The sequence below is a fragment of the Myxocyprinus asiaticus genome, chromosome 8 (genome assembly GCF_019703515.2).
Source record: "Myxocyprinus asiaticus isolate MX2 ecotype Aquarium Trade chromosome 8, UBuf_Myxa_2, whole genome shotgun sequence".
In the NCBI taxonomy this organism is placed as follows: Eukaryota; Metazoa; Chordata; class Actinopteri; order Cypriniformes; family Catostomidae; genus Myxocyprinus; species Myxocyprinus asiaticus.
In genome coordinates this window covers 20,106,286-20,175,000 of record NC_059351.1, presented here as the reverse complement: position 1 = coordinate 20,175,000, position 68,715 = coordinate 20,106,286, and the positions used below count along the sequence as shown (strand labels likewise).

Genomic DNA, 68,715 nt, shown 5'->3' with positions numbered 1-68,715 from the left:
TGGGCACTTATTGGCTGATTTTCTTTATTATTTGGTCCAAGTCATCATTTAAATTGTAGTTTTGTAATGAAATAAATTAATATGGTGGCACAATTATATTTTTGTCTACAAAATTAATTTCAAACATTTAAGCATACGCCTTCAGATCAAAAGATTTTTAAGATCATGTGAAATATTTCAGTCAAGTGTTTCAAAACTTTTGACCGGTAGTTTGTATATATATATATATATATATATATATATATATATATATATATATATATATATATATATATAGTCTCACTTTTGCCCAGATTTACCTATAAGCAAACACACACAGACCCGCAGGGGACAGACAGCACAGGCCGCTATATAAAGTCAGATCTGTCCCAGCACTATAAACGTGGTCTAGGAGTCCGGCCAAGACCTATAAAATCAAATAGCCTTAGGGTGTGAGAGCAGCATGATACAGCCTTCCACAAACACATACCACCGTCTATCTCCATGCACGACCGTGTGCTTACAGACAAACAGCTCTGAGAAATATCTGCAGGAATGTGCTGTAAAACAGGTGCTATGTGTGATGCTTCATGTACCGAGAGATAGAGAGAAAGAGGAAACATTTATTGTACATTTTGGGAGATAGTGGAATGGGAATGGACAGTGAGGTTTTAATTTGAAGAAGAAGAAGAAAAAAAAACTACTTCCCTAAAACTGCCCAAATCTTCCTCGGGGTCATTGCTCAACCTCAGGCTATTCATCATGTCTTCACTCCTGACCAGCAGCAGGATCGATATGTAGAGCTGAAACCCCTGACATCTCATCCACACAGACAATATTCACCTCCTGACACTTCACATCATGATTAATCACAAATGTAAATAAGTAGCAGGCAATTAATCATGACATGAACCAAAGTCCTGTCATTAATCTATGCTGACATGTTGAAAAACAGCAGTGACTGAGGAAGTTGTGCATATAATGAATAAATATGAATATGAGTAAAAAAAAAAAAAAAAATATATATAAAGGAAATACTGTGAAAAAAAAAAAAAAAAAATCTATTTTGACCTGTTTTAGATTTTTATAATAAAAGTTCCGTTCTGGGAACTTTTGTGTTTGAACAGCAGATGGCAATGTACTTCTTAATTTAACTCATTCATAAAGGTCATATTTTGCTGGCCCATATACAGTAAAGCCACAGCTGGAAAATTCAACTCTATATTGCAGCACATCAAGTATACTTTATTAATTTACTCTTCATGTTACTCAGATAGTGGTGTAGCAGATTTTAATATTTTATAATAAATATAACTTCACTGTTTAACAGTGCAGATTCCAGGCTATATTTATTTCAATCTAAACATAACATATGTATGTTCTACAATGTATTTTGACAGTCACGTTGTATCCAAAATGTTGTTCAACTATTACATTTTTTTATTGCCTTAGAAACAAACATGAAACATGAATTGATATTGTCAAAATTTTAACGCAACTACCAGACAGCACACATGTTTCCGTCAGACTTCCACAATATTTTGTATCAACTGTTTATAATAGACTATTTTATAATATAATTATTTTATCTATTCACCTTATTCAGCCCCGCCCCCTTTTCAGCACTCCTCTCTTCCGAATTTTGTCATCTAACTTCCTGTTTGTATTGAAGCTTCTGAGAAGAGTCGAGCAAAACTGATTAAGTGTGGGAGCACAGAAAGTATTTTTCACCATGAGTTGATAGTGTGAATCTACAGCACCCCTCTACAACGTGAATATACACGTGAGGTGTTTGTTCTGTCACTGTAAATGTTTTTCTGACACCAGCAAGGTAAATTGGACCTGGCAGATCACATTCGGACAGCTATGACACACCCTTCTTCATGATACAAGCGTTTCATTGTTATATGTGTAATTCTGCTTAATTTGTAGGTTTCAACTCATAATAATTTGGTTTAAAATGTGTAGTTGACATGAAATTTCAAACAGGACAGCTCGTCTTATTTTACATGAAAGTTCATTACATAAACAAAATTATATTTACTTTTTAAAATTAAGAGGCATATCAGTACGTCCACAGCGTGAAGGTAGGATCTTTATTTTTGAATGAAGTATTCTTGTTTTAAAATTTCTCCGCTCTGCTTCCAGTTGTTATGACATCCCCTGAACACTTTAAAATACTCATTATATCTTTTGACAACTCTATAACCTGTAAATCCACTTTGATAGGTAATTACACATTGACATCAATGCCATAGAAATCTATATGGAATAGGCTAGACTGAAAGATCAAAGACAATTCTTAAGATGACTGCGCGCTAGATTCTCCTGAGCATAAGGTGAAAAGACCATTTCAAGGACTGTTCGTTGGTGACGTCACTGTTCCGTGAACATTTCCTGCTTGTCAAAACATTTAGCAGAGATGGGCTACTTCTATTAAAATGAATGGAAGAAATTGGAATGTCCAATGGCAGCCAGCGGTCAACGGAAAAAATACAGCCTGATCACCGCTGCCTTTAAACACCGATCGTGCCTTTCCTCAGGAGACCAGTCTCTAACTGTTGGCGTCTTCATGGGTCCAGGAACGGAGCGGTGAGGGTCCGGTGTGAGTAAGATGCATCGCCAGGGATTGGAGCATGTGTCGCAGCCGGGCTGCTCGAGTGAAGCCGGCACCACACGTGCCTCGGACCAATACAATGTTACTGCTTATTTTAAGTATGTTCTTTTATTGTAATCTTGACCAACCGTTTTGGAGATATTGGTCTTTCCCCACTCAAGTAGATAGGAGCTGCACTGTCATGATGCTTGTTTACATAGAAAAATAGCTGCCCAAACTGCCCAAAAGCGTTCCAAAAATGGCCGCCGAGTGGACTGACTTACCTTAAAAAAAGAGACTTTGTTGAAAGGTGGGTGCCAGCAAGATGGCGGATTGGGTGCACCTCATGTTCTGAGCTCTGTTGGCTTGTCCCAGTTTTTATTTGTGTTTTGCTGTCCATTCGCCATTATTTGGCCCATTTGATGTGACTATATGCCCTCTAGTATTTAAACATTAAATAACTGGAAAACAAGTGCACCATGACGTTGAAAATGAGTTCTGCTCTAACCCGCTGTAACAAGGTTATTGATTGCCATGACTATGCTGTAAGGATGGAAGATTCCACCAAAAAGGCTAAAAGAAAAGATCCCTTCTCACAAAGTGGATTCATTTGGCACCTAGATACAGCAAAACACCGTCATGCTAGCTAGCATAGCGAAGACTATCGAGTTCAACACGGCAGAAATTAAAGACTGCAAATCCCAGTTACAAACTACTGATCGAGAAGTGTTGGCTTTAAAGAAAGACAATACAGAGCTAATGGAATGTGTCTTATAACTCTAATGGTACAAGCGCCGCTGGAATCTTAGGATTCGTGGATTCAAAGAAAAGGAAGGTGAAGATATACGTGAGGTGGTAGCTGATTTGCTGATGAAAATCTTCCCATCATGGTCCTCAAACATCAACCACATCGTGGATTCAGCTCACCGCGTGGGCAGACGCGAAGAAAACAAAACAAGGCACGTCATCATTCAATTCACTCAGAGAATACACCGAGATGCATTGTGGCGGATGACCAAGGATCTCACCATCTGCAAAGAACTTGGAATCGGCTTCCTCGAAGATCTCTATAAGGCTGGTAGGGAGATGCGGGCAGTGTTATGGCCAAAGATACAACAAGCGAGAGCAGCCGGGAAACATGCGTACTACAGAGGCAGTGCTGGGTACATCAATGGACAGAAAATCACTTAGGAGTAAGATATACTGACGAGGGCCTGTTTGGTTAAGTATTGAAAAGGTCTTTGGTTTGTTTTGTTTGTTAGAAATCAGAATGGATGGCATATATGCAATTATTGCCTTTTTTCAGGCTTCCTTTCTATATTTGTTGCCTTTTCAGGCTTCTTTCTTAATTTGATATAGTCCGTTGGACTCATTAGCATTCTCTTGTGGTTACTAGTTTGTTTTTTGTTATGAATATATTTTTTTCTTGTATTTCACTTAACGCTAGGGGCTTAAGAGACAACATTAAGAGAAAGTCAATATTTTTGTTTTGTAAGGGCGAAAAAGCCAATTTTATTTTGTTACAAGAAATGCACTCAAAACCTGAGGATGAAAAATTTTGGGTAAACCAATGGGGAGACAAAATTCTTTTTAATCACTTCTTAATCTAAATCTGCAGGGTTGCCCTTTCTGTTCTGCAATTCACCTGGTAAATTAGTGACATCTAGGGGTAGCAATAACGGTTACTGGTTCATTTGTGTTTTGAACTTTGATGAACAATATATTTTTCTGATAAATGTTTATGGATTTAATAATCTAGTTCAAAACAGACAATTGATTTCAAATGTTTCTGATGTTATTGATGACCTTATGTTCTTCTATCCTACTGCTAACGTAATTATGGGTGGTGACTTTAACATGGTAAATGATAAATGGCTTGATAGATACCCTCCCAAATGTCATCATAGTTCTTATAACCCTACTGTAATGAACACATTGCGGGAGGCAGATTAGAATCCATGTTGCAGAGGTTCTTTATTGTCAAAGACAATCAACAGACAAACAATCCAAGGCGACAGGCAAAAGACGTAACCAAAGTCCAGGCAAGGTTCTAAACACAACAAGGCAGGCAAACAGCAAACAAAATCCAAACGAATAGACAAAGGGGTAAATCCAACAAACAGGCTAAAGGGTCAATATATCAGTAACAGGCTTAGGCAAAAGAGAACGCTTGGTAAGGCAGGTGAACTGGCAATACTTCGCAATGTGTTCAGTGAAGCACATGGCTTATAAATCTACAAACAGGAAGTTAGAATACAAACAGGAAGTGCCACTAAAACTCAGGTGACGCTCCCTCTGGTGGAGGGATGAAATGTTCATGGGCTGAGGTATTACAGATTCCACCCCTCTAGGAACACCCCCAGGTGTTCTCCTCCTGGGCCGTCCCCTTGGTCTGGGTGCCGGTCGGTCTGGATGATCACGGTGGAAGTCCCTGATGAGTGAGGGATCCAAAATGTCTGAGGCTGCTACCCAGGGTCTCTCTTCAGGACCATATCCCTCCCAGTCCACAAGGTAATGTAGTCGATTAGCCCACCTTTGGGAATCTAGGATCTCCCGGACGAGATAGGCAGGGGATCCATCGATCTCCAGTGGTGGAGGTGGCATTGATTCAGTGGTTACAGGTTACAGTGCAGGGTGTGCAGGTTTCAGGAGGGATACATGGAAGGAAGGAGAGATACAATAATCAGCAGGAAGCTCTAGTCTATAGGTCACCAGGTTGATTAGCCTTAATATCTTAAAGGGACCTACGTACCTTGGACTGAGCTTCCTGCTAGGTAGCCTCAGACATAGATCCCTTGTAGAAAGCCATACCATCTGGCCAGGCTGGTATTTAGGGTGGGGACGCCTCCAGCAGTCGGCCTGAATCTTCTGTCTCCTGATGGCTCGCTGAAGCTGGACATGGGCACTGTCCCACACATTCTCACTCCTCCTAATCCAGTCATCCACCGCCGGCACCTCTGATGGTTCTCCAGACCAACGGAACAGTGGTGGTTGATAACCCAGAACACACTGGAAAGGGGTTAATCCTGTGGATAAATGTGTGAGGGAGTTCTGAGCGTACTCAGCCCATGGCAGGAAAGTGCTCCAATGGTGCTGTTCATGACTACAATAGGAGCATAAGTAGCGTCCAATTTCTTGGTTTACTCTCTCCACTTGACCGTTAGCCTGAGGGTGATAGCCAGAGGTTAAACTGACATTGATATTTAAATGACAAAAGGCCTTCCATACCCCTGATGTGAAATGTGGTCCCCGGTCTGTGACAATGTCGTCTGGGAGTCCATACACCCTGAAAACCTGGTTGAACAGGGCCTCTGCAGTCTCCATAGCTGTGGGTAGACCTTTCATGGGGATCAGACGACATGATTTAGAAAAATGATCATCAATGACACAGATGGCAGTGAAACCATTGGAATTAGGGAGATCGGTGATAAAGTCTACTGCTAGGTTTGACCATGGTCAGGGATGGGCAGAGGTTCCAGCAGCCCTGCAGGGAGTTGACGGGGGGTTCTAACTTGTGCACAGACATGGCAGGCATTAACATAAGTAGTCACATCATGGAGAAGAGTGGGCCACCAGAAAGAGTTACATACCAATGTTGCCGTTCTTTGAATTCCTGGGTGACCAGAGCCTAGGGAAGTGTGCACCCACTGTAAGACCCTCTGTCTGAGATTTTGGGGTACATACTGCCTACTGGAAGGACATTCCGATGGTGGTGGTTCATCTTGTTGTCCACGATGGATCTCCTCCATAACATCCCAACGGATGGGTGTGATGACAACAGACTGTAGCAGAATGGGTTCTGGAAGAGGTGATGAATGAACTGGATCATGTCTTCATTACAGTGCATCAGCTTTGCCATTCTTGCTGCCTGGACGATAAGTAACAGTGAAATTAAATCGGGTCAAGAAGAGCGCCCACCTGGCCTGTCGTGGATTCATTCTCTTGGCGTTCTTAATATATTCCAAGTTCTAGTGGTCAGTGATGACTTGAAATGGGTGCCTGGATCCCTCCAACCAGTGCCTCCACTCCTCTATGGCAGATCTGATGGACAGCAGTTCCTTGTTGCCTACATCATAATTAGTCTCTGCAGAGGTGAGTTTTTTGTAGAAAAAGGCACATGGGTGGAGTTTACCTGGATAACCATGATGCTGGGAGAGTACAGCTCCAATGCCACAGTCTGAAGCATCCACTTCCACTATGAAGGGGAGGTCTGGATCTGGGTGTTTCAAGATGGGAGCAGTGGTGAAACTAGACTTGAGTCTTTTAAAAGCATCTTGTGCAATCCCGTGCCAAGTCAACCTCCTAGGTTTTCCTCTGAGTAATGCAGTGAGAGGGGCTGCAACGATGCTGTAGTTCCTTATGAGTCGCCTGTAAAAGTTTGCAAGCCCAAGAAATTGTTGTAGTTCCTTGATGGTTGTGGGGGCTGGCCACTCAGTGACTGCCTTGATTTTGGACTCATCCATCTCTACTCCTTTGGGGCTGATGTTATATCCTAATAAGGTTGTGGTGGTGGTGTGAAACTCACATTTTTCTGCTTTCACATATAGCTGATGGTGAAGTAGACGGTTGAGCACTGTCTTGACTTGTTGAATATGTTCATCCCTGGTCTTCAAATAAACAAGGATATCATCAATGTAAACTATTACACAGCTGTTGAGAAGGTCTCTGAAAATTTCATTGACAAATGACTGGAAAACTGTAGGTGCATTGGCAAGGCCATAGAGCATGACCAAGAACTCATAATGCCCCCTAGTGGTAATAAATGCAGTCTTCCACTCATCCCCTTCTTTGATATGGACCAAGTTGTAGGCACTTCTGAGATCCAGCTTAGTAAAAATCTTGGCTTCTCTTAGTTGTTCTAAGGCAGATGGGACTAATGGCAGGGGATAGCGGTATTTAACTGTGATGACATTCAGACCCCTGAAGTCTATACATGGCCAGAGTCCACCATCCTTCTTTTCCACAAAGAAAAATCCAGCTGCGGCTGATGACGTAGAGGGACAGATGAAGCCCAATGCGAGTGCCTCCTCGATGTAATCCTCCATAGCCTGCGTTTCAGGGAGGGATAGAGGGTAAGCCTTGCTTCTAGGGGGAGATGAATTGGGTAGCAAGTCTATGGCACAGTCCCAAGGTTTGTGGGGTGGTAATTGGAAGGCTTTTTCTTTGCTAAATACCTCTATGAGTTCAGAATATTCCTTGGGAATGTGAGCGTGGATGTTAGTCTAGGGGCTCTCCACACTCGTGGTCAGGCATGGTACTATTAACTCTGTGGTTAGACAATGCTCTTGACAGAATGGAGACCAACTCAGCAATTCCCCTTTCTCCAGGAGATCAATGGGTCATGGAGTGATAGCCATGGGTATCCTATTATAATGGGGTGGTGAGGAGATGTGATGACATAGAGTGTTAAGGTTTCGACATGGAAAATTCCTAACTGAATCTGGATAGGGATGGTTTTATGGGTTATCTGCCCCGTGCCTATGGGTGCATTATCTACTGCAGTGATTCGGATGGGAGGATTACATGGTATTGTAGGGATATTGAATTTGGTAACTATCTTATGATGAATGAGGTTCAATGCAGCTCCTGAATCCACTTGCGCTGTAACACATGATTGGTTATCTTCAATAAAAATGGTCACAGGAAGAGTAAAATTCTGAATGGAAACTGAATCAAATGTGATGCTCACCCTTAGAGAAGATCCAGCTGAGGCTCTGGCTTTATGTGGGCATGTGTTACAACGATGTCCTGGTTGGCCACAGTAGAAAAATAACCCCTCATCTTGTCTGCGCTGGCATTCCTCCTCGGGCACCCTCGCACGCCCGATTTGCATGGGTTCATTCGATTCGGCTGACGAAGTAACAGAAGATGAGGCAGTGGCAGAGAAATGCTTGAGTGCACTGGATCGTGGCTGACTGCGCATGAGATTGTCGATTTTAACGGTTAAGGTAATGTACTCAGACAAAGTTAATGATTCATCCTTGCATGCCAGCTCAGCTTGCAGTGTGGGATTTAAACCTTCTCTGAATACTGATTAGAGAGCAATATCGTTCCAACCGCTCTGCGCTGCTAAAGTACGAAATTGTACTGCATAATCGGCTGCACATAATTTCCCCTGGCGTAGATGCAATAACTGCACAGAAATGTCTCTTCTCCCTGCAGGGTATTCAAAAACTTCCTTAATCTGTTGTGAGAAATACGTGAAGGACTTGCGAATTTGTTCATCATTATCCCAAACTGCCGAAGCCCACTCTAATGTTTTCCGGTAAGCAAACTTATCATTAAAGCACATTTAGCTGTCTCTTGATTAAAGGAGTTGGGTTGGTGAGTGTAATATATTGAACATCCCTTGCATTTGTCAGCAGATCCATCAAACTTTTCACGCAGTGCCAGTCTTACCATGTCGGGGCGTGAGGAAGGCATCGACTGGATATAGCATGTAAAATGTTCATTAGCAGCTCGAAGATTCACAAGTTGCTCTTGAAATCCCTGCAGTACATCATTTTGATAAGCGATCGTGGCTCTGAGCTGTGTAACCTCCGCTGGATTCTGGTCTGGCGAAGTATTCTGTAATGAACCCATAGCGGGAGGCAGATTAGAATCCATGTTGCAGAGGTTCTTTATTGTCAAAGACAATCAACAGACAAACAATCCAAAGCGACAGGCAAAACTTTTTGGATCCCTGGCGCTCCAAATAGCCAGACTCCAAGCAATATTCTTGGTTTAAACCAAATAATGCAGCAAAGTCAAGAATAGATTTCTGGTTAATCTCTTTCTCTGTGATGAAATTTGTTTCTGACTGTTGTATGTCAGCAGCTCCTCTCACAGATCACTCTGTTATTAAGTTGGTTCTTAAACTTTCTGGTGTTAGCTTCAATAATAAAGGGTATTGGAAATGTAATTCTAATTTATTAAAATACCAATCATTCCATGATGGTATTAAAAATATAATCTCTAATGTTATGAATGATGATTCTCTAACATCCTATATTGCTAAATGGGAATTCCTTAAATTTATAATGAGAGAATTCTCTATTCATTTTGGAAAATCACTCAATAGAAACAACAAATTAACAGAAATTAACATCATTAAAGAAATAAACAACTATTATAACAGGACATCACTCACTGATAATGATAAACAGAAGCTACAAACGCTGCTATCTAAACTGGATGATATCTATCTTCGAAAAGCTGAAGGAGTCTTCATAAAATCCAGGGCAAAGTGCATTGAGGAAGGGAAAAGACGCACCTCATATTTATGTTGTCTAGAAAAAAGAAGGCAGGAGAGACTTTCAATTAAAGCATTATTGATTAATGGCAATGTAGTTACAGATCGAACTTTGATTGCTAAGGAAGCTGTCTCTTTCTATAAAAAATTAGATTCCTCAGCCTTTTCCTCGGATGATGCTGAATCTTTATTCAGCCAAATTAAAGATCTAATTCCATGTATAGATGATGAGTATGTGTTGTTATGTGATGCTGATATTACCTCTGATGAGCTGGATAAAGCTGTAGACAGCTTATCTTTAAACAAATCTCCAGGTAGTGACAGCCTTACAGCCAATTTCTATAAGCACTTCTGGGGCTTATTAAAAGATCCTTTCTCTCTTATGTTAAAAGAAGCAACAGATAATATGACATTCCCCCCTACTATGAAACAAGTTGTAATAACTTTAATCCCTAAACCGGATAAGGACCCCAACATTTTTTATAACATTAGACCCATTACTTTATTAAACACCGATTACAAAATTGTAACTATTATCTACGTATGCTCGCAGATTGAAAAAATTCCTACATCAAATTATAAGCGACTCTCAATCTGGTTTTATGAAAGGAAGATCTATCCACAATAATGTTCGTTTAGTGCTTGATATTTTAGATTATAGACATGTTATAGACGATGATGGTTTTATTTTATTTCTCAATTTCTTTAAGGCATTTGTTTCAATTGAACACCCATTTATTTTCCATTGTTTAAGTTTATTTGGTTTTGGATAGAAATTTAGAAGCATTATAGAATCTCTTTATGAAAATTCAAATAGTTCAATTTCCTTACCAGGAGGTACATCATCCTGATTCTCTATCAAATGTGGAGTTAAACAGGGTTGCCCCATTTCTCTTTATAATGACTACAGAGCTGCTTTCTGTCTTTGTTAAAAATTCAAGCATAGCTCCATTAGAGGCTTTTGGGCAACCAGTAATCATCAGCCAGTTAGCTGACGATACTACCATTTTTATGAAACAGCTGTCAGAAGTTCCCAAAATTCTACAAATGTTTCACACCTTTTCTAAAGCCTCTGGCTTAAAATTAATTCTGAACAAGTGTGAGTTAATGCCAATTCATCAATGTCAGTAAATCGAGGCCTATAACATCCCTATAAAATCCACAGTGAAATATTTAGGAATACATACTTCCAAAGACTCAATTGAATGTGAAAATATCAACCTGTGGAAAGTAGCTGATAAATGCCGAACTAAACTTAACTCATGGTTATTGAGAGATATTAGTTTATTGGGAAGAATATTTTTAACTAAAATGGATAGTTTATCAAGGTGCATCTATCCTGCATACTCATTGGCAATTTCAAATAAAGTGATAAAAAAATGAATCAAGTTAGATTATATCTGGAGAAAGAAAGTTCATTACAGTAAAAGGTCTACAAACCATTGACTTTGATTTCATAAATGGTACTTTCCAGCATTTCCAGCATGACAACGACCCTAAGCACAAGGTCAAGTTGACCCTCCAGTGGTTACAGCAGAAAAAGGTGAAGGTTCTGGAGTGGCCATCACAGTCTCCTGACCTTAATATCATCGAGCCACTCTGGGGAGATCTCAAACATGCAGTTCATGCAAGACGACCAAAGACTTTGCATGACCGGAGGCATTCTGCCAAGACGAATGGGCAGCTATACCACCTGCAAGAATTTGGGGCCTCATACACAACTATTACAAAAGACTGCATGCTGTCATTGATGCTAAAAGGAGCAATACACAGTATCAAGGACTAAGGGTATGAAGACTTTTGACATTTTTTTCTTTGTTGCCATGTTTTGTTTGTTTTGTATGTATGTTGATGCTTTATGGCTTGATATTCATGAGTGGCTTTACACAACATTTCCTCTTCTTGGAGTCTTCTCTCATGAGGACATTGTCTATGGACTTGCTATGATCAGCAATAAAGACGATTTTCTGGTTAATAACATCCTTATTCTTGGGAAATGTTATATACACAAATCTACTTTTATATACACTAAATATCTGAAAGTGAAACCCAGGTTTTCTGTATTTCACAATGTGTTTCTTTCTTATACAAATGCCCTTAAAATGATGAAAAAAAAAAAAAAAACGTTTTGATATAATAGAATAATATGATTTGAAAAACAAACCCTAGCTTTTTGGTTTAATTTATTTATTTATTTATTTTATTTTTTTTTTCATGTATTGCACTTTTGCACCTGATCTCATTGTTATTGCAATGATGTACGATTGTTGTCATGTTTGTACATGATATTTTTCAATAAAAAAATAAATAAAATAAAATAAAAAGACTTTGTCGAAAGGATCCGGAAATACGCTTGGAACATCCCAAATCATCTGTTTTGTTTACATTCTAGAAATGGTCTATACTATTCATAACTAGTTTTATTCTTTATCTCAACAAATACGAAACAGTAGAGATTTTACATTCATAGTGTGTTTGCTACTCGTTGACCTAGATCAGAGTTCCCCAATTAGTTTTCACCTAGGGCCAAATTCTGTCAACAATACAAAGTCAAGGGCCACAGCCCTCCATGTAATGACAAAGTGTTTGTGCTGCTGCTATTATTATTATTGTTATTATTATTATTGTTGTTGTTGTTTTTATTATTAAACTTTTTTATTATTATTTTATTCGTTATTTTTCTCAGTAGCCTGTTTTATTTATTCAAACAATTATGAACATTTTGTTTGTATACAGATACACAAAACTACACAACTTTGCCTGCTGGAAAAAAACAAAAACAAACAAACAAACAAAACTTTAATGAACAATCTTGATCTCCATGTCCTCCATGCCAGTCAACTGTTCATGCTCATCTCCAAATGGGATCTACTCCCTGCGCTTTCTCTAATTACAGATTCAATTATTAGACCAATTAGCATTAATATTGTTATTGTTCTTAAGGATAATATAACAAAGTATTGCAATACACAGAAAAAAACACAGATAATATACTCCTCAGAATGCATCAACACCATGGAAAGAACATAATGAAACCGTTACGCCAAATTAGGTAAATAAATGTTTTAACAGCGTTCAATATATTAATCTCTAGCACTGACAGCTGAGCAGGACAGGAGACTGGTCTAAATGTTTGTAGAACAGCAACAGCGCCGCCTACTGTACAGGGGGTGACATTTTTTTCGTTTTTATTTTTTACGGACTCTGTGTATAGACCAGTGGTACTCAATTAAAATTCCAAGGAGTCCGGTCTCTACATTTCCTTCCCAGCAAAGGTCCGGATAATAATACATAGCTTACACGTTTTATAACTTGCCACGTTGGCAGCTATAGTACAAAAAAAGAAAAAGAAAAGCAATTCCTAAACAATCAAAATAGTCTCTTCAAAACTGGGCAGGGATGAGGACATTGAGGGCCCAGAGATAGCCAGAGTTGTGGGGTCTGAGGGATCTTCTACCAAAAGATTCAAATATTTCATCAAGTCTTCATCAGTCGAGAGCACTTGGATATTAATATTAAAAGATAAGAATGTTCATTTTGAAGCTGAATGACAGCAGTCCAGTTTTTGTGTTTAAATATTTTTACATTCAGAATTTATATATGTATGGGACATAGGAGGCTTTTTGACGGATAAAAACTCTCTATTGGGGTTCAGGGGTGTCCCCTGAGAAAAAAATTATAAAAATGTAGAAGTCTGATTGGACCATTTTTATATTTTCCTTAAAGTGAGAATATACTTACAAACAAACAAACACATGCTGAGATTCGCCACGGTGTCATGCACAACAAGCCACGTGATAAAATGCACGGATTGACTGTCTCAGAAGCAGAGGCAACTGAGACTTGTCCGCGGCCACCCATATTGAGGTGAGTAACCACACCACCACAAGGACCTACTAAGTAGCAGGAATTGGGCATTCTAAATTGGGGAGAAAAGGGGCAAAAAAAATAAAAAAAATAAAATAAAAATATTTACATAACAACAGTGAAGCATTAAAATACTGTTTGCTTAATTTAAGTATAAATAGGCTTTCCTTGCCACCCATGCCATGATGTCATCTCTGATTAATTTTCACAAAATTAGAACAACAATCTGTTTGTTTATTATAAAAGGCTTGTAACATGCTGATTAAACTCTAATAGCAAGACGTTAACTTGTCCTGACACAAACCTGGCTTTGCTGAACCGTCTGAATCACAACATAGTTTCACTTTGCTTCATTTTTGTTTTCTACAGTGTGTTTAAGCGAAAGATGCCAATATCTGTTGCGTTTTCTCCGCTACTGTTGTTAAAATAACAGTGCCTGCATCTACAGTAAATTAGGCTTTGTGGCGCCTCTATATCGGGGAGAGAGGCAACACGAGGAATAAAAGCGCGTTTAGCGCTAGGGAATAATCGCGTAGCACTGGACGCACTTTATTCCCGCTCTAGAGACAAATATTTCTTTCTAGCGCTGAGCTCACTTTATTCCCGCTCCATGCACGTATACTCGCATGCTTACACAATCACTTAGCCAGGTGTCAGATAACTAGCATTTAGATCTCGGTCCAGATTGAATTGTCCTTCAATCCAGAACCGGACCGGAGTCCGCCTACTGAGTACCCCTGGTATAGACCTTCCATCGGAAGTTTGTCTCGGAAAAATCGTCACGGATTTGGTGTGAAAATGCCTTTAGCGCAGGCCATTCATTTGTCTCTCATGGGCCAGATGTGGCCCACGGGCGGCCTTTTGAGGAACCCTGACCTAGATGTTTTAAGTCTTTCTTTTTCTTTCTTTCTTTCTTTCTTTCTTTCTTATTAAATAAAGTATCTATATTTTTATTTTTTATTATTGTTAGTAACATATATAAACTGTAGAGACTTTACATTTGTAGTGTCTTTCTTCTTCTTCTTTTTTATTTCTTTTTTATTATTATAATTAAATAAATAGACCTTTTTCACACTCTGGGTTTTGGAACGCGGAAGTAAACGTTTGCAGGGTAAACTTCGACAGCGGTGAATAGGAGTGAATTGGAGATCACAGCGAATATTATTTTCACTTACCCATTTGCTCCAAGACCAAAAGAAAAAATCAATTATTACGTTTGAATGACTTTCCAGAAGAGGAAAAAAATAGAGAGCGGTGGATGGAGAAGATACCAAATTTACTGTCACTGTCTCAGCAGCTGTAACCGAAACCCTGTGGTCATTCGTTTTTTTTTTTTTTTTTAAATAATTCCAGGGTAATATAACAATAAGCATAATGTTGTAAATTTACACTCAATATTTATTAAATGTATAATATAAAAAAAAATGCGAGATTTACGTTGATAAATAAGGCGGAAACGGGTCATCATTCCGTGAAAAAGGTCTATAATCCATTTTATCTTATTTTTAACTATAATTAATTTTCTTTATTTTTATTATTTTTAATAAATATGGAACTGTAGAGACTTTACATTTGAAGTTTGCGTCAGCACGCCACCCTCTGACGTCATCCAGCTACGCGCGAAATTTTGATCTTTTTGTTCCAAAAACAAAACAAGTGTCCAGAGAAGAAGAGCCGCCGTCCCGTTCCCGCCTCATAACACACATAGCAGCGTTCAGAGATGTCAGAGTTGGGCTGCTACTCTCCCAGCTTTAAAAAACCGTCCGATGTTTTGCGGATGAGACGGAAGCGGGCGCGGAGTGAAGGACCCGGTAGAAACCCGTCGAGTCCGGCGGTGTCGTTGGAGGGAGTCCGGCCGTTCTCTCCAGGGCCTCTGTTGAACGCTCCGGGCCCGACGAGCGGCGGGGTGAAACGCAGGAATCCGTTCGCGAACATCGAGAACACTTACAACAGTCCTAAAAAGAGAACTTTATCACACACCGACTGCGATAATGGCGCTCTGGACGGGAAATCAACAGAAGATCGTTCAAAATCTTCATTGAGAGAAGAACTGTTCAATACTGATTTACAAAAACAACACGGCAAACAGGTGACTGAAGTTTACACTTAAGCATTTATATGGTACTATGTTACAGTGATGTTTTCAGATAGTAAAACCATGGTGTTTTGATTAAATAGTTTGGTGCTAAATTTAATCATATGCTTCCTATTATGTGGCTATTATATTCATTTACCATAGGAAATACATGGTACTTTAAATATGCAACTTAAAAGAATACTATGGTATTATATGCTATGGTACTTTATTGTCAGTGTATGTTCACGATCTGATCTTTTGTTGTGATGTTACAGCTTGCTGAAGTCTCTGTCTGCTTTTCATTAACAAAAAATTCCATAGTGTTACTATGTATTGTTGGAAAGGTTACCATGGGAATACAATGAATTTAAACACAAATTAGACTTTTGATACCATAATATTCTTTGAAAGCCCTGGTGTGTAATGTAAATGACATGGTAAATTGGTAATCCTTAATGCTTAACATATACTTAATATACAAAATTAGCCTGCTTTATATAATTACACTTGAAGTCAGAAGTTTACATACACTTTGGTTGAAGTCATTAAAACTCATTTTTTAACCACTCCACAGATTTCATATTAGCAAACTATAGTTTTGACAAGTTGTTTAGGACATCTACTTTGTGCATGACACAAGTAATTTGTCCAACAATTGTTTACAGATTGTTTCACTTTTAAGTGACTGTATCACAATTCCAGTGGGTCAGAAGTGTGCATACACTAAGTTAACCGTGCCTTTAAGCAGATTGGAAAATTAAAGAAAATTATGTCTTATTATAATTTGCCAATTAGCTTCTGATAGGTGTACTAAATTGGAGGTGTACCTGTGCCTCTTTGCTTGACATCATGGGAAAATCAAAAGAAATCAGCCAAGACCTCAGAAAAAACATTTGTGGATCTCCACGTAGGGCTGCCCCCGACCAAAGATTTTCATAGTCGACAAGGAGGCATTAGTTTAAGCCATTAGTCGACTAGTTGTCGCTCGTTTATGATATTAATTTAATTACATACATATATATATATATATATATATATATATATATATATATATATATATATTGGGGGGCATCAGAAAATGGTTTGAGTTCCTGGGCTGAGAAAGAATGTTATAAGTAACATTGCTAACACTGTTCTACATTACAGAGAAATACTAAACTGTAATAATGAGCCTTTTAAATATAAATTTTACAAGCACACGCACTAAGCGAGCCGCAGCGACACCGGCAAAAGCGGTAATGATTCTGAATGTGTCGGAAAAACCAGCAAGGAGACTGTCTGAACATTTTGTTAATTTATAGAGAGAGATGCACATTAGGGTTGTGCCAACAGACGATGATCTCGGGATCGACGATGGTCAGAGTGATCGCCAATAGCTGATGCCTTTGTTTTTTATGTTTTTTTGCAGTAACAGTATTGTCTATGAGTGCTGCAAATGACCTCAGACATCTCAGCTCAGGAGGTGCTTTGAGTTCAGTTTGCTTTATTTCCACAGAGCAGTTCATTGTGACTACAACACTGCAGCCTATACATCTGTGATTAAAACATAAAATAATACAAAAATACATTCACCTTGAACCATTATTTATATTTCAGTGAATATTATCATCATTATAATTATTTGTTTTACAGTTATAATTGTTTTTATGTCTTCATTTGTGTCATAATGACACAGTCCGCCGACTGACGGTAAATGGAAAGGTGGTTACTTATATATATTTTTTCGATCGCTTCATGATTTTCATTGCTGTTTCGTTTGGAGTGCAATTTGAATTTAGAAATGTATTTGATTTAAGTTTTTCGTCTTTTAAATAAATTCATTTTCAATGCAAAATCACAAAATCAAGAATATTCACTGGTCCCTCAGCCTGGGTATTGCCGATGTAATTGGATACTGCGTGGAGGAGGGAACAAAACAAATGTATTCACACACATGATGTATTTTCCCTGACAACAAAATACCCAGTAGGTAGAGAATGCACAGATGAAGTGGGTTAGTTTCCAAAGAGATGTTGCCCTTCACAACTGCTGTAAAGCCGTCTTTCAAAAAGTTGAACAACACATTTTAATTGCACTTAATTTTTTTCCAGTTTCATTTGAATGTTAAAATAAATAAAAATTGCTTTGTGTAGGCTTAACCCTAACCCTGCTTAACACAATTTACCCCGTAGTATCACCTAGCGTCCAACCAGCGGTAATACCGTCAGTTTCCTGTGGAGTATTTTTTTTTTCTTTCTGTCAACCAAGACTCTTCTCATTGACTAAAGTTTGGTCGACTATTAGGGGGCAGCCCTACCTCCACAAGTCTGGATCATCCTTGGGAGCAATTTCCAAATGCTTGAAGGTACCATGTTCATCTGTACAAACAATAGTACGCAAGTATAAACACCATGGGACCACACAGCCATTAGCTCAGGAAGGAGACGCATTCTGTCTCCTGCAGATGAATGTAGTTTGGTGTGAAAAGTGCAAATCAATCCCAGAACAACAGCAAAGGACCTTGTGAAGATGCTGGAGGAAATAGGGAGACAAGTATCTATATTCACAGTAAAACGAGTCCTATATTGACATAACCTGAAAGGCTGCTCAGCAAGGAAGAAGCCACTGCTCCAAAACTACCATAAAAAAGCCAGACTACAGTTTGCAAGTGCACATGGGGACAAAGATCTTACTTTTTGGAGAAATGTCCACTGGTCTGATGAAACAAAAATTTAACTGTTTGGCCATAATGACCATTATGTTTGGAGGAAAAAGGGTAAGGCTTGCAAGCCGAAGAACACCATCCCAACCGTGAAGAATGGGGGTGGCAGCATTATATTGTGGGGGTGCTTTGCTGCAGGAGGGACTGGTGCACTTCACAGAATAGATGGCATCATGAAGAAGGACAGTTATGTGGATATATTGAAGCAACATCTCAAGACATCAGCCAGGAAGTTAAAGCTCAGTCGCAAATGGGTCTTCCAAATGGACAGTGACCCCAAGCATACCTCCTAAGCTGTGGCAAAATGGCTTAAGGACAACAAAGTAGAGCCCGACTGATATGGGATTTTTGAGTCCGATACCAATTTTAGAGGGGAAAAATTACAGATTACCGTTATAGTTAATTTTTGAGCTGGAATGAAAACAGAACTTTTCTATGTGGATTGTGCACTGATTGTGCACCAATAGGACTATGCAAAGGTACTCAAAAGGCTGCTTTCTTAAGCAAATATTTTTATCAAAGAATATTTGACATTATTATACATTGTCAACTAATTCTAGAAGTGAACACTGAGAAAATAAAGAATAAATAAAAATACAATAAATAGCTAAATAAACATCTGTACTGTATGTTTAGTATCAGTCAATTGCTGACCACTTAATTAAAGAAATAAAAATGAAATGAATAGCTAAATAAACATCAGTAGTACTGTTTAGTATCAGTCAAATGCTAACTATTTTAATACTGCCAGTTAATTAGGTACAGGTTGTAAAACAAGAAGCATTTACACCTGCTGAGTCAAGAGATAAACAGCGGCAGTGGTGTTACACTGTATTCTACTATACAAGTTTAGGGGAAACTTTCAACGGTGGAAAACCAGACTTTTAAATATTACACTTTGTAAATGCAATGACTGGAATTGTTCGGTTGAAGGGGGTACTAAACTGCGAATCCTGAAGAAAACAGTTTGGTGAATACATGTTTACACATTAGCTTCCACTCAGCTGACAAGCAATGAAAGTAGCTACGTGGTTAGCTATAAGCTCATTGTCATGGAGAGTAAAAGATGGACTTTATTTACTTTCCAGCATTGCGTCTCACCAACTAGGTAACAACGTAGCGTGAAATCAACACTCAACAGACACAATCCACCAACGCACCGTTGTCTGCTGAGCTGCAAAAAGATGCTCTGATGTTTACCTTTCAGTCTGCAACATTACTGACTGCAATGACAAACTAGCTGGCTAACAGCAAACAGATGTGATAAACTTGAATGACATGGTTGTCAGGGACAGGGTTAACGTTATATTAGTTATATTGAAAAGGGAAAATGATGAGGACATTGTTTAATAACTTTCCAGTATGTATTTCACAAACTAGTTAACAACTTACCGTGAAGACACCGCTTAACTCCGCACTGTCTGCAGAACCACCGTCAGCTCAGCTCAGCTCTGTAAACAATGGAGTCGGAGCGCGCTCTGCTGTACAAACTACGTTATGACACCAACTCTAAATCACCCCAAGCATTGTTTTCTGCATTATATGTTCTGAAAAAAAAAAAGTTTTTACCAGTTACACCAGTTCTGTCTGGAGGAATGGGCCAAAATATCAGCAACTTATTGTGAGAAGCTTGTGGAAGGCTACCCAAAACGTTTGACCCAAGTTAAACAATTTAAAGGAACTGCTACCAAATACTGACAAAGTGTATGTAAACGTCTGACCCACTGGGAATGTGATGAAAGAAATAAAAGCTGAAATAAATCATTCTCTCTACTATTATTCTGACATTTCACACTCTTAAAATAAAGTAGTGATTCTAACTAACCTAAAACAAGGAATGCTTTCTATGACTAAATGTCATGAATTGTGAAAAACTGAGTTTAAATGTATTTGGCTAAGGTGTATGTAAACTTCTGATGTCAACTGTACATTTGGAGTGGCAATATGCATGTACGCAATGCACATAATACAGAATATTATTTTGTATTCTCTGTGTTGTTGCCATGCTATTTACAGAATAAATTTTTATTCACCGCTTTTTATTCTTCTATGTCTTACAGCTGCAGAAGCCCTTGTCCATTTCTGAAGATGAGTCTTTGTTTGAAGAGGATCTGTTTGAACCAGAGAAATCCACTCCCATATTAAAGGTATCTGACTTGCGTCAGCTCATAGTATCTCATCATTTCACTGTTTTGTGTTTAGCGTGTTTATGCGTTTGTGTCTAGAGTCCAGAAGCACATGTGGTTTGTGACGTGGCTCCTTCTGAAGTGTGTCTGGAGTTCCCGGCAGATTGGTCTCTGAAGACCCGTCTGCTGTTCACGTCACCACAGTCTTTCTCTTGGGCCGAACATCTGAAAGCACAGGAGGAGGCGCAGGGCCTCAGCTCGCACTGTAGGGCCGAGTATGCCAACTTACCAGCTAATATACAGGTAACAACACATTAAGAATGTTAGATGAGTTTAAAGTCTCATCATAGCTTGTAAAACACGAGGATGATATAAAAATGAAAAATCTATTTATTTTTGTACATCTTTGCTTATGTTAAATTGTAATATATATTTTTATTAGGGTTGTCAATTTAACACGTTAATTTGGTACAATTATTATTTTAAAAAATTATGCGTTAAATTAATGCAGTTAATCATTCATGTCCCCGAACTGTAATAAGGAATATTCTTGCCATCGGAGCAATTCAAGATTGAAGTACCACCTGTTTTCAGCAGGGGACAGTAAGTGGAACTCCAGCTGTATAGGCAATGTGCAGCTGTAAAGAGAACAAACCACATTCAGACTTGCTTGACACCAGCAACAGCACAAGATGAGGATGCATTCTTGTGTTCAAACACAGCTGAATGGAGCGCAGTTCCGAATTTAGTGATCTCGAGACGTGTTTTTCTAAGTTTCAAACTGTTTAACTTGACATAGCAATCTAAGAACGCTGTGTTTATGTCGTGACGCAACCAAAGTGAGATCCTCAAAAAGCATCTGTCTGAAGCAGGTGTACAATGACGTATCCTTTAAAAAGCCCTTTATAATAAATCTATCTCTGACAGACTGATGAATTCAGTTGCAAAATGGATTGCTGTGAACAGTAGGCCAATGATAGTAGGGCTGCAACTAACGATTATTTTGATAATCGATTAATCTTCGATTATTTCTTCGGTTAATCGGATAAAAAATAACATTTTATTTCCTGTATTTTATTAAAATATGTTTTTTCAAAAAACTGATTAAAGAGTAAAATTATGGAGTGGGACAAAAAAAATCAGCCCAGGAGAGAGCAATTGTGACACGAGAATAGAAATATTAATAATTCTGCCCAACTGAAAAAGACATAATTATGTTAGATACATATGCTTGTACACTGTCACTGATTACATACATTTAAGCATTTTAATATAATGGTTTTTACAATAGTATTTTCACCGAATGCATGTTTCTAAACTATTCTTTTAAAAAAATTGTGTATGTTTATCCAGTAAAATAATGTTTGCCATAGTATAAATTTACTAGTGAAATCAGACATTACATTTGGCATTATAAGAAGGACCCTTAGCATTATTATACATTATATTCAGCATTACATAGTTTAATATAATACATTCATCTGTAAACCCTGTGCAAATTCACTTTTAACGCTGAAAAGACTCATCCCGTTGCTCACTATATTACATGCGCATAACATGTTTATATTATAAAACAGAAAATATCTGCAAAATGTAAGTGATGCTCTGGAGAGAAACAACTCTCGCACATCAAACAGCGCAAGCACTCTGTCAATGCACCTGACGCAATAATCGGTCCTCATTAAACCGTTTGCTTATGATCTTTGAAGTGTTCATAAAGTGTTTTCGTGTACTGGACAATCTTGAGTCATGTTTTTTCCGCTTCAGCTTGTCTCCGCTGTTTTTCAAGAGTTTCATAATGCAACACGTTTTTTACTTGGCTGTGAAGTGACATCACCGATGAGGCTTCTCCGTATTTACTGCAAATATCCAACTAATCGATAATGAAAATCGATTTATCGATTAGTTGTTGCAGCCCTAAATGATAGGCTTATGTTCAGCAATATGGAAATAAATGTATTGCCTTCGAAAGCTACTTTTTGTCTTATCAATACTTTACTTGTTTGCCACAATCATGTAATGCATTTTAATTATCTGAATTATAATTTCTATAATATATATTGTATTTATAATTATTTAAATAAAATTATTTGATAATTGTTTATTGAATTGTTGTAATTTGAGGGGCTTTCTCAGCAAATATTTATATATGTGATTAATTGTGATTATGATTAATTGCCATAATTAATTTGATTAAAAGTTTTAATCGATTGACAGCCCTAATTTTTATATATAATAGTCATCAGCCACCATTTGAAAAAATTAAATGAAAATCAGTTCACCACTAACTAAAGGGTCGACTGATATTGGCTTTCTCAGATACCTGATAACCAAGCAGGCGGAAAAGGCAGATAGCTAATTAATCGGCCAATAGTTTTTAAAACTCATTAATTGAATGTTACATTTGTTTAAGGCTTTCCTTACTGTGACAGGCACAGACATAGAGGCAAAAATTCATAAAATCCCAGATGCTGTTTATTGTGCAACCATAATCCCTTAAAATAAACTGCCATTTTGCCGCAAGACAAAAATGACTCTTATTTTGAAATGTCTCTGCTCACACAAATGCATAAGAGACACAAAACATGCACACTGTCAGTCAAAATCAACAAGAACATTAACATGAAATTATGGCTAAATTATAACTTCTTGTAAATACTAATTTTTAAAACATTACTTTAACAAATTGGACCCCCATCAACCCCCGAATATATAATCCCTCCAGCGTCGGTCATGGAGAAACACAGTGAAATACAAAAAATATTTTTTTTAACTATCGGCAACAATCGCCTTTGTTTTTGGCCAATAAGGATAGTTCAAAAAAGCTACTATCGGCACCTATTAATCTGTAAAACCGATATATCGGTTAACCTCTAAACCGAAATATAAACGATACAATGTAATGATGGTGAAAGAACCGCACACAGAATTGCTGTTATTAAATGAACTCTTATTTTGACCAATATTTACAGCAAAATTCACTTTAAAATATTTGAAAGCAGAATATGTTATCCATTGACAAGTCTAATAGTTTGTTTTGTAACTCACACAATAGCAAGTTCTGTTTATCAGCCACGTTGGCATAAATTGTAACCAATGTTGATAGTCTGAAAAAAGCCAAATGTCAGCTGATATATTGTTCTGTTATTTACAGTGAATAATTTAAATATTAGTTGTTCAGGAGTCCAAACTTAAAACATCACAAAGGTTTAATGATGCAGACAATTTATCTAAAATTCTCATTATTATATTGTGTTCTATATACAGTATCTGTTGCAGTTCTCTTTAAGTATTTCTGGTATAATGTGTGTGTTGCAGGAGCCACGGGGCTGTGCGGAGCTGCGGTGTGGTTTTCAGCAGTGTTTACAGTACTGGCAGCACCCGTCTCTGCCCTGGCTCTCTCTCTTCCCACGGATCGGCGCAGAGCGCAAATTCTCTGGCAAAAGCACGCCGTGGGCACAAGATGCTGCACTGCAGCAGAGCCTGATGAGTGATTGGTGAGAATCGAATCAGCTAATTGTTAAAAATCAGCCATTTCAGAGCCAAGTAGATTCAAAATGTATAAAATCAAGTAAAATACAGCAAAAATCTAGTGATACGAATAGTTCACCCAAAAAAATGAAATTCTCTCATTTACTCACCCTCATGCCATCCCAGATGTGTATGACTTTCTTCTGCAGAACACAAATTAAGATTTTTAAAAGAATATTTCAGCTCTTCAGGTCCTCACAATGCAAGTGAATGGGTGCCATAATTTTGAAGCTCCAAAATTCACATAAAGGGAGCATAAAGTAATCTATAAGACTTCAGTGGTTAAATCCATGTGTTCAGACACGATATGATAAGTGTGGTGTGGGTGAGAAACAGATCAATATTTAAGTCCTTATTTACTATAAACGATCCTCCCTGCTCAGTAGGTGGCGATATGCATGAAGAACGCAAAGCGCCAAAAACTAAAGAATGTGAAAGAATGAGTTTAGATTTAAGGTAAAAAATAAAAAAGGACTTAAATATTGATCTGTTTCTCACCCATACCACACATCATATCGCTTCTGAAGTCATGGATTAAACCACTGGAGTATTAAGGATTATTTTTGTGCTGCCTTTATTTGCTTTTTGGAGTTTCAAAGATTTGGCCACTATTCACTTTCATTTTATGGAAAATGACAGAGCTGAAATATTCTTCTAAATATCTTTGTCTGTGTTCTGCAGAATAAAGAAAGTCATTCACATTTGGGATGGCATCAGGGTGAATAAATGATGAGAAGTTTCTGTTTTGGGTGAACTTTCCCTTTAAAAATCGTCAAGGCATGTTTTTTCACACTGTTTTCAGAAGTAAGAATATTTAATCCTTTTCATTTTATATTCCCCTGTATATAAAATACATATATATTTTGTCATAAACAGGAATGTTTATCTACATATATTTTTACGACAATATTTAAATATTCGTAAAATGCCACTCAGTGACTTTTTTTGAGTGATCATGCAAGTAAATCTATAAATCAGAGTTTTGAAGCGATTCACTGAAATGGGCAGTTCAAAAAAACTAGAAACTAGTCTACTAAACTGTAATAAAAAAAAAAATCACGATATTCACGTTGTTGCTTAATGTTATATTGCTATCAAAATCATTGTGAATATTTAATATATAAGCCAGCAGTAGTCTATAAGAGGTTGGATGGTGGAGGAGTTGGAAAAGAGGGCATTGTGACGTGAGCCAAAAAGAAAAGTTGTTTGTTTCAGAGGCAAAGAAAGTTATTACATTTTTAAAAGATTACTAACACAGAGGAGTTTTTATTTTTTAATAGGGTCAATTTTGATTTCATGTTTACTTTAAATTTGCCTCCAAATGTAAGTATATGACATGCAAACCATTCAAAAATCAAAATGTTAACGTGTAGATACTAAAAGTGATGATCAAGATCAAGTTTGGCCTCTGAGATTTTGCAACTGGCTAATAACCATGCCCACTTTAATTGAATTCTAAATAAGTGTAGTGTAAAATTAAATTAAGGTAAATGTATACATTAGCATTATTTCAGCCAACACACACCCTGCTCTGCCATTGTTGGTTAACCTCTAGATCAGGGATGGGCAACTGGCGGCCCGCGGGCCATATACGGCCCTCTGTATTGTTGAATACGGCCCGTCGGACAAGACTGAGGATTGATTTTATTTCTTTGAAAAAGGGATTATGTAAAGATTGCCTTCAATTTATGATGTTATTACAACTTTTGACCAGAAGAGGTCGCTTGTTCTTAGCAGATCTGCTGATCACGCTAGGATTCTAGCATGCAACATCTAACACTTGCTCATCATTTATAAGGTAAATTGAGCTAAATTTGACCTCAGCTTATCAGCGACATAGTGCGCGCTATTGTTAATGTACGCAGGAGGAACCCATGTCTTTTGTTTGCCTTGATACGAAATCTGTCATTAAAGATTTCAATTTGATTCGCAAATACACCATTGATCAAGTGATCAAAGAGGCATACAGTATGAGAGATACATACACAAGAGCTGCTGTCCTCACAGATGTAAAGGGTAAAAGGCATCAAAAGTTTTACAAAATCCGTGAATCACCAAAGACTTCTAATGCTGTTTTGCTCATGCTTGTGAAAAACGAAAAAGTTGTTATAAGAGGGAGAACTTTGAAGAAATGCATGATTGAGATGCCTGACTGATTGTTGAAAATTCTTGCGACTAGTGAGAGTGTTCTCTGACGCACAAGACTGTTCGGTCCGTGCATGTGTGTTGTGAAATTAATGCACTGAAATGTTATGTTCTTGTATCCAGTATTGTTATTGATGATAATATTTAGATTTGAACTACTACCTATAAGCTGTATTAAGCTGGGGTTGAAAATGTTGTCTGTTAATTTGTGTTTGTCTGTTGCAAATGTAGACAATGCAAATGAGATGCATTTTCTTGAAAACATAAGTCTGAAGTATATTGCTTGTCAGTTGAACATGAATTTGTACATGTGAAATGGCATGTTTTAGTAAAAATGCAAGTTACAAAAAAATTATATTCATTTTTATAAATATAGTTAAATAAAAATGTTAATATAGGTAACAAAATCTTTAAAAGAACATTGCATTAGTTGTGCATAGATTACCCACACTAATGAGGAAATTGAGTAAAGGGGTGAACATTGTTAGAGTGCGGATTTATAATCTGGCCCCTTGGTAGAATGAAGAAAAAATGTTGGCCCTCGCCCCCTTCTAAGTTGCCCATCCCTGCTCTAGATGCAAACCATCCTCTTTGTAATTTTGTTGTGTTGTTTGTGTGTTGTAGGTCTGTGAGTCTGACTTCTCTGTACAGTCTTCTGAAGGCTCGACTGTGTCCGTATTTCTACCTGTGCTCGTATCAGTTCACCGTGCTGTTCAGAGCAGCTGGTCTGAGTGGAGCTAAAGGCATCACTGCACTGCTGTCTCCCACAACCAGAGGGCTGCGAGAGGCCATGAAGGCCGAGGGTAAGAGAGAGTTTCAGCACAATTAAGATTTTAAAGGTCACCCCGCGTCCTAACAAGGCAAGACGTGATTCTTTCATATGTCAAGAAATGTGTTTGTCTTCATTAAAAGCAAAACTGCTATGTGAATTGATAAAATCACAGCCAGTCAGAATACATTTTGAGGTTTAATCATGTACAGCTGTGTAGAGTGGGATTTTGGACCAGCAAGACCTCGCAATGGACCCGTCATGAAATGTTCATAAACCGTTTTACTTCAGTAATGTCATATTTTTGAGTGAAATGGGATATTCAATTAGAAAGAATGTAGGGTGGAAATTGATTTTATTTGGTGTTAAAAATGGGTTAAAAAATATGAGCACTTGATGACATAGGCCGAAAAGAAAAGTCATTTCAGAAGCGGAGCATGTTGTTACTTTTTAGGTTGTTTCTTTATCTTTGGTTTTTCACTTTTGTATCCCAGGGGTTGATTTTTATTTATTTATTTATTTATTTATTTATTCTCCAGATTTTACTGTTCTGGCCTTGTCCCAGACCCAGACTTTTAATATTAAACTGTTAAAATCCATTATAAAAATGCTAATTATTACACGTTTAAAACAATGATTATCTAAACTAAGAATTATTTTAATATTTAATGTGTGAAAATAAGTTTTTACAAAAATCCCTCAGTCCCACAGTTGTGCCGTCTTTTCCACCACACAAATAAATGAACTAATAAAGTTCTTTCAAAAGTTGGTGTACATGTTAACCAAGTAGACAAAAGTTTCAGTGAAGAGCATGTTTGAGATGAAATATGAGACAAGTGATGTTTGAAGAAAACAAAAGAAAAATGTAAATATTACTTGTGAGCAGAATATTTGTTTCAGTCAAACTTTAATTTTACCAAATTATGCAAAAAAAAGTGTAAAATACAATACATAAGGTATGCAAGTATATGAAATTAAGGTATGAAATTAGCATTATTAAGAAAGAGTCAGCTGTTTGTTTTATTTGAAAAACGTTGAAAATGTCATTTCCAGCACAGAATTCTATTAAACACAATACAGAATTTAAGATGAGCTGGAAATGACACAAAAAGACAAATCTCCTGTGATCCATGTACATACACTGTTGGACATTGTTAGTGGACAAATTAAATAAACTAGACTTTACTTTCTTGAGGTTCACTTATGCCATCCCAGATGTGTATGACTTTTTCTTCTGCAGTACTCAAAGATTTGTAGAAGAATATCTCAGCTCTGTAGGTCCATACAATGCAAGTCAATAGGATCAAAAAAATGTTAAGCTCCAAAAAGTGATATGATAGGTGTGGGTGAGAAACGGAACAATAAAAAGTCCTTTTTATTTTTTTCTTCTAGAAATTCTCCCTGTCCCGTAGGTGGCGATAAGCACGAAGAATGTGAATCGCCAAAAACACAAGAAGAAAGTGAAAGTGGAGATTTATAGTTTAAAAAATAAAAAAGACTTAAATATTGATCTTTTTCTCACCTACACCTATCATACCGCTTCTGAAGACATTGATTTAACCACTGGAGTTGTATGGATTACTTTGTGCTTTTTGTGCTTTTTGGAGCTTCAAAGTTTTGGTCACCATTCGCTTGCATTGTATGGACATACAGAGCTGAAATATTCTAAAAATCTTTGTGTTCTGCAGAATAAAGAAAGTCAAACACATCTGGGATGGCATGAGTGTGAGTAAATGAGGAGGGAATTTTCATTTTGGGGTGAACTATGCCTTTAATAAAAGATAAGGAAAATGTGCACTGACGAATCATTCACAATAAGACCAGGAATGTGAATTAAGAAAGTAAATATGGTCACTTTTGTTGACTTTAGGTCAATCTTGTACATTTTGCTGTGTTTTAAAGCTGTTAAGATGACATTGTGTATGTACATGTTTTGTGTTTCATGTGTTCAGGAATAGAGTTCTCGCTCCCTCTACTGGAGGAGAGGCGAAAGAATAAAGAGCACAGCAGCTCATCTCAGATCAGTGATGGCACTCAACAAACTGATGCAGACGAACACACCAGCACTGAGTGAGTACATCAGCAGCACACAAATAAACATGATCATTATTGCAGCTCGTGGGACTTCTGTGCACACATTAACAGTAGCCTTGAATGTTCAGTCTGCATTTCTCACCTCCCTTATTTTTCTTCCACATTTTTACAGATGTAATGTGCACAGTGAAAATGATAACGAGGAGGATGATGATGATGATGATGATGATGGTGGATTTTCATGGCTGAAGGAGATGGGTGTCCAAGACAAGATCAAGAAACCTGATGCCATTTCTATCAAACTGTATCCTTTAGAATCAGCGATGGGCTGCATTTATCATTGTTTGTAATGTATTGTGAAATACCTTGATACCTTATTACCCATGATTATTTACCAGCCCAGGGTCAAATGGAAACATTAGAACATTAAAATGGACTAATTTTACATGAAATTCTTCCTTTACTGGTGCACCAGTCGTAAGGAGCACAGAGAGGTGCGGTTAGATCACAGACCGGAGTCGGTGGTTTTGGTCGAGGGTTCTAACACCTTCACTCTTCTAAACTTCCTGATTAACTGTAAGAGCCTTGTGGCTGCGGCCGGATCTCAGGCTGGACTTCCTCCAACACTTCTGGCTCCTACAGCCTTCAGAGGGGCCACACTGCACACGCTCAAGGTATGACATCTTGTTCTTTTGTGCTCATTCATCCTTGATTTCAATTTAACCATAAATTGGACCTGTATGTGTTTGGGTCACTGACAAACAAGGATTTCCAAGATGATAATGAGAAATTTTTTTCAAATCTAGTTTAAAACACGTGTCAAGTTCGTAGAAATGTAACCTTTGTGTCCAAGTTGGTTTCATACATTTTTTATTTTTTTTTTAAAACCTTTTTCTGTAGCATTTTCTGCTAGAAATAAAAAAAAAAGTGACTTAATCGCTTTAAAAATGTCAAGTGGTGTAACCATCATGTAAATGTATTAAAGTTTCTTGCACCTTGAATACACGTGAGTGTACACAACTTAATTATTATTTACAAAAAGTTTTCAAATATATTTTTCAAGATAAAAATATTTTTTACAAATATCATACATTTTGGAGTCACAAATATCAAGATGTTATTCACATGACCTGAACAAATTGTGTCTTTTCATAAAAATGTAAAAGTACCTCTTTAATTTTTTTTGTCACATGACTTTGATTTGGTGGACAAAAGTTTTTCATATATTGGTCATTTTTTATTTACGAAATAACAGTTAAAGGTTATTCTTAACTGCTTATTCCAATTGTTTTTATATAATTTCTGCTTTTAATGAGATTTATTTATTTTACTGTCTCCGAATGGCATTTTTTAAAAAAAAAAGTATTTTTTGTAAGATCTTTTTTGTTAGATGAAAAATTTAATTAATGAGCAAGTACTCCAGCAATCCGTCTTCCAAACCATGTTTTTGCCTTAGCCCGATTCGCTACGGTAAGCATATAATAATTATTTATATGCTAGAGCTATTGGGATGGATTTGGCAGGAAATTGCATACTTCCGTCAGTCATCCATGCGTGTTTACGTCATGTCCGTAAATAAAGAAGGTCCTATACAGCGTGTGTATATGTGCGGTAAAAGGTGTGGAAGTAGTTTGAAGCTGAAAGCTTGTAACCGCAACACATGAGCAACATTGACCATAGATCATTTAAAGGTAACCCTCTGGGGAATCACCCGTTTTTAAAAAAATAAACCTCGAAACAGTCTGCAAGCAAAGAGGGAAAGCGACTGAGCCCGTAATAATAAAACACACAACATCATCTTAGTTTTTCAGAGGTGGCAACAACTCTGAGATCTTAAAGGATTTAAAACCGACCCAGAGATGGAGTTTTTCTCGCTCGACAGGTAAGATATTTTATTGGACCGATAGTTGGCCAGGTAGCTCTCTTAGCACGGTAGTTCGTTAAATAGTGTTAGCCACTCTAATAGGACATTTTATTATGGATTGTAGTACTGCAGTGCTTGATTTCATTTGAGGAAGGACTATGAGGATAAAGTTTACTTTATGCTGGTAACAATGCCAATCTCTAAACCAATTACTTCCTTAGACTATTTGCCTGCTAGCTAAGTTATAATAGTTTCCACCATTTGACTTTATCTGATATGACTAGCAATTGCTGTCTAATGTCAGCGTTGCCTAACTTTAGTAACATGATTTATTTTGAAACAATTTTTTCAATAAGTCAAAACAACAGTGGAAGATATGCAACTTACCTGCTAATAAAACATATTTTTTGTTCCTCCAAGTAATTTGCAGTTCTATGCTTCAACTGCTAGAGGGCCAAAAGTTACATAGTGTAGCTTTAAGCCCCCGGAAGAAAAAAATAAACTCAAAATGATTTTAATCTAAAAATTTGAAAAGTAAAAAAAAAAAAAAATAATTGTTTTTTGTGCATTTTATTTTTCATGTATTTTTGAACAACTTAATAGATCCATACAAAAAATAACGTCACATCATTCAGTTGTTTGCATAATTTACAGTATTTTCAAAAGATACACAGCATATCAGTGACAATATCAGTATCAACCTATATTAACATTTTATAATTATTATTATTATATGTATCAGGCTGTTAAGACTGAAAACAAATATTAGGATATTGTAAGCAGAAAACATTGGTACTTGTTTTTTCCAATTTGTACTGTGCAGTAATTTTTAGATTTTTCTTGAAGCATTAACTGTAAAACTACACTCACCGAGCACTTTTAAGAACACTATGGTCCTAATAAATTGCCCGACGTGGTCTTCTGCTGTTGTAGCCCATCGCCTCAAGGTTTGACATGTTGTGCATTCTGAGATGCTATTCTGCTCACTACAATTGTACAGAGGGGTTATCTGAGTTACCTTAGCCTTTCTGTCAGCTTGAACCAGTCTGGCCATTCTCCGGTGACCTCTCTCATCAACAAGGCGTTTCTGTCTGCAGAACTGCCGCTCACTGGATGCTTTTTGTTTTTCGCACCATTCTTTATACACTCTAGAGACTGTTGTGTGTGAAAATCCCAGGAGATCAGCAGTTACAGAACTACTCAAATCAGCTCGTCTGGCATCAAAAATCATGCCAAGGTCAAAATTACTGAGATATGGATCGATGCATCAATCAATTAACCAACGATGCAATGTCATCGATAAAATGTGTAAAGATCGATGTATTTAAGATTCACCTTTATTTGTAACACACTAATGCCAGCCACGTTCGTACTCATTGCATGCGATGCAGCAACCTTATGATATCCATCTCGCTTTATAAGCACTAAATATGCTTCTCATGTGGGACACGGATGTGTGCAGAGTGATTGAAGTTGCGCTCTGCTCTGTGTGCACGCACGTCATCAGGGCTGTAAGCTCTGATGCATAAAGAAAGGGCTGCGGAGCTGCTCACATGAGCGATTAAATCGGGCTTCCCTCAATATCATGGCACATGCGACACATTTGAATTCTGCATGAGAATTTTTGCTTTTAAAATACTTTGGAGCAATTCAACCATGTCAAACGGCTAAAGAGCCCCGATATTCTAAACGGAGCCGATGAGGTAAACACCTGCTCTGCACCCACATCAATTACAAGACTTTTCACATCAACACCCTTACTAACATTTATCACAGTAAACTGTAACAGGATTTTTCAATACAACCGTGGAAGTTGTAGCTAAGAAAAAACAGGGATCAGAATGAACTTTATTGCCAAGTATGCTTACACATACAAGGAAATTGTCTTGGTGACAGAAGCTTCCACTGCACAAACAATACAGCAACAAGACTGTAGAGAGGATAATACAAATATAGAAATAAAATAAAATAAAATATATGGAAATACACAATAGGACTAGTTGTGCTCAAAAGTTTGCATACCCTTGGAGAATTGGTAATGTACCATTTTTAAAGAAAACATGAGTGAGCAGGCAAAACACATTTCTATTATTTCTTATGGGATTCATATTCAACTGTAGGTTATAACAGAATGGTACAATCATAAAACAAAACATGGCAACAATGAAAAAAATGAAATGACCCCTGTTCAAAAGTCTGCATACCCTTAGTTCTTAATACTGTGTATTGCCCCCTTTAGCATCAGTGACAGCGTGCAGTCTTTTGTTATAGTTGTCTATGAGGCCCCAAATTCTTGCAGGTGGTATAGCTGCCCATTCGTCTTGGCAAAATGCCTCCAGGTCATGCAAAGTCTTTGGTCATCTTGGATGAACCGCACATTTCAGATCTCCCCAGAGTGGCTCGATGATATTAAGGTCAGGAGACTGTGATGGCCACTCCAGAACCTTCACCTTTTTCTGCTGTAACCACTGGAGGGTCAACTTGGCCTTGTGCTTAGGGTCATTGTTGTGCTGGAAAGTCCAAGAGGGTCCCATGTGCAGCTTTTTTTTGTGGCATTGGCGCAGTAAAGGCTTCTTTCTGGCAACTCGACCATGCAGCTCATTTTTGTTCAAATATTGTCATATTATGCTCCTTGAAACAACCACACCGTCTTTTTCCAGAGCAGCCTGTATTTCTCCTGAGGTTACCTGTGGGTTTTTCTTTGTATCCTGAACAATTCTTCTGGCAGTTGTGGCTGAAATCTTTCTTGGTCTACCTAACCTTGGCTTGGTATCAAGAGATCCCCGAATGTTCCACTTCTTAAGTGATTGAACAGTACTGACTGGCATTTTCAAGGCTTTGGATATCTTTTTATATCCTTTTCCATTTTATAAAGTTCCATTACCTTGTTACGCGGGTCTTTTGACAGTCCTTTTCTGCTTCCCATGCCTCAGTATCTAGCCTGCTCAGTGCATCCACGTGAGAGCTAACAAACTCATTGACTATTTATACACCGACACTAATTGCAATTTAAAAAGCCACAGGTGTGGGAAATTAATCTTTAATTGCCATTTAAACCTGTGTGTGTCACCCTGTGTGTCTGTAACAAGGCCAAACATTCAAGGGTATGTAAACTTTTGATCAGGGCTATTTGGGTGATTTCTGTTATCATTATGATTTAAAAAGGAGCCAGACAACTATGTGATAATAAATGGTCATATTTTCAAAATCAATGCCAAAATTTCACAATTTCTGCCAAGGTATGCAAACTTTTGAGCACAATTGTGTGTGTGTATATATATATATATATATATATATATATATATATATATATATTTGCATGATCAGTCATATTTTCAAAATCAATGCCAAAATTTCACGATTTCTGCCAAGGTATGCAAACTTTTGAGCACAATTGTGTGTGTGTATATATATATATATATATATATATATATATATATATATATATATTTGCATGATCAGTCATATTTTCAAAATCAATGCCAAAATTTCACGATTTCTGCCAGGGTATGCAAACTTTTGAGCGTGTGTGTGTATATATGTATGTGTGTGTGTGTGTGTGTGTATATATATATACACACACACACACATACATATATATATACACACACACACATATATATATATACACACACACACACACACACACACAGACATACAGGGCTCAACGCTAAGGAAAATTTTCACTGGCCCCAACACAAAAATGATAAATAGCTGTTTTTACCATCATTGCTTTAAAAATGTGTCCAAAAATAATTATTTTTTACAAATATTATGTTTTTAAGACAATGTCCCCCCCAAACTGAATCACATTTGCAAGATATGATTTATGCCTTATGTAATCCCATATAAGCGCTTTACAGATATAAATTCATAAATGCATCCCAATAACCTCAGCCATCCTGCCATTTACATATGAGTTTTTAAGTGAAGAGTTCTGTTGTGCAGATGATGTGTTTTCGGTCACCCGTTTAGTCATGCAACTTTTGGCCATGAGTAGTGTATTCACACACAGGATCAAAGATTTAATCACTGAGTTAAAGATGTGATTATTGGCTGAATGTAATAAACATATGAATCCCTGAGAAGAGACTTGCTACCAAATCGGTTGTGACATGTAATATACATTAGGGAGATATTAGGCCTAATCTGTGAATTAAGAATGTGTATATAACATGAAATCAGACAATCTAAAGACCAACACAGACCGATGCACAAAAACAAAAATACCTGTACGGTCCAGAAATTAGAAATGTAACTGGTGTTTCATGAGGATGATATGAAGTAGACTGTTTTGAATATTCATCTTCAGCCTGCAGCTAAACAGCTCTGATAATAATAGCCATTGTGATTTTGCTTCTTTTCATATCAAATGCCATTATAATGTCAAATTAATGATTACATTTTGAAACTAACTTAATTAAATCTACACTTACATTTTGAATACTGAGCAGCTCATGATTTCCAGGCACGTGTTTAACTGGGGTTTAACAAAGTTTATTACATTTCATTTGGCGCTTCATCTCTAAAGGCGAATTAATGAGAGAAAATTAGCTTTTTTTTACAGTGGGAATAAAACTAGTGCTCTGTAACTTATTGAGAGCGCATGCACATTAAACAGTCTACGCTGCACAGAGAGGTATTATGATGAGACATATGCACGGAGAGACATGGATTTTCAGTCCTATAGAATGAAACTGTTGTTTTTCTTTTTTTTTTTTTTTTTTCTTTTTTTTGTGTTCCAATGTGAGGATTACTGCTTTTCACCGACATGTAAAAATGAAAAATGTGGGGATTTCGTGCACTGTAAACACAGAATGTGCGGGGATACTTAAAATGTTGCACAAGACGTGCAATCCCGCTATGAAATTCATTAAGTGGATTTTTTGTATTTTATTTTCTACACATTGGTAATAGCTGCTCCTAAGACACTTAGAAAAGAGCGAGGTCAGTGCTAGGAGAGTGTGCTCAGTGTCTGCACGCGACTGTGCCTTGCCGCATCCAGTATATTATGTGCTTGCGCATCTTTGCGAGCTAAATAGAATTGCGCTCTCTCGTCGGTTATAATACTAGGTTCCTCAGTGTAATTGTTGTGCTTTCTCACTTGTTGTTTTCTCTGCACTAATGTTATAAATGCAGCACTGGCCCGATCGGGCAAGTGACAGTTCTTGCAATTGGCCCGAATCTCTTTCACACTGGCCCCGGGCCATCGGGCAGTCCTTATTGTCGAGCCCTGATATATATATATATAATATACATACACACACACACGTATGTACAATATGCAAATACAAATGTTATATACAGAAGCAAGGGAATGTAATGGCAGAAGAGGTGTGGAATGTTGGATAAATATAAATAGACTAAGCTGTGTATTGCACATTAATTATTGCTCAATGGGGCAGTTTTAAATGTTCATGAGATGGATAGCCTGAGGGAAAAAAACTGTTCCTGTGTCTGATGGTTCTGGTGCTCAGTGCTCTGTAGCGCCTGCCAGAAGGCAACAATTCAAATAGGTAGTGGGCTGGGGGAGTGGGGTCCAGAGTGTTTTTTTCCAGCCTTTTTTCTCACTCTGGAAGTGTACAGTTCTTGAAGGGAGGGCAGGGGGCAACCAGTAATCCTCTCAGCAGTCCAAACTGTACTTTGTAGTCTTGTGATATCCGATTTCATAGCTGCACCAAACCAGACAGTTATTGAAATGCAGAGGACAGACTCAGTGATTGCTGAGTAGAACTGTATCAGCAGTGCCTGTGGCAGGTTGATCTTCCTCAACTGGCGAAGGAAGTATAACCTATGCTGGGCCTTTTTCACAGTGGAGTCAATGTGGGTCTTTCACTTCAGGTTCTGTGAGATGGTAGTGCCCAGGAACCTGAATGACTCCACTGCTGCCACAGCGCTGTTTAGAGTGGTGAGGGGGGGGTCAATGTTGGGGTGTTCACAATCATCTCCACCATTTTGAGCATGTTCAGCTCCAGGATGTTTTGACTACATCAGTGAGCCAGCTGTTCAACCTCCCTTCTGTATATATACTCATCATCATCTTGGATGAGGCAGATGACAATAGTGTCTTCTGCAAACTTCAGGAGCTTGACGGAGGGGTCCTTGGTGGTGCAGTCATTGCACCATGTATACAGGGGAGAAGAGAAGTGAGGAGAGCACACATCCCTGGGGTGCACCAGTGCTGATTGTGTGCTGGAAGTGAATTTCCCCTGTCTCACTAGCTGCTGCTTGTCCATCAGAAAGCTGGTGATCCACTGACAGATAGACGTGAGAACAGAGAGTTGGTGTAATTTTATCTGGAGAATAGCTGGGATGATGGTGTTGAAAGCCGAACTGAAGTCCACAAAAAGGATCCTTGCTTCATATGTCCCTGGTCTGTCCAGATGTTGCAGGATATGATGCAATCCCATGTTGACCGCATCATCCACAGACTTGTTTGCTCAATAAGCAAATTGAAGGGAATCTAGAAAGGGTCCAGTGATGTCCTTCAGGTGGGCCAACACCAGACTCTCAAATGATTTCATGACCACAGACGTCAAAGCGACGGGCCTGTAGTCCTGTGATTTTTGGGTTTCTTTGGGACAGGAATGATGATTGAGCGTTTGAAGCAGCATGGGACTTCACACTAGTTGAAGCTATTGAGCTATTGAAGATCAGTGTGAAGATGGGGGCCAGCTGGTTAGCACAGGATTTTAAACAAGTGGGTGAGACACCATCTGGGCCCTGTGCTTTTATTGTCTTTTGTTTTCAGAAGACACGGCACACTTCACAGATTTTAAGTGCAGGAGGGGTGTTGCAGGAGATGTTGATGTTTGTATGAAGTGAAGGCCAGAGTGACTGTGGGGTGTGAGATTGGGCCTTTCAAATCAACAGTAGAACACATTCAGGTCGTCAGCCAGTTGTTGGTCCACTACAGTGTTGGGGGTAGGAGTCCTGTAGTTAGTATGTTGTTTCAGGCCACTCCACACTGATGCAGGGTCCTTATCAGAATAGCTTCTTTTAGCCACTCTGATTTCCTTATTCAGTGTGTTCCTGGCCTGATTGTGCAAGGCTTTATCCCCCCCCCTGTAAGCATCCTCTTTTGCCCGACAAAGCTGCCTGAGCTCTGCTGTATGTAGTTAGCCTTTCTACACTAACAACCACCATTACATTTTTTTTTATATAATAAATGTAATCGATCGTGCAAATAGGTACATAATATTGTAATATCGAACGCAGGCCCATGAATCTAATTGAAATCGTATTGTGGCGGACTTTGAGGTATCTAAAAGCACTGGATCACTGGCTAAGAGAATCGATACAAGATCGTATTGTAATGAAACTGCCGATTTACACCCCTAATGATTTTATTAATTGCATTAATCGCATGACGTGTACAGGTGTTCCTAATAAAGTGCTCAGTGTGTGTAGATTTATTTTTCTTTCTTTATGTATGTTTCTGGTCTTGCGATTAAACGGTTTACCAGTGCACATTATTTCAAAGAAACAAAATGTTTGTCCATGTAATCTTTAATCATATATATACAGGTGCATCTCAATAAATTAGAATGTCATGGAAAAGTTCATTTATTTCAGTAATTCAACTCAAATTGTGAAACTTGTGTATTAAATAAATTCAGTGCACACAGACTGAAGTAGTTTAAGTCTTTGGTTCTTTTAATTGTGATGATTTTGGCAAACATTTAACAAAAACCCACCAATTCACTATCTCAAAAAATTAGAATACATCATAAGACCAATAAAAAAAACATTTTTAGTGAATTGTTGGCCTTCTGGAAAGTATGTTCTTTTACTGTATATGTACTCAATACTTGGTAGGGGCTCCTTTTGCTTTAATTACTGCCTCAATTCGGCATGGCATGGAGGTGATCAGTTTGTGGCACTGCTGAGGTGGTATGGAAGCCCAGGTTTCTTTGACAGTGGCCTTCAGCTCATCTGCATTTTTTGGTCTCTTGTTTCTCATTTTCCTCTTGACAGTACCCCATAGATTCTCTATGGGGTTCAGATCTGGTGAGTTTGCTGGCCAGTCAAGCACACCAACACCATGGTCATTTAACCAACTTTTGGTGCTTTTGGCAGTGTGGGCAGGTGCCAAATCCTGCTGGAAAATGAAATCAGCATCTTTAAAAAGCTGGTCAGCAGAAGGAAGCATGAAGTGCTCCAAAATTTCTTGGTAAACGGGTGCAGTGACTTTGGTTTTCAAAAAACACAATGGACCAACACCAGCAGATGACATTGCACCCCAAATCATCACAGACTGTGGAAACTTAACACTGGACTTCAAGCAACTTGAGCTATGAGCTTCTCCACCCTTCCTCCAGACTCTAGGACCTTGGTTTCCAAATGAAATACAAAACTTGCTCTCATCTGAAAAGAGGACTTTGGAACACTGGGCAACAGTCCAGTTCTTCTTCTCCTTAGCCCAGGTAAGACGCCTCTGACGTTGTCTGTGGTTCAGGAGTGACTTAACAAGAGGAATACGACAACTGTAGCCAAATTCCTTGACATGTCTGTGTGTGGTGGCTCTTGATGGCTTGACCCCAGCCTCAGTCCATTCCTTGTGAAGTTCACCCAAATTCTTGAATCGTTTTTGCTTGACAATCATAAGGCTGCGGTTCTCTCGGTTGGTTGTGCATCTTTTTCTTCCACACTTTTTCTTTCCACTCAACTTTCTGTTAACATGCTTGGATACAGCACTCTGTGAACAGCCAGCTTCTTTGGCAATGAATGTTTGTGGCTTACCCTCCTTGTGAAGGGTGTCAATGATTGTCTTCTGGACAACTGTCAGATCAGCAGTCTTCCCCATGATTGTGTAGCCTAGTGAACCAAACTGAGAGACCATTTTGAAGGCTCAGGAAACCTTTGCAGGTGTTTTGAGTTGATTAGCTGATGGCATGTCAAAATATTCTAATTTTTTGAGATAGTGAATTGGTGGGTTTTTGTTAAATGTGAGCCAAAATCATCACAATTAAAAGAACCAAAGACTTAAACTACTTCAGTCTGTGTGCATTGAATTTATTTAATACACGAGTTTCACAATTTGAGTTGAATTAATGAAATAAATGAACTTTTCCACAACATTCTAATTTATTGAGATGCACCTGTATATAACAACTTGCTCCGCTTCTTGAAACATCATCTCAACTTCCAGCAGTTAAAATCAAGTCTCACCCTACATTTCATTCCTCAGTGAATATCCTATTTCACTTTCATGTTGATTGTAAGCATGTTTTGTGTGCATTATCTCTTCAGGCGCGCTCAGTGAATGTGAAGACTCGGGTGAGAACGGGTTATCAGGACGTGTGCAGCCTGGAGGTGACAGGAGCCATCATGCCTCACACGTTGCACGCACTGATACAGCTCCTGAAACCCGCTCAGAGAGGAGACTTCAGTGTAGCGCTCTACACACACGAACCTACCGCCGTACTCAACGTACCCATCAGCCAAACAGCTGAACAACAACAACTGGTAAGTTTACAGCACAGTAATGTGTGTCTAAAGATTAGATCCACGCAACCCATTTGTCATTGAATAATGTCTCTTTTAATACCCTTTCTGTTCTTTACAGTGAGTTGATGATAAAAGAAACAACAAAAATAGAGAAATTTAATTGTAATCATGCATAGTACAGATAAGATAAGATATAGCCGCTCGAGTCCTCTGTCATTAACGTGCTTATTTACAGAGGCTCTTTACAGAAATGCCAGTTTTCTTAGAGACAGTCCCGATTTCAGCCCGTGTTTAGCAAATCAATGTACAAATAGTACAAATGAACATGTAACAAAAAATAATATATGAAATATAATGTTATTTATTGATTGAATACATTTATTTTTATAAAGCCAAAATGTGACCAAAATGATAAAACAACAAAAAAACTAATAAAGTATAATTAGAAAAATTTATATTTTCGTAATGTACCTAGTTAGAAGGTCTTCTGTATAATTAACAGCATTAGCTGGAAAATCATTTCTTTCATGTAAGCAAAAGGGACATTATAACTGAAATATAGCCATATGAATCGATATCGAAATGAAATCCGAATCGAATCGAGAGCTTGTGAATTGGAATTGAATCGAATTGGGAAATCTGGATCAATGCCCAGCCCTAATTTACGCGCTCGTCACCACCAGTGCCGCTCCACCACTGAAGTGGGGCGGTTGTCACAGTGATCCTTTTAGCACTAGCATTTATCCTACTTTCTCCATATTAGTTTGCAGTTTAGTTTCAATAAATGCTCTTTATTTTATTTTTACTTGAAGTTTTGAGTTCAGAAAGTTGCGGTATGTTTTCATAGTACACTAAACTCTTATTTTAAAATCTGAAGGAACATTCCTCAGGATCTGACCTCTAATGTCTCTATGGGTCTTTTACTCAACCTCTTGTCTTGTTAATATTTATAGGAGGCTGTAGTCCAGGATCTGGGAAGATGTGGTCTACAGCAGAGTACCGTGCAACAGCTGGCAGCACCAACCTTGTTGGGCAAGAATGCACTCAGACAGCTACACATGAGAGAGCACTCATACAGCTGGAAGTCCTGAGAATCACACAGATTTCACCTCCTCCTGTACGGCCTCCACATTCACTGAAAATATTTAAAGAGGACTTGATGGGGCTATTAATATCTGTTGGCATATCAAACTGACGGTGGCATGGTAGCTTACAATTAGTGTACAGGCTTACACGAGTAGCCGCTGTTTTTTAAACGAGTACCTGTGTGCTGGAATGGAATGTAGAATTAGATTTTAACTGTTTTTATTCAGGGTCTTTAGCTATTAATGTACACTGTCTCTGAATATGTGGACTCTCACAGATAGCCAGCTGTTATTTCTTTTTTTAAGTTTTAATTTTATTTGTCATTTTTTTTATGGAGTGGAATGAAAGAAACTATTTGCCTTTTTAAAGAAGTGCATGTGAAATATATTCATGGGGATGTTTTGACTTCTCACTTGTATGGATTTATAATATTATATTATTTGAAATATTTCTTGCTTTGTATTTCACAGAAATGTGAGTGCGGGCATGTGTAAATCAAAAGGTTTTAAGGTGAGCATTTGAGTGTTGTTGTTTTTTTTTGTTTTTTTTGTTTTTTTTGTTTTTTTAAGAAATGTGTAATAAATTTAAGCAAGCAAAGTATTTACAAACCGGTATTTTCCTTACAAAATATACAATTACCATGTATCATGGTACAATGAAGTTACCAGATGGCAAAATCATGTAGTGTGAAATATATGTTGATATATAGTTAAATAGTGTAAATGTATAGGTATTCATGTTCCATGGTATTTGCACTGACTGTTATCCAAGATACTTCAAAGAATACTATGGTAAAACGTCTTGGAAAAAAATAGTACAATGGTACTTTTTGGTAAAAAATCAAAGGTTTTGAGTTTTATTTTTTTTATTATTAATTTAATTAAACTTCAAAAACACACACATATATATATATATATACACACACACTACTGTTCAAAAATTTGGGGTCACTTGCCTGAAAAGTTTCTCATGAGCTTAACCTTTTGATCTGAAGGCGAATGCTTAAATGTTTGAAATTAGTTTTGTAGGCAAAAATATAATTGTGCCAACATATTTATTTCATTACAAAACTAAAATTTAATTAAAAAAAAACATTTTTTAAATTGATGACTTGGACCGAATAATAAGTGACCAGCATATAGATGGAACTCCTTCAATAATGTTTAAAAAGCAACCCAGGGTGATACCTCAAGAAGTTGGTTGAGAAAATGTCAAGAGTACATGGGTGACTACTGAAGATGCTAAAATATAACACAGTTTTGATTTATTTTGGATTTTGTTTAGTCACAACATAATTCCCATAGTTCCATTTGTTATTCCACAGTTTTGATGACTTTACTATTATTCTAAAATGTGAAATATATATAATAAAGAATGTGTTTCAAAATGTTTGACCGGTAGAGTGTGTGTGTATATATATATATATATATATATATATATATATATATATATATATATATATATATATATAATTTCATAACTTGTCATGAAAATATATATATTTTTTACAATAAGAAATTGTGAAATTTTGGCATTGATTTTGAAAATATGACCATTTATTATCACATAGTTTGGCTCCTTTTTAAATCATAATGATAACAGTAATCACCCAAATGGCCCTGATCAAAAGTTTACATACCTTTGAATGTTTGGCCTTGTTACAGACACACCAGGTGACACACACAGGTTTAAATGGCAATTAAAGGTTAATTTCACACACCTGTGGCTTTTTAAATTGCAATTAGTGTCTGTGTATAAATAGTCAATGAGTTTGTTAGCTCTCACGTGGATGCACTGAGCAGGCTAGATACTGAGCCATGGGGAGCAGAAAAGAACTGCCAAAAGACCTGCGTAACAAGGTAATGGAACTTTATAAAGATGGAAAAGGATATAAAAAGATATCCAAAGCCTTGAAAATGTCAGTCAGTACTGTTCAATCACTTATTAAGAAGTGGAAAATTCAGGGATATCTTGATACCAAGCCAAGGTCAGGTAGACAAAGAAAGATTTCAACCATAACTGCCAGAAGAATTGTTTGGGATACAAAGAAAAACCCACAGGTAACCTCAGGAGAAATACAGGCTGCTCTGGAAAAAGATGGTGTGGTTGTTTCAAGGAGCACAATACGACGATACTTGAGCAAAAATGAGCTGCATTGTCGAGTTGCCAGAAAGAAGCCTTTACTGCGCCAATGCCACAAAAAAAGCCCAGTTACAATATGCCCGACAACACCTTGACACGCCTCACAGCTTCTGGCACACTGTAATTTGGAGTGACAAGACCAAAATAGAGCTTTATGGTCACAACCATAAGCGCTATGTTTGGAGAGGGGTCAACAAGGCCTATAGTGAAAAGAATACCATCCCCACTGTGAAGCATGGTGGTGGCTCACTGATGTTTTGGGGGTGTGTGAGTTCTAAAGGCACGGGGAATCTTGTGAAAATTGATGGCAAGATGAATGCAGCATGTTATCAGAAAATACTGGCAGACAATTTGCATTCTTCTGCACGAAAGCTGCGCATGGGACGCTCTTAGACTTTCCAGCACGACAATGACCCCAAGCACAAGGCCAAGTTGACCCTCCAGTGGTTACAGCAGAAAAAGGTGAAGGTTCTGGATTGGCCATCACAGTCTCCTGACCTTAATATCATCGAGCCACTCTGGGGAGATCACAAATGTGCGGTTCATGCAAGACAACCAAAGACTTTGCATGACCTGGAGGCATTTTGCCAAGACGAATGGGCAGCTATAACACCTGCAAGAATTTGGGGCCTCATAGACAACTATTACAAAAGACTGCACGCTGTCATTAATGCTAAAGGGGGCAATACACAGTATTAAGAACTACCAGTGATGGAACTATGGATTAGAAGGATTTTATTGATGTACAATGATCTAAATATACTCTTAAGTAGGCCTGCTTTCATATGAACATTTAGGTTGCTAATGGCGACTACAACAGGACTGTTTATAACCAGTCTATATTTTAATTTCCTCTTCATTGTTGTCTTTGTAAAATTTTTAACATTTAAGAAATATGAGGTGCAATGAATATAACATTATAAATTCTAATATATAAATAGCTATTATTACTGGTTAAATGTCTGTTCGAAATTGATACTTATTATTATTATTATTATTATTATTATTTTATATTTAATAATAATAATAATTGATTGATTTATTTAATAATCCATGGTTAATGAGTATGATGATCATACAGCACCATAGTAAAATTAAACATCACTGTACCACAGTAGGCAGCTACTTAATTATTAATGTTAGATCTCAAATTGACATCATGATTGTCAAACTTACACACCACGAGTTGGCATGTTATTTGACTAGTGTCTCGTGTGGTTTATATGGATTTAGTTTCAGTGGTGTCATGATAGTCAGCACTTTTAAATAAAGCTTTAGAAGTGACAGAGATATTTAAATCTGGACAGTAGTTTAATCTTTAGTAGTGAAATGGTTAGACAATATTATACTATTATTCATTGGAAGAATTCAAAACAATTCGCTCTGTCTCAAACAGCCTGACAATATTACAGAATAGTTATTAATTCCAATATCACTGTATTTTTGTAATAGTTGTTGGGCCAACAAGCGAAAAACAAAAATCAGTGTTCAGAAACAGCAGGTTCCCATTGTGACAACATGCCCTGCTAGGTATGCTCAATAAAATTCAAGCTTTTTGTAGTAGAAACTTTTTTTTTTTTTCAGTGGTCAAGACCCCTATTAGGTTATATAATAGCATAAGATAATATTTACTATTAAAAATTTTTATAGAATGGTTAGTTTTTCCTCTTTTTTTTTATTTTATTTATTTTTTATTTTTTTTTAATTATTAGGTTTTCTGAGTAAAAATGAATATTCTTGGCCCTGCTTTGATTTTTACTCACCCTGAACGGTAGGTGCTAAATATTTAATCTCTGATAAGTCAAAATGAAACCCATTTTTCTTCTGTGTCGAGATGTATTTCTAGTGAAACAACACCAAAATAAATAATACAGGGTGGGGAGGAGCAGGACTTTGGAAGCAGGGCAGCTTCTAGATATAAGCTGTTTAAGCGGGTGCTTAGGGCCTCCGAACCACAAGGGGGCCCCGCAAAGCAAGATTTTATATATATATATATATATATATATATATAAGGGAGAATGTAATCATTGGGTTGATTGTGGGGGCCTCCAAGAAGGATTTCATTAATAGACTTCATATGCTTAGAAACTGCCTTGTTTGGAAGGGTTAAAAAGTAAGGGTCTGTACACACAGGACACATTCTTGCGTTCCACTGTACTATTTTAAATTTGTAGGTCAATGTAAACATGTAATAGGCTGAGGTCTTTGACCGTTATGATGCATTTGACAGACATGCCATTTTATAGGCCGGTAAAACACTAGGCCAACATTTTATAAGTATGCATGCAAATAGTGTGATTAGATTCCAGACATACTTTATCCAGGGATGTAGGTATTGACCCATGACTCGAATATATGACTTAACAACAACTGTGAAAATAATCTATTCTGGTTTTGTTAAACAAGCACCATTTAAGCAAAAGAAAAAACTTTCTTGGCATATATAGCACTTGCAGTTGAAAAGAGCTGTGTCTCCTTGGCTCCCGAGGGATTATGGGATAGTAAAGTGTCGATCTGCGCTTCAGAATCTTGCCAAAAATAGTAGGTCATCCGCTTATTATATTATATTATATTATATTATGAAAATTGAGGATTTGGACATACTACTGCATTGGCATACTGTTTTTGGCTATACTATACTATATAGTAGTGAAGTATGGACATTCTGATACAGCGACTGTGACAAGTTAAGAAAATTCTCGAGACTCCTGCTTTCTGTTCCATTCGTTGTGATGCGTCTAGCTTTTTTAACACAACAGTGCATTTGGCCTAAATGACTCGTAATGTTGAGTTCCTTTCAAAACGGAAAGTCATACTTTCCAACTTTTTACTTTGAAAAATGCAATAGAACGCCACTTAAAGCCAGACTTGCAGCTTGGAAACTCTCCAACTCCGATTTTGCCAAGATGCGGTTGTATGATTCATGCAAACATGTTGGCACCCAGGGAGATTTTCAGATTTACTGATAAACATTCACTTTTTCAGTGAAATACATCTAATGATAATAAAACTTGTTTTGCAAACCTTTGCAGAGACAGGTGTGTAAAATACAGTAAATTATACTCTCTTTTGATAATCGTACCCTTGTATCAAATGTAACCATTGCATAGCATAGCAATTTGGTTGCCAGGAGACGTTTCTGTACACCTGCTAAGCTAACGGTAGCTGTGCAGTTTTATTTCCTTAAAAGTCATCTTCCAAGCATCAGGCAATGGAATGGATTTATGAGCAGAGTTTGGAGATAAGTCAGAATATACAACATCAGATTTTGAATGGAACACAGAATAAGAGGGCTTGGTGATGTCACTGAATAAGGAAAGATGTTTCAGAGGCAGAGCAAGTTCTTAATGAGTATTAATCAAAAATTACAAATATATATATATATATATATATATATATATATATATATATATATATAATTATTATTTATTTATTTTTATTTATTTTTTTTGCTTTATAATAACCGATGAAGTATTCACAATAAGTCCAGGTGTATTAACAAAACAAACGGGGTACATTTTTGTTTCATGTTGACTTGTATTTACAGTAAAAGTAACACTTTATTTTAGGGGAATTAATTGAGTTTGTTTAACTAAATTCATTTGGATTCATCTGGATTTCTGTTCCGGTTTGTCTAGCTTTATTTCTTCAGATGGCCAAAGTCCAGACATACATCGGAGGAAGCGTCATCTTGCCCTGCAGTGGTTCAGGTGTCGCTATTGAAGGTATTGATTTACAATGGGCAAAGATGTTATCTCTATACGAGAAGGCAATATCACAGTCGGGATGGGATATAAAGACCGAGTTTGGTTCTTCCGTGACCCTACAACGACAGGAGATTTTTCCCTCATACTCTCAGATGTGTTGTTTAATGATGGAGAAATATATTAACTCCTCTGGAGATGACTGAATCCTCTGTGCTCCGTGTTATTACATGTGTTAGTAAGTTTGCCAGTACCAGAATAGTTAACCCAAAAAATGAAAATCCCACCATTTACTCACCCTCATGTCGTTCCATGTCATAGATTAAATAAGTCAATAATGTTAAATATTGTCATATGTGAATCTCTCTCTCTCTCTCATTCTCTCTCTCTCTCTCTCTCTTTTTTTAAAGAACCATCTGTTTACCATAATTGTGTTGCTACATTTGAGGGTGAAAATGTCCCTTTGGAGTGCTATGGCAATATCCCTAAAAATAAACCCTGGGAAGACATCTACATCCAGTGGCTTAAAGATGACGTGGAAGTTCTCCGGTTCAGCTCTGGAAAGACCCACATTTATACTGATAACCCCTTCATATCCTTGCCCTCCAAAAAGAACATCTTTTGCGGTAACTTCTCCTTGACCATTAGGTCAGTAAGCGCTTTGGACGAGGGTTTTTATCAATGCTGTTACAAAAGCACTGATTATGAGGCTCCGCGGATTGGATTCCTAGAAAAGTACTAGCTTATCATTGGGGGTATGCATTGATTTTTGAAAACTTTTGAATTGTCTTAAAAAAGAGTGCAATAGTCTGGTTCTGGAAGTAAAAATCACATTAATTTTCTCCATAAGGGAATTTATTTTTTAATGATAACTTAAAAACCTTTAAAGACTGACCTACCGTGAGCTCCAAGGTTGTTAATCGATGGATATGCTTCTGTTGAAGCAACTTCATTTAAAAAAAAAAAAAAAAAAATCATGTTTTATTGCGGAATTTGTGTTGAAGAACTACACTACCCATGATACTGAAGAGCAAGATATACCAATCAGAGAATCGCGGCAAACAAAGTGCGCCAAAAGTGCTCTGCAACGACCACCCACCTCTCCCATGACGCACTGTGAATGATGCAATCGAGTCACTCTCTCTACACTCTCAAACTTCTTATATATTTTTATTACACTGGCCTCTGGGATACTCGAATCTGATTGGTCAATCGCACCATCTATCGGTCTGATATTTTTGAGTAACAATTGCACATTCAGGGATTAAGACATACCAGACCGGTCATCCGGGTATTGTAAGTCATCTTCCCTACTTCTTTGATCACTGTGTGATCTCTAAAAGTAAGCTAATAAAATCATTTCAAATCAGTGTTTCATATTTAACATATTTGGCAAATAGTCTTGTGATAAGCAGGATACATTTATTTATTTATTTGGTTAGTAGTCATGTAACAAGCGGGATAATGTTAAGTCAGCCGGTTATCACAAAATAAACCCCTTCAGGGTGATCCTTTTGGTGTTTATTTAAAGGATACTGTACAATCAGCTGATTGTTTATCGCAAAATAAACCCGACAACCCCGACAGGTCTTGAATCACCCTGAAGGGGTTTAACCCTTACCCCGGCACTGACCAATCAGAATCGAGTATTCCAAAGCGCCATGTAGTAATTTGTGATAGCAACCTGCTGACTCTACTTTATCTCTTACATGTAAATTGAGATATTTTGCAATAAACATAAAAGATATTGATTTATTTTGCATGTTTTGCACCTCTGTCAGTAAATAACATATTTGGAATGACATTCTGGTGTAATTCTCCTTGCAACTGCCTTGGTCCCTATCACAAGGTTTCATTGTATTTAAGCAAAATATTTCTTTTTTTGTAACTTTTTTGGTGTGAAATGTGACCCAGACATGTTCTTGACAGGTTTCGTGAAATTTACCTGCCAAATAAGTCCTTGTAGTCATGTAACCTCCTTTTCTCTGTCTCTTCAGCCATTTCTTCTGAAATGACAGCCATTACGGAATCACTCTCCAATGCCAGCGAGAACTCGCATACTCACACCAGCAGATCTGTGCCAACTTGGACGGCTGTTGTGAGTACTCAAACTAAAGCGGGCAACTCATTGCCAACTCACACATATGTTAAGAGTACTCAAACTCCAACAAGCAGCAATGTACCAAAGCAGACATATGCTGAGATCACTGAAGGTAATGTACCATGACTGGACATTCCAGAGGCTCTTCATAGTACCTGTTATTTTGTTTGTGACTATTTGTTTCTCTCTATCAACACTAGTTGTGTGAGTGATCACAGTGATCAAAGAAATGCCACCTGTCCATGAAGCGAGTACCACTTCTGGTTAGTATCAAGCTTATTTCTATTTGACCACAGATAGATGAAAACTCTATGGATTTAAGTCTTAAATTAAGTTGGGTTTTGGACACACCTGCTCTTGAGAAACTATTTATGTCAAGCATTTCCAAACTTTTGACTCATACAGCAATATGTTCCCCAAAACATGTTTCTATTAGGTTTATTTATGCAGTATGTTTAATGTCAGATGATTTCTCTCAGGTCAGCGTGATCCATTCGAGTTCCTCTCAGATGAGAAGATTCCCTGGATCCGGATCGGCCTTATTAGTAGTGTTCTGATCATCACTGCAGTAGTTTTGGGTTCATTGCTGCTATTTGGAAAAATCTGAACTGTCAAAAGAATATCAATGAAGAGTTAAATCTTTCAAACATTTCCATGAGCAGAAAACAGCCAATACTGTTAACTATGAAAAAGTACAGGCAAGTTAGTTCAACTAAATGTATTTTTAAATACCTTGTTAGTATTATCTGTGAAACATTGTTTACTTACAGCACACAGTACTGTTTAGTACTGGAAAATCAAACATATCTTAAATCTTCATTTATTTAATTTAAAAAACTTTTTTTTAAAGTTTACCTGAAGAAGAAGATTCACTAGTTTTTTTTTTTTTTTTTCTTGTAGGCTAGTCAGACAAATGTAAAGGATGGGGAAAGATGCATTCCTGATAGAGGGTGACTGATAGTGGATTTTGCAGATACTAATAAATGGTGGAAAAGGCCAATAAAATTGGACAATAATGTTAAAAATCGATTTAAAGAATGTTCAAAAGCTTCTTAGTTTTTCCTTAATATGACAGCCACAGACATCCAGTTGATGCTACAAGAGTCTAAAATGAAGAAAATCCCAGATGCAATGTATTATTCAACCAAAATCCCAATATAACCAGAAAAAAAATAAAGATTTTATGCATAACTCTGGACTGAAACACACCAGGGACTCTCATTTTGAAATGTCGCATTTACCTTTGCACACCCTTGCTTTAATTTAGAACACTCGTGAATATTGTCAATTATGATGAAGTGTCAGTGACTGCTACTGTTATACCGTAAAACCAAGCAGTTCTAACTGTAGAATCCTCCAGCACTGGCCTTAAAGGTACACGGAGTGAAGGTACATTTGCACTTTTTAGACCTTCTGAGTTCTGGTCACTTACATTGCAAGGACCAACAGAGTTGAGTTGTTCTTCTAAATATCTTTGTGTTTAGCAGATTTTACAGGAAAGAACATGGTGCAAACCTGTATTTATTTATATGGTTTAATGTCCAGAGCCTCTAAGCTTTTGAAAGTCTAGAAGTTTACAAATGTGGATCCATTTTTGTAATTAGTTAAAAAGTCAGTTTGACTCTTTTATCTGTTGTCAAATTGTCGTATATTACCAAGACTGTTACAACCATTGTTGTATATTTGCATTGTCAATGCAAAAAGTGGATATTACACGTTTTAATACTAATGCTAAAGCAACTTTTGCCCAAATGAACACTCTCTATGGCATTGTCTAGTCATTTTTTTGTCCTGATGAGATTAAATTTGTATGTTATGTTGTCATGTGTCTTCAATGTGCGTAAATTATACAAATGAGTTGCAAGATTAAGAACTCGCAGATTGTCATTAGTTTGAACATGGGAAAGTCTAAGATATCAATGCCGTTTCCACATCCACATACAACTTTTCATTGTCAAATCAATCTGTCATAGAATGTTTTACACAATGTACACATAACTTTTTGAACAGTTTGACCTGAAGGCCACTGTAAATTGTATTACTGTTTAACAATGCAACATGTTGGAAATAAGCACATTTCCACAGTCTTATTCTAAACAAAATTACAAGGACTAACCTATACCAGAAAAATAATATACATATGAGCTTATGGTTAGGTGTAGTTTAATAGAAGAGGAGATTGAAATATCAAAATAAAGTATAATTTTCCAGGGACTAACAGTCTGCTTTTGTTGTTAAAAAAATAAATAAAATAAAAACATGTACTTTGCCCATAACAGAATGATGACTTCTATAATGGGCTTGGGCTGGTAAAACTTTAAACCCCCCAAAAATGTAAGGACGAAATGGTCAGTTCTTTCTGATGCACCATTATTAAAAGCATGCATAAAACATTTACAAAAACAAAATCTTGACATAGTCTAAAACAATGGAGTTTGTAGTTCAGTCAAAAGCATCAAACATCCAAAAGATATTTTGCATCTTTGGAGTCCAAACCTGGTCAAATCTGTATTCTCCTTAACAGTGTACGTGCTTATCTCAACTTGTTTAACTGGTATGAAAAGGCCACCACAGTTTACAGAAACAAGGGCGTATGTATTTGAAGAAAATTAGACAAAAATACATAATGCAGATATGCTGTATCAAGGGGATTTGTTTTTTTACAAACAATATGGGAAATTCATTAACCAATGCAATACTGTATATTAAGCTATGAGAGTGTGTTCTGTAGTGGGATCAGATGTTGGAGGCTACAGTAAACACGGGTCCAGTATGAACGTTGTCGCCTGCAACCTCTCCCATTGCCTGCAGGGCGACTGTGGCTGCCATTGCCTTGGCATGTTTCTTATTAGGACTGGCAGTTTGAGGCTGGTAATCACATCCATTCACGACCACCTATGTGAAGTCACAGAAAAACAGGTATTGAAAGTGATATAAAATCAGATTAAAAACAGCCACAAGCAGCAGTTGTATAAGGATTTAAATATAAACTTCCTCCATCGCTTGCATTTCTGAAAATTTTTCCAGTTAGAGTGCCACCTATAGGCAGAAATTGGTGGAATTTGGTGTCCATCCTTAGAATGTCTAATTGTCAATTAGTACCAAGTTTCATGCTGACTGGACTTTCCGTTCGGAAGATATAAGCAAACAGTCAATATGGGTCATGCACTAAAATTTCATTGACTTGTATCTGATTAACAAATTTACTAATCCAAATTATTTAAAAAACATTTTGTTAGGAGTGACCATAATGGAAATATGACTAACGCAATAGCACAAGTAAAAAAATGAACGTTTGGCTTTTCAGAAAATCTGAACAAATACAACAGGGTTCCAGCAACTTTGGGTCATGGCCTGTGACTTTGTGCTCTTGTTTCAAACTCTTTGACAGCAAACATTTTGAGTCAATGAATTCCACTAATGTTACATCTTTGTCAGAACATTTCTGTATTGATAGCATGTGTGACCAATGTTACAGCTCTTTAATCTGGAAAGTTGCCTCAGCAGATTTACTGTAATTTCAACAAAGAGTCCTGTTTACACATGATCTCTTAACAGAAAAATTCAGTTACATTTACAGCAAAGACTGTATGTTTTAAAGCACCTGAAAGAACAATGACAGTTCAATGTGTAGACAATAAGATGAATTTGAGCATCAACCTTGAAAAGAAAGTTCTTGCGGTGGTCGGGTCCGCTGTGGTGCACCATCACATACTCTGGTTGTGACCATTTCTTCTTGTTACACATCTCCATTAAAGCAGATACTGGATGCTTGCCTGTAGATGTGTAAGTCTGGGTCAGAATAAACTGTGGCTTACATTACAGAGTTTATTCACTTAATTGGGAGGTGTGAATTGCTATCAAGCCAACAGATTTTAGGGCTAGGGTATTGGACAACATTCTTGTGAACCAATTTCTCTTTGACTTAGAGCTGGGTTGGGGTTTGGTTTCTGAACTAAACAGCTCTGGCATCATCGGATTGTGGTTGGGACAAGGAAAAGGGGTGGTGGCAGGGATTAGGATTTGGGGTTGGAAGTAGGGGGTTGATGTTAGGAGTAACAGTGAAGGTTAGGATTTTAAGGTTATGAATAAGAATATCCACATGGCTTCTCAACCCAGCTCCTAGACTGTCACAATCCTGCAGAGTTTAGTTCTAGCTTTAATCAGGGTCTTTAGGTTTACTTGAAAATTACAGGCAGGTGTTCGATTAGGGTTGGTACTAAACCCTTCAGAAGCAGGGTTCAGAACCCCTGGAATAGTGGTTCGGGGTAAGATTATGGTAGAAATTTAGGGACTGGGATTAGAAATAGAGGGAAAAGTGTTAGGATCCTGTTTAAATTAAGGGGTGAGGAGTGTTAGGTTTAGTAATCAAGGTTAGAACAAGAGTTAGACTAGGATTTGGGGCAGGGGCTAGGAATAGGACTGAGTGTTGGTGGAATGGATAGGGCTATGCATGCTGGATAGGAATGCTGTTTCAGGACCAACAAAAGAGGTTGTTGGTTGGATGTCCTACTTAGGTGCATCATGTAAGCAGGGTATGTGGGTTGATCGGTCCAAAGACTCACCTAGAAGATCCTTCATCACGACAATGTTACCAGATTTCAGGGTCTTTTCACCTTCTGCTACAAGCCCTGTATTGACAAAAAAGCAGGACATCTGTGATAAAATCCCAGTGATTAAAAAGATCAATCGGTGATTTCTGCGAGGACCGTTCTTACCCTTGCGGTCTGTTTTAAAGTCAATAATGATGGGATCTACTGTGCCTTCCCTGTGCTTCCCCAAACCCTCCCCTGAACGCCATCCCATCTTCCTCATTAATAACTCGCCCATCCCGCCTGAGACTGGTGCAGCTCGCAGGAACTGGTCCTGATTGTAACAGGACAGATACAGGAAGAGAAAGAGAGGAATAGAAGCAAACGGAGAGAAACGGGAGATAGTGAGCGATTTGTTCGTCATTGCATCTGACATCATCAGAAGTTGTCAGGTCACTTCAAACCGGAGCATAGAGCTGTATTTAAGGTAAAAACATATGTCCATCTACTAGATTTTAGAGCTTAGCAGTCTTCTTAATTTCTTACTGTTTGAGATGTTATAACTAGGGCTTTCAATGTCACGCATGAATTTTGTGTGATTAATTTATACTTTTTCTTTGTTAAAAAATTAACACAAATTATCATGCCCTCTGACCTGCATGTGAATTCCCTAATAAGTAATTTTCCAACAGTCAGAACAATTCAAGCTTAAAGTACCACCTTCATGTTTTACGAATTTTGCAGTCAGCTCAGCCTCAGCTTACAGGGAGCAGGTGGACCAAACAATGAATTCTTGCATTCAAAACAGCTACATGAAGCGTAAGAGAATAGAACAGAACGAAGTGGTCTCGAGACACGTTTATCAAACTTGACACCGTGTTCATGACTCAAGACACTAAGAGTTTCCATTTACACAAGCTGAGATTGTAAAACAGCAAGTCACTATGCAATGGCCAAAGAAGTCCATCTGATGCATGTGTACATTGCCAAGCGATAAATTAGTAATTATTTTGACTGATCAATCATCACGTCATGTATTGATTTTGATAACAATTTTAATCGATTGGAAGACCTAGTTATAACATAGAAATAGTTTAAATGTAGAGTCCTTTTTTTTGCATTCTCACCTGAAGCAGTCTAAAGGACTATACTTTTAGATAATACATCAGTAATTTAAGGCGCAAGCCTTCAATAGGCCAGGCATCAATACCGTCCTGAACAGAACTCAGGGTTTGAGTTGGTTCAGATGAATCAAACAGTAGGACACTGCAGAAATGAATCAGTTCACACATAAATCCACATGAATAGAAGGAAGGGTGCTGGATGACGTACGTACCTAGGCCCTCATCATCGGCTGAGCATCTGACGTGAATAGAAGGGGCCTGACTGTGACCATGGCAACAAGGCAGCTACAAGGACTGACCCTGCAACAAGTTTCCATACAGAGGGGTGAGAGTTCACAGGTCAAACTGTGAGCCCCCACCCCTCGTCCATCCGTGTCCCAACCCCATCAACCCCACCAGCTCCCACCATGGGCAGAGAGAACAATTTAAGGTTTGGAACCTTGGCAATGAATGCCAAATCCCATTTATCTCTGATCCCGAAGGAAACAAACATTGATTTGATAGCAGTCATTGTATGTTAGTAAATTCACCAGGCCGTTTGGAAGACTGAGTGCACAATACTTCCTCTCAGGAAGTCATTTTGAGACAGAAAATAGGGACTTACTTGATCAGTCAACTTTCTATATCATGTGAATGATTTGGATCCCATCCCCTGAGTGAGGGGTGAGCTCCAAACATATTTCATGTTTAGACATTATCTTTAAATATCATTGCTGTTGGGAAAGCAACAAGACATATTAATTAAATACTGTATGTTGTATCTAGGTGAAGTTGGCCATTTTGGAAACACTGCACTGAATAAATAAGTTGTGCCGTCTTTGGTTTTGTGAAAGCCTTGGACTTTGTCGCCAATATTTATTTAGCTCAAAGGGATCCCAAGTCTATAGAAAAACGTTGGATTATCGAATCTGAATCTAAAGACGAGGTTTGCATTACACAGTGTTCAACATCCAAAGCCTTTAGCACAATATGTATTTTGGCTAAAATAAGACTCATTAGAATTACACATGTACACACTTTTGGTTGGAAGGTTTGAAAGAAGTGTACATTTAACGAGTAAAGGGAGGCTAAATGAGCCATAAGCTGCGAAAGGTCATAAATGAGTTATTTTACCATGGTTCAGGGGTGCTTACCCCCTTAGCCGTGGAAAATTAACTATTGCGTGGCTTCAGTTAGTTTATTTGTTTTTATAAATCTGCAACAACAGCAATAATGATAAAAGACACCAATGTTCAATCAGTAATTACATTTAGTTCTAATAACATTCACAATAAACAATTGTTCTACCAGGTAATATTACCCTAACTGTATTTTAATATGGAATGCTATTTAATGTGAGGTCACTGTTGCGCATATATCGGCAGTTTTGAACATGGCTCATTCAAACTATCCGATGCATTTCCTCAACCCACTGACAGTTTCCAGGCTGTCATTCAGACTTACTTCAAATCCTCTTCCTTCCTCCCTTCTCTCTGTTTCCATGTCTCTCTCTCAAGACACTTTTAAGAAGAGTACAGTGAGGTGAGAAGCCCATCCTGCATCTGCTACAACAGAATTTCAAAAATAAAACATCTGCATGACCATGCACAAGTGGTGTACCTGTTCAACTGCGACTGCAATTGTAATCAAGGAGCCTCGATTCATTCATAAGATTTTCAGTATAAAATATTTGCACTTAAAATGGAAAGACAAGAAGCCTTTTCTGTAAGCCAACTAACAGATGTCATATGACGTCAGAAAACACAGAGGTCTGAGATGACTTTTGGCAAGAAGGTTTTCCTGGATACCTTAAGGTCATCCTCACTTAAAGAACAATACTTATTACATAAACTTGGCCAGCACGGACTGTCATTGTCATGACTGTCATCTGATAAACAACTCTGGGTACACCAATTGGCAAAGTAATCACAGATGACAATTGTTATATCCTATATGAGATGTTATATGTATTGAGAGAGGGGGGCGATGGGTATTTACACATTCAGGAGCAAGATGGTGTTATTTCAGGATATATATTGCCCTCTGTGGGCAATATGCGAATGTGTTACATACGTTTTCAATAGTTAAAGTAAATAGTGACTAAGCCTTTTGTTCCACACAGCCTCACATCTACTTTTGAGTTCCATGAGGGTGAGTAAATAATTACAGACTTTTAATTTGTGTGAACTATCCCTTTAGAGAGAAAAAAAAAAAAAAACAGCACAGTGTAAATCTACATTTACCTCAATAATATGTAAAAAAGAAAAGAGAAAAGAGGAACAAATCAATTTATTTTGTGTGATCTGACTGTACTACAACAATTTGCAAGAGGAAAGGGTGTCTGCTCTTTGATTCTTGGAATCTTTGTTGTTTTAATACATGCATTTGATGCAAAACACAAACCCCCAACCACAATACACGTCCAACATCATTTTCAGAGTAGTCGCGCCAACTCATGGCTTTACCTTCTTAATCCAAGCCTGTGGGCCGCTGTTAGACAGCTCATCAGATGAGAGCACTTGGGCACCTGTTGAACCAGTGAAGAAGCCAGGAATTGTGTTAGACTGGGCCCAGGCATCCACCTGTAAAAGTCAATCACCAGACATGAGTGATAAAACTATTCATTCAGCAAGTTTCAAACCAAGGCACAAAAGCAATAAATTTAAACATACTAAAATGTGTTTCAAGTCTTCAGAAGCCATACAATAGCTTTGGATGAGGAAAAGACAGGTATGCAATGACTTCTATGCGTGCAGATTCCAAGCAGGCCTGCACAAACCCAATATCCAAACACAAAAAAATTATTTTAAACGTACTTGCTCCTGAGCCCGATTGAGCATACACATGGCACTGATGTCGAAAGGATTTTCCTCCAGCCTCTTCTGGGCTACTGCTCTCTCGCTGACAGCCAATGTGATGTCCACCGGCTGGAAACACAAGAAAAATGAGCTTAAACAAGTTGAAAAGTTAAAGCTCAATTGAGATTAATTTGGAGTATTTCAATAATTGAACACATACTTGAGAAGGCGCTTCAGGAAAGACACTGTCATTGTCCTTGCTGGACTCTTCAGTCTCGGCAGAACCTGATGCCGATGGCTTTTCAGTCTTCTTTTTGACCGGCACCCATTCCCCGTACACACCATCAGCCTCCTTCTTTCTGTGCTGGGAGCCGGAGGACACTGGGAACTCCTTAGCAAAGACAGCTTCCGTTCGGACAGCTGGCTTTATTGAGGTGCTCTGAAAGAGGTGGGGGCACATGGGAGAAGGTTTGGGAAAAAATCTTTGTGTGAATGGTTTAAATACTATTGTCTGCCCAGACAAAATGGTTGTAGCCAATTATGCCACTTGTTAACTCAAGTGCAACTTAATTATTATCCTAAATGTCTACATCTATGTATGCATCTTCAACCATTCAAAGTTATGAAGGTGCAGCATCTTGCCGTAGCACAAATGGTGTGGGATGAGTTAAGTGTTATAGTTTAATAATTTAGGGTTAAGGCTTTGTTTAGTAAAGACCAAAGCATAAAGTGCTTTTCTGTGTGCCACTACGTCAGCACACGAGATGCAAATTTTGTCATCAGCACAGTACGCACAGACTGTCCGTGTGCAGCCCAGTCAGAGGCATAACTTGAATCTTACAGGCCCCAGTGCAAAGCACCTGACGTGGTGGGGGGATTGGGGTTGTTTCCAGTGACCTGTCGGACTGGCGGTCGTTTTAATCTTTCCCTTTCGGTTGGCCATTGCTAGCCTTCCTTTTATCCCGGCTGGCTGCCCACCTTTCACTGCCTCTAGTTACGCCACTGAGCCACATCTAGACAGTCATTGTCTGTGTGTGTCATCTGCACATGGGCCTGCCGGTGACTACTAAAAGAGTATCACAAGGCAGTCGTAGTGTGTATGTGTCAAATGTATCTGTATGGTCTTGCGGTCAGAAGAGTATAATTTGAAAGGCTGAGCGTTCGACTGTAAGCAAGTCAGAATGGCATGCAGAAAAACAAAGTATACCCTAGCCTTAACAGTGATGCTTGCTTTAACAAACACTAATAAAAGTAAGACACTTACACTGAGACTAAAGGCAATGCCCTTGTTCTGCTTAAGAGAAGTTCCTCCAAATGGCTTCTCATCGTCTTCATCATCTGACATGTGTGGTTTTGCAATGGCCATCTCTTCCTTACTCTCAGCTATCTTCTTACATCTCTGAGTAATGGAATAAATAGTTGATTCAAGGCAGATTGAGAAACTCTCAAGGTAAACCAAAGTGCAAGTCAATCCACAAGCACAAGCCTCACCTCAGTTAGCTCTTGAATGCTGAAGCTGTTAGCTTGTTTGGTTACTCTCCTTTTGGCTTCCTCAATACTGGCTAGATTAGGTGTGGTTGAAGCGGGTGGCTTGTTGACAATTGTCGGTAAAGGGGCAAATTGTGGCAATGACGCCAGGGCACCCATACTAGACAAAGCAGCAGTCATCGTAGCAGCAGTCATACTAGCCAAAGCAGCATTCATGGTCATGTTTGACATCACTGGTACCCCCAAGGATAGGGACATGGCTGTAGCTTTCGGCCTGAGGCTCTCTGGGATGGGCACCCCGGCCTTGGCACACATAGCTGCGGCGTTAGCTTTAGCTATCTCCAGCAACTGTTCCTTATCTGTGAACATGAAAGGAGTAAGATGAGATATTCAAAAGCAAGCACAATAAAACCTAGGAAAGAATTCTGAAGTTTAGTCGTACCAAGCTCCGTAAGACGTGGAGGAGTCTTGCTGGCGCTTCGGCGAGTTTTGGATGTCGACCTTTTCTTACGAAGAATGAGAACCGGAGAGCGACTGGGTTCTCGTTTCCATCGGTCCCGTTGATTTAGTGATCGACCTCCAAAACCTCTTCTCCAACGTGAGCCTGATCGAGATTGCCTCCTTGAATGTGACCGAGACCTTCTTCTGGATCTTGATCGCCTGCTTCTGTCTGGAGTTTTAGACCTTCTTCTTTTACCTGGTGAACGAGACCTTTTCCTTTTGGGGGACCTTGATTTATAACATTTGTTCTGCATTTTGGACTTGCCGCTTCTTCTTTGTGAGGGTGATCTAGATTTGGACTTATTCCGTGAAGATGACCTGGATTTCCTCCTTTTCGAGGAAGACTTTGATATAGATATTGCAGCTCTTTTGGATCTTTGTGGATTGGGAGACTTTGATGGTGACACTGAATTATTCTCTATTGAAGTCTGTGTGTCTGTTGTTGAAATTGTGGTAGTTTCTTCCTTTTCAGGGTTGATGGTACACTCAGAATCTTTTGGCTCAACTGTTGAGGATGTTGAGATTTCTGCTGATACACTGATCTCCTCCAAAGGCAGCTCAAGTGTAATGCACTTCTGGGAAGAGTTGCTCTCAGTAAACTGACTCGAAAACGGGACTGGTCTCCAAGATCCAATGATGCCAACTGCATTCAAAACAGAATCTGAGCCATCCACAACAATCTCATGTGGCCTGGCTTCTGTGTTTACAGCCACTTGTGGACTTTGTCCATTCTCAGTTGTTTTTTGAGATACATTTTGTTGCATTCCAGAACTTAAACAATTGTCCTTTGCTGGAACAATATCATTATTAATAGTTTCGGTTTTCTTCTGCCTGTCTTTTGAAACAGAACTAGATTTTGATTTGGACCTTGATTTAGAATGTTTTGTTCTTCCTTGCGACCTACTCCTGGAACGGTTCCTACATCGTGGAGAGTGGGCTCTAGATTTTGATGCAGACCTTCGGTTCTTCCTTAAGATTACAACAGACCTTGATCTAGTCCGCCTGGAATGCGACTTGGATCTTGAATTTCTGCCTCTTCTGACAAAACGAGACCTGGATTGTTTATTCCGTCTCTTTGACCTCGATCTACTTCTCTCTCTATGCATACTAGACCTCTTTCTGGGACTATTTCTAGAACCGGATCTAGACTTTGATTTCCGATGTCGTTTAGAAGACCAGGATCTTGATCGGTGTTTAGATTTCCGTTTGGGTGATCTTGATCTGGTTCGTCTGCCTCTGCAGTTCTCCTCTCTTTTAGATGTCCTGCTGGAGCTTCGTTTCTTGTCCTTGGCCCTTTCATTTTCTATGTTGTTGTGGACATGATTTTCCATCTTGGAAATAATGTCAGGTAACTCCTGAGACTTATCAAAACCAGATGTTTCCTTTAGCTCTGACTTTGAAGCCGTACCTGCTGATGATGATTTAGTATTTTCTCTGGAAGGTTTAGATTGGGATTCAAATTCTGATCCAGATGCAGAAGAGCTTTCAGAACATGAGCCAGACCTTTTCGCTTTGTCTGCCTCTCGTGATTTTTTCTTTTTCTTTCTCTTCTTTTTCTTTCCACTGAAGACCACACAAAACAACAGTGAAAATAACCATGTAAATATAATACACTTAATAAATAACCACATTTTAACAATTATTATAAAAATAATTGGTCAATGCAGATGAATGACTCCAGGTGTACTAAAGAATGTTACTGTATTTTAGTAACAATTTTGACATGAAATCCCTGTTTGACTAGCTAACAAAAAAGGACGTGTTGGACAGAATGTAAGCCTCAGTCACCATGACTTTCATTGTATGGAAATAAGATGCAGTGAAAGTGAGTAGTGATGAGATTAACACCCTACCTAACAGCATCTCCATGTGTTCCACGGTAGAAAGTCATACAGGTCTTAAACATTTTTGGGTCAACAATCCATTTACTTATACTGGTATGCTCTGAAGCCGATCCCCAAACATTAAGCAAACAATGGGCATATTTTTGTACATATAACTGATAATGGAAAGATAAATGGAAGTTATCATGATTCCAAAGTGATGGTAACACATAATTAGTTTTTTGTAGGTACAAAGAACCATGTCAAACCTTTCTTGAGTCTCTCTGTCAGACTCAGTCTCTTTTCCGTCCTTATGTTTCTTTTTCTTCTTTTTACTTTTGTGTTTTTTGTGCTTTTTACTCTTCCTGTGTTTAGTGCTGGTGTCCTCTTTACCATGGTCATCCTGGAGGTCAGTATATGTGACTTTATCTGCAGTGATGAGAGTGACAGTCATAATATGGATTGTGACAGAACATTTGAACACAAAGAAGAACATATTGTAAGTTATGATGTCCGACCTGTTGTTGTGTTAATTTGTTCTGTTGGAAGTCCATCTTCTCTCGTCTCTGTGACAGGCTCAGATTGTGGTTCCACAGTATTACAATGCATGTCATCTGTCCGACTGAATAGCAAACATTTTATTTTATTTTATGAAAACCTTTTTTTTTTTTTTTTTTTTTTTTTTTTACTGGTTGTAACACCAAATTACCACAATTTTACTTAAACAATTCTACTGAAACAAATAACATGTCCATTAACTTATTTTTTCCATATCACAAGTATCTACAAAAATCAACATGAGAAAGTATAGATTTTAGGTGCTGTGACTGGTCATCATTTATTTTAAGTTTTTATTTATTTATTATTATTTGGCCATTTTGAATAACATATTTTGCCATTCTGTCAAATCGTCCTGAAGGGTGTTGAGTGAGATTTTAAATGTGTAAATATTCAATGTAGCCTCTCAATTAATACAAGGTATTTTATAACATATATAGTAATCATAGGAGAATTGTTTAAAAAAATGTTGTTTAAAATAATAACATTAGATAAAGTATAAGAAGTGACACCGCTGCTTTACATTTCATATAACTAATATATTTTGTTACTATGGTAAATTAAGAAAAAATCTAAACAAAAGGTACATTTAAAGAATGGATAATTATGATCCACATGCGCTCTAATTGCAAATGCCACAATTCAGCATAAAACTTATTTAAATGAAGTACTAAAAAATATTCTTGGAAGTAGCATGTAAACACCATTAGACATAAATTTCAGTATCATATTGTATATTAAAATACCATGGTATTACCATACGTTTACTGCAATCGTCATCAAACGTACCATGTGATTTGGATATGGTACTGGGTTAATATTATGGTTTTGGACAAAATATGCCTTGGCATACATCAAAGTACAGTGGTATTACTTCCATGTGATTCCATCACTGTATTACGGAGCAACAGTATTTCAAACTGCATTGCAAAGCACACATAACAGATCGCCAAACCAGACGCGAAAACACACCATTCTATCAAACCACTAACATCATAATCACCTTCATCATCTATTTTTATACACTAATTTTAAAGTAAACAGTGTATTTCAGTGTGGAATCAGTACCGTCTGTATACAGACAGCAGAAGCTAATGTTGCTAACAGGCAAATACGGATCAACACGTTTGTAAACAAACTCTTGTGCTGTTTCATGTTTTCTGAAGGCACAAGTAAAAAAAAATCGAACAATTCACCTGTTCTCTTGAGATTCATCCGCGATTTCTTTGATTTTATTCATTACAAAATCCCTGAATATCTGCTCGATGTTGGTCGCCATCACAGTGCTGTTAAGTCCGCCGGTATCCCAGAATGCCTAATTTAGCAATGACCGTTTTCCAAAGCGATCAATCCTCCACTACATAGTGAATGACTCGTAGTGCACAACATGGGGATGAAGAGCACGATTACCCCCCCCTAATTTACTGTTATACAAAAACTAGTCCCAAACTGATCACTCGTTCACCCATTCCCTATACAGCAACCACCTTAGAGTGCATGGGGATGGAGTACACAATTTCCCCCCCGTTTTATTGAAGAAAAAAAAAAAACTTGTCCCAAATCAATCACTCATTCACTCATTACTGTCAGCAGACATATCACCCTGTAGCTCAAGACCGGTTGCCCACTGAAGCTAGGCAGAGTTGAGCCTGGTCAGTACCTGGATGGGGAAAACTAAGGTTGCTGCTGGAAGAGGTCTTATCAAGGCCAGCAGGGGGTGCTCACCCTGTGGTCCGTTTGGGTCCTAACGCCACAGTATAGTGATGGGGACACTATGCTGTAAAAGAAAAAACACCGTCCTTTGGATGAGACGATAAACCGAGGTCCTGACTCTCTGTGGTCATTAAAAATCTCAGGACACTTCTCATAAAGAGTAGAGGTGTAACCCTGGTGTCCTGGCCAAATTCCCCCGTTGGCCTCATCAGTCATGGTTAATTGATAATCCCCATCCATTAATTGGCTGTATAACTCTACTCTCTCCTCTCCACCAATAGCTGGTGAGAGGTGAGTGTACTGGCTGTGTCTCCTTTGGAAGGCCTCCGGAGGTCACATTTGTTGGCCGCATACATCATCGTTTCAGAAACGCGAGTAGGACACTTCGAATGCGAACTTCTTTCACGGGAAGTATGCATGAGGTGTATCCTTCGTGGGCACTCACAACCCACAATTCTTTGCTTCAACGGAAATGTCTAAAAAACAATTATGCCAATTTGCCTGTAAATATGATGTTCAAATGCAAGGAATGTTAATTCCCAAGTTGAAGTACCTCAGTAGATGGGTGCAGAGTATATTATATGTATAATTATATTAATATATAATTAAAATAAAGTATTTTGACTAAAAGTACACCTGTAAAATCTATTTTCTTTTCTCTTTACATCATTATAACTCTTCTAAAATGTACCTCATACATTCCCTTCTTAAGGGACTTTGTTCTCTTCTCACTCAAAGCGCTCGCACTTGTTAAAGAGTGGCGTGCTGTCATAGCAACCATGTTACTGTGTTATGTTCCGTTTGTCCTACGAAGGCCGTCTCGTTTAAACGAGGCTTGTTTAAAGGAGGACGCTCGGTATACTGCACCCTTCAAAGGACACATCCTACCTAGCACGCAGCCTTCCAAACAAGACACAGCCATAGTCGTCGCATCATCCAGGTGGATGCGGCACACTGGTGGTGGTTGAGGAGAGTCCCCTGTTCACTGTGTAAAGTGCTTTGTGTGTAGTGTCAGAAAAGCACTATATAAATGTAATATTCAACTCATTCCCTCTTCCCTACATTGTCAGTGACACACAGTAAACTACATGGGGAAGGAGTACACAATTTTTGCCTTTTTTACTAAATTATAAAAACGTGGCCCAAATTGATCACTCATTCATTACATAGTGAATGACTCATAGTGGACTACATGGGTAAGGAGAGCACGATTTCCCTTTTATTTCAGTACAAAAACATGTCCCAAGAACTCACTCATTCCCTATATCTTACACCGTGAATAACACAGTGCACTACATGGGGATGAAGAGCATGAGTTATTGTTATACAAAAATTTGTACCAAACTGATCACTCGTTCACCCATATCCTTCACTGTTACTGACTCATAGGGTGCAAGGGGTTGGAGTGCACAATTATTCCCCTTGCTTTATTGAAATAATAATAATAATAAAAAAACTTGCCCTTAATCGATTACTTAGTGACTTATTCCCTGTTCCCTGTCGACGACTCATCGGGCACTATATGGGAAAAGAGCACATAATTTTGTCCCCCTTTTTTAGTGAAATACAAAAACTTGTCCCAAATCAAGTACTCATTCACTCAGTCCCTATGCCCTATGAAGTGAACGAATGTTGTTTATTGAAGTACAAAAACACTCATTCCCTATTCCCTGAATTTATTAACAGTTCATTTCATAGCAATAGTCATTTGAATGTTTCTTTTTTAAATCTTAAAATTCTTTGTAAAAGACACCAGTTAACAATTAGATCTCTGCCCCACAGGCCACCAAATGACAACAGATTAAAAGAGTAATAAAACAAAAGCCAAAACAAGTAGGTTTTATAATGCTTTTATTTTGTAGACATACTGTAGGAATGCTTCTTACTGGGGATCAGTTCAAATATTGTATGAGGCTTTTATCAAATTGGACACTTTTGAATCCAGTTGTGCATCTTACTAGATTCAGTTGCATACAATACATGATTTGAACTTTATTCAGTCTGAAAATTGCTTGTTATGCACTACGGATGCATAGAGACAGATCGTGAGATGGCCTTCATACTGTCATAGGTTAAGAACAGATGAACGCTCTCTTCTGACTGCAATCAACCGCTGTCCACCAGCTCTCATCTGGAATTGGTGTTTAGAATCTGAATCAGAATGAGCTTTATTGCCAAGTATGCTTACACATACAAGGAATTTGTCTCGGTGACAGGAGCTTCCAGTGTACAATGATACAAAAACAATACAAAAACAGCAGCAAGACATAGATAATAATAAAAAATACAAAATAATTATACACATATGTACATACACACATACACATACGTAGTGCAAATCTAATACAAATCTGTTATCTGTTATGTACATTGCAAATGTTTTTTTTATTTTATTTTTTATTTTTATTTATGTCTTGCTGCTGTTTTTGTATTGTTTTTGTATTGTTGTACACCGGAAGCTCCTGTCACCAAGACAAATGAAATGGCAGAAGAGGTTGGATGTGTTGGATAAATATAAAAAAGACTAAACTGTGTATTGCACATAGTTATTGCTCAGTGGGGCAATTTATCTGTTCATGAGATGGATAGCCTGAGGGAAAAAACTGTTCCTGTGCCTGACGGTTCTGGTGCTCAGAGCTGTGAAGTGTCGGCCAGAAGGCAACAGTTCAAAAAGGTAGTGGGCAGGGTGAGTGGGGTCCAGAGTGATTTTTCCAGCCTTTCTCCTCACTCTGGAAAGTGTATAGTTCTTGAAGGGGGGCAGGGGGCAACCAATAATCCTCTCAGCAGTCCGAACTGTCCTTTGTAGTCTTCTGATGTCTGATTTCATCGCTGAACCAAACCGGACAGTTATTGAAGTGCAGAGGACAGACTCAATGACTGCTGAGTAGAACTGTATCAGCAGCACCTGTGGCAGGTTGAACTTCCTCAGCTGGCAAAGGAACATCTGCTGGGCCTTTTTCACAGTGGAGTCAATGTGTGTCTCCCACTTCAGGTCCTGTGAGATGGTAGTTTATGGATGAGAAAGAGAGAGAACCACAAGGAAAGTTAAAAAAAATTGCACAAATATGCTAAAAAACTACAAAGAATTGAAAAACAACTTTCTTATAAGCATTGCTGTATGCAGTTTTACCCTCAATTATATTTTATATTTCAGATCAATGATGTTACTAATGATGCACTATGAGCAGTTATGTAACCTGATAATTGCTCACTACTTTGCCAGCAAAAATAATGTTTATAGGAATGGTAAAGAGTAGTCTGTAATCTCACCAATTCTAAACATCCCAAGACATGACAGATTGTGTTTGTGTGGGTGACCGGGCATCCAGTCACTGTATGTCCAAGAGGAACCATCAATCCACTGGAAATTGTTTCCCTGTTGTGATCAAACAATCCAATGTTCATTACATAATTCATCATTTTGGTGTTGTATATCTTTAATTAATAGTGTGAATGGATCTTCTCCTTTTGGATCCCTCCAAGCCATGTCAGAACTGGACCGTTCTTTGCTTTGTTCACCATCGCAACAAGATGTTTATGAGCATCTGCACTCGTTACTGAGGCCAGATGTCCTCGGGAAGAATTTATTTTATATGCAAACAAAATGAAATTTATGAATTTTAAAATCAATGCTAAATCAATGTTTTAAAGGAATAACATTTCTGGTTTATAATTGTTTGTAATATATATGTTTTATTTATAATTATTTAAATATAACTATTTACAATTATTTAATAATTATATGTTGAATTATTGTTATTTGAGGGGCTTTCTCAGCAAATATTTATTTATGCGATTAATTGCAATTAATTTGATTAAATAATCGCCATACCATGTAATTACTTAAATTATAAAATTTTGAAAAAATGACAGACCTAAAAAAATTGTCTATACAACCTACTAGTTGAATCAACTATTTTTGCTTATTTCTGTGGCTGTTGAGGTACATAAAACACAAAGGCGTGGATGACACTGGAATAGAATAATTTTATTGTTCGTTTATTGTGCTTTTCGTCCTTTTTGGAGCTTGACGGACATTGCCCACCGTCTATGTCTGTTGTGGCAGCCAGGACATTTTGCTATAACTCATTTTGTGTTGCATGGACAAACGTATCATACATGTTTTATGCAACATGGAGGTGAGAAGATTTTCACAGAGATGTCATTTTTGGGTGAACTATCTTTGCAATGTCCCAAAATGTAGGCAATGTAGATTTTTTTAATATGACTTTCAAACTGGGAAATCTTGACTAAAGTCGTGTGTGACGTTTGAAACACTCACATGGTGCTGTGCTCCTCTGCATCTCAGTTATTGGCTACAGCATGTGTCCAGTTATGGGGTCCACCATAGTAGTGGGAGAATTCTGTGTTCCCTGCCTCATCTCAAATGCTAGAGGACTGTAGACTGTCGAGACAAAAAAAATGAAATTAAAAACACCCAAAATCAACTTATTGTAATTGTTAATTAAAAACACTTATACACATAACTTTGCAGACTTACAGCCGGCAACTCTCCAGTTAATTTCACCAACTACCTCCTTCAGCATGCCAGTGTTCAGGTCCATCAGGAAACGTCGAAATGGTTCTGTTCCCTGCCTTCGCAACTCAACAGGAACTGATTTGTGGTTCTCTTTCGGTGCAGAAAAGTCCTGGTTTTTCATTTCCTCATGCTCAGGACCAGAAACCACTTCCCATTTAGCTGCTAATGAAGAGCAAAAACTACATGAGTCCAACCAAGCATCCACTGAGATTTTCCAGGGTTCCATGCTAAAAAGACCAGCTTGAACTTCCAGCAA

General features: G+C 37.9%; 2 protein-coding genes and 1 pseudogene across 12 annotated transcripts; 1 reads left to right on the top strand and 2 right to left on the bottom strand.

Annotated features, from left to right (window-relative positions):
- Positions 1-15,269: 15,269 nt before the first annotated feature.
- LOC127445342 (protein downstream neighbor of son homolog) lies at positions 15,270-42,791 on the top strand. Its single transcript, XM_051705353.1, has 10 exons — positions 15,270-15,762; positions 20,512-20,598; positions 20,677-20,880; positions 23,896-24,074; positions 26,878-27,056; positions 28,975-29,092; positions 29,229-29,360; positions 29,532-29,730; positions 40,173-40,388; positions 41,324-42,791. The coding sequence occupies exons 1-10, from the start codon at positions 15,394-15,396 to the stop codon at positions 41,459-41,461; spliced, it is 1,821 nt and encodes a 606-aa protein (XP_051561313.1). The 5' UTR covers positions 15,270-15,393; the 3' UTR covers positions 41,462-42,791.
- An 8,758-nt stretch (positions 42,792-51,549) lies between these two features.
- Positions 51,550-63,560, bottom strand: LOC127445336 (protein SON-like). Of its 11 annotated transcripts, XM_051705339.1 has the most exons (13): positions 63,403-63,560; positions 62,167-62,270; positions 61,918-62,077; positions 59,767-61,388; positions 59,328-59,683; positions 59,101-59,235; positions 58,057-58,275; positions 57,855-57,965; positions 57,504-57,620; positions 54,122-54,269; positions 53,969-54,034; positions 53,064-53,179; positions 51,550-52,298 (listed from the first exon to the last, which is right to left on the bottom strand). In XM_051705339.1, the coding sequence occupies exons 1-13, from the start codon at positions 63,483-63,485 to the stop codon at positions 52,140-52,142; spliced, it is 3,396 nt and encodes a 1,131-aa protein (XP_051561299.1). In that variant the 5' UTR covers positions 63,486-63,560; the 3' UTR covers positions 51,550-52,139. The 11 variants fall into 11 exon arrangements, 3 of the variants coding, with proteins under 3 accessions (XP_051561299.1, XP_051561300.1, XP_051561301.1); XR_007897969.1 differs by lacking the exons at positions 51,550-52,298; positions 53,064-53,179; positions 53,969-54,034 and adding exons at positions 55,272-55,359; positions 56,503-56,603 and having other exon boundaries at positions 54,210-54,269; XR_007897974.1 differs by lacking the exons at positions 51,550-52,298; positions 54,122-54,269 and having other exon boundaries at positions 53,096-53,179.
- Positions 63,561-68,169: 4,609 nt separating this feature from the next.
- LOC127445577 (uncharacterized) overlaps positions 68,170-68,715 on the bottom strand; it is a 3,922-nt pseudogene continuing 3,376 nt past the window's right edge.

What these genes read in the sequence shown, in the direction of transcription:
- LOC127445342 (XM_051705353.1), top strand. Translation starts at nt 15,394, where the DNA reads ATGTCAGAGTTGGGCTGCTACTCTCCCAGCTTTAAAAAACCGTCCGAT. An exon ending in CAGAGCCTGATGAGTGATTG is followed by an intron (nt 24,075 to 26,877) that starts GTGAGAATCGAA and finishes TGTGTGTTGTAG; the next exon opens with GTCTGTGAGTCTGACTTCTC. An exon ending in AGAGGCCATGAAGGCCGAGG is followed by an intron (nt 27,057 to 28,974) that starts GTAAGAGAGAGT and finishes TCATGTGTTCAG; the next exon opens with GAATAGAGTTCTCGCTCCCT.
- LOC127445336 (XM_051705339.1), bottom strand. Translation starts at nt 63,485, where the DNA reads ATGGCGACCAACATCGAGCAGATATTCAGGGATTTTGTAATGAATAAA. An exon ending in TCAATCGGGCTCAGGAGCAA is followed by an intron (nt 57,621 to 57,854) that starts GTACGTTTAAAA and finishes TGACTTTTACAG; the next exon opens with GTGGATGCCTGGGCCCAGTC. An exon ending in GCAAGAACTTTCTTTTCAAG is followed by an intron (nt 52,299 to 53,063) that starts GTTGATGCTCAA and finishes GACTTCACATAG; the next exon opens with GTGGTCGTGAATGGATGTGA.